This window comes from Sesamum indicum, linkage group LG11 (assembly GCF_026168435.1).
Source record: "Sesamum indicum cultivar Baizhima isolate 11 linkage group LG11, ASM2616843v1, whole genome shotgun sequence".
Taxonomy (NCBI): domain Eukaryota; kingdom Viridiplantae; phylum Streptophyta; class Magnoliopsida; order Lamiales; family Pedaliaceae; genus Sesamum; species Sesamum indicum.
The window spans coordinates 8,462,486-8,523,433 of NC_142667.1; the positions used below are offsets into that span (position 1 = coordinate 8,462,486).

At 31.2% G+C, this 60,948-nt stretch overlaps 4 protein-coding genes across 5 annotated transcripts; 2 read left to right on the forward strand and 2 right to left on the reverse strand.

Annotated features, from left to right (window-relative positions):
* Positions 1-29,760: 29,760 nt before the first annotated feature.
* On the forward strand, positions 29,761-31,085 carry LOC105173419 (AT-hook motif nuclear-localized protein 23). Its single transcript, XM_011095146.3, has one exon. It carries the CDS (start codon positions 29,982-29,984, stop codon positions 30,825-30,827), a length of 846 nt encoding a protein of 281 aa, XP_011093448.2. The 5' UTR covers positions 29,761-29,981; the 3' UTR covers positions 30,828-31,085.
* Positions 31,086-36,039: 4,954 nt separating this feature from the next.
* LOC105173796 (Heavy metal transport/detoxification superfamily protein) lies at positions 36,040-40,773 on the forward strand. Its single transcript, XM_011095674.3, has 4 exons — positions 36,040-36,156; positions 39,148-39,299; positions 39,411-39,501; positions 40,356-40,773. The coding sequence occupies exons 1-4, from the start codon at positions 36,048-36,050 to the stop codon at positions 40,673-40,675; spliced, it is 672 nt and encodes a 223-aa protein (XP_011093976.1). The 5' UTR covers positions 36,040-36,047; the 3' UTR covers positions 40,676-40,773.
* Positions 40,774-50,848: 10,075 nt separating this feature from the next.
* Positions 50,849-52,175, reverse strand: LOC105173420 (uncharacterized). Its single transcript, XM_011095148.3, has 2 exons — positions 52,041-52,175; positions 50,849-51,416 (listed from the first exon to the last, which is right to left on the reverse strand). Exons 1-2 carry the CDS (start codon positions 52,116-52,118, stop codon positions 51,021-51,023), a joined length of 474 nt encoding a protein of 157 aa, XP_011093450.1. The 5' UTR covers positions 52,119-52,175; the 3' UTR covers positions 50,849-51,020.
* A 1,546-nt stretch (positions 52,176-53,721) lies between these two features.
* On the reverse strand, positions 53,722-58,130 carry LOC105173421 (transthyretin-like protein). 2 transcript variants are annotated; one of them, XM_011095150.2, is made up of 6 exons: positions 57,766-58,130; positions 57,571-57,662; positions 56,849-56,906; positions 55,807-55,908; positions 55,049-55,208; positions 53,722-54,380 (listed from the first exon to the last, which is right to left on the reverse strand). In XM_011095150.2, the coding sequence occupies exons 1-6, from the start codon at positions 57,892-57,894 to the stop codon at positions 53,926-53,928; spliced, it is 996 nt and encodes a 331-aa protein (XP_011093452.1). In that variant the 5' UTR covers positions 57,895-58,130; the 3' UTR covers positions 53,722-53,925. The 2 variants fall into 2 exon arrangements, with proteins under 2 accessions (XP_011093452.1, XP_011093451.1); XM_011095149.2 differs by having other exon boundaries at positions 53,722-54,383.
* Between the last annotated feature and the right edge of the window lie 2,818 nt (positions 58,131-60,948).

The following is a 60,948-nucleotide window of genomic DNA, read 5'->3' on the forward strand; positions in this document are numbered from 1 at the left end:
TCAAAAATAGGGTAAATTACAGCTTTCTTGAAATTTAAAATAATTATTAATAAATTTTTGTTAAACAAAAAATTAAAAATATTTTTTTAAAATTAATGGTCGTCTAACAAATACCTACTCATGCTTGATGGGCTCCACTATTAATTTTTTCAGTAGAGCTCATTATAATTTACTCAAAAAAAATAAAAATATTCTAAATTCCAAAAAGGGTTTTTAAATATGTGAATATACATCCATATATATATATATATATAAATATATATACATATAAATTTTAAAATATTAAATAGCAAATAAAATACTATGTTTATATAAATGTCCAAGGCACAAGGATAATAAAATTTTGCATACTATAGTTAGCCTCTCCAACGACCAAAAAAGTATGAAATTAATTAAATAGTGAAAAGAAATGATCGGTTCTTGTACTTAGATTTGAGAAGAAAATAATTAATCCTCAACTTTTTCTACTTTTCGATAAACATCTCTCTGAATTCAACTATTTTTAATATTTGACCGATATTAATAATAAAGAATTAATTGCTTTTGTTGTATAATAAAAAATTAAATTATTTTCAATAATATGAAAAGATAAGACAATTTATCTTGCTTTTTTTATAAGTACACTCGAAGAAATTTAATATTTGATTATAGTTGATTATCATGATTAAAAATAAATAATCGTAGTAAATAGTTTTGACCACAGTCACGCAACGATTGTTGGGCATGATTTTTGCGAGTATGGCTCACAGCTATGCCCAAAATAGTTTTCCTCGTGACTAATCTAAATTTTTGCATCGATATATATTAAACCATAGTTAATAATATATTTATCATGATTTTTTTCCATAGCTACAATTTTATATATTTTAATATTTGGTACTTTGAGAATAAATAAATAACACTTGGGGATTATCTATTTCACTAATCTATAGTACTTTTGCTCCTGACTGCAAAATAAAATATATATATATATATATATATATATATATATATATATGAAATATTAACTATTATTGTGTCGTTTGTGAGGATCTTCGACTGTCTAAGTTAAAAATACTAAAAAATTAAAATTAAAATAAAGTATATTCATCCAAAGCAAAAGTTGGGTTAAGTGCTCATCAATCAAAATGATTGTTCGACCAATCATGCTAAAATCTAGGATTTCTCCACACTGATTTCTTACTAACCGATGGATTAAAAATTAATGATTAATTAATAAAAGAGATCATCATTATTTAAACAATAATATTAATTAATTAGTTCTTCTTTTTATAATTATATTAATTGTTTCTGTTTTTAGTTATGACTATAATTATGTTGTTTTTTTATTTTATTTTTTGAATGGTAAATTACACTGGCACCTTCTAAATGAGGTTTCAAGGGTGAATAACAATTTACCACATGTGATATTGAAAATGAGCACATTATTCCCTTATGAAAAAAATATAGCAATTTACCCCCTTGTACTTTTTAAAATAAAGCAATTTACCACCTTATACAGGGAGGTAAATTGCTTCATTTTAAAAATCATAAAGGGGTAAATTGTTATATTTTAAAAAGTATAGGGGGTAAATCGCTATTTATTTATTCATAAGGGGGTGATTTACTCATTTATGATATCACAAGGGGATTGCTTGCATATTTTTCGAGGTTTAAATTTACAAACATCCCTTGCTCTTTGCAAAATTACAGGTATACGCTCATACAAATTTTAGTAGTAATTATAAATATATTTTTTATTCAATAACAAAAACTTACACAAAATATTACACGAACATCCCCTGAGCAGATGTCCCTATGATTTTGCTGAGCTAATAAGTATTTGTATACTTAAATCTATCTTCTAGGGCTGTTAATGTAATTTACTCTTTTTTTAATTGTAAAAATTTCTCGACCCTTATTGTATTTAAGGTAAATTACATTGGCATCCTTTGAAATTAAATTAAAATACACAAACACACTCCGCTTTTAGCAAAATTTCAAATACACCTCTTGAGATTTAGTTTATAATCACAAACACACCCCTTCTTTAGAGGCAAAACTTACACAAATACCCCGTAAAAAATATTACATTAGCATCGTTCAGAAAATATAGTTGTTTACAAAAGATATAAAATATTTGTGCATTTTAACCAAATTTCAAGGGTGTCAATGTAATTTATCCTTTTATTTAATATCATATATAGTTGCTCTAACTTTTTTTGCACTATAGTCATTTTTAAATATATATCTAAATAAAATTTTGTGTGGATGGGGTTGAAGTTAGAGCCCCCCACCCCCACCCCAACCCCAACCCCAACCCTACCCTACCCTAAATATTGTTTAATACTAGCTAGCAATTAAAGTTCAATTATTTAATATAATGTGAATTAATTGCCTCAATGATCTCATATATATAATAATTGCTATCAAATAGACAAAACCTTGGACTTGCTTAAAATCAGCATCAAAGTTGGTGGGACAAAATATCAAATGGACCATATTGCCGTCGCAAGAATAATTAGGGTTTTAATTTGTTAAACACACCTACTATTGCTAGTTTACGTTAATCTCGGTTGTTGGTTGCACGTAGCATATAGAATAAGATCGGACATTTTTCATTGTGTCGGTGCGTCTACAGGTGTACTTAGCGTTCTTCTTCTGTGGGCTAGCAATCATCCTGGCGATGCTAAATCATACAGAATTATAATAATGTTTTAGGTAATTACAGACATGATGGGGACCACCTCTCGGACTTAATCATGGGGTATTAGAACAAGTTAATTGCTTTATTTGAATCCGTGGATGCCTCCTCATTGGTCGATGGGGACATAACCGTTGAGATTATCAAGAAAAGGATGTTAATTAATTATGTATTATGGGACAAAAACGACAAGCTAAGCACAATTAGTCATTAGGGGTGAGCCATGATTTGGGAAAATGGACCAGATAAAGAATTTTATTTTGGGACAAAGTTTGATGAAATTACATATATATCCCCTATAATTTGAGAAATTATGTCCAGTATTAATGTGTTTGGCAAATGAAAATTCATATATGTACCCCTAAGTTATATACTACTGACTAATTAAAAATTAAATAACTTTTTTTTATCAAATTATTCTTATAAGAACAAAAATTTACCTCCTTACATCATGTGTCAGCGTGTGATGTGTTAAAGACAATTTGGTCAGAAATTACGATAAGTCAGTAATAAGACAATCGAGATAAATATGAATTTTCATTCAACTTTTTTACTAATATCAACAAATTCAATTAATTTTAATCAATGAGTGAGTATTTATCAAATAAAAACAAATACCAACATACTAAATTTAATTTTTAAAATTATAGAAAATTTATATATAATTACACAAACGGCGAGAGTGGGGCTGTATGATTATCCCTTTTATTCTTTTAGTTGTTCTTTTTTTTCCTTTGAAATGTTCTCAATCATGAGGCCATGAGGTAAGCAGATAGGGTTTATTACAGCTTCAATTATCAACTAATATGGCACTCATGTCGTTGCACTATTTGAATATGTTGTTGTCCTTATCTGATGCAGCATGGGGTTTGAGAAACAATAATACACTACATTGGATTAACTTTGTATTAATTAACGTTAATCTATTTAATTTGTGTGCTCGAAAAATATTCATATAAATGTTCTTAATATTATTATATATTATTCACAATCCTATTTGATCCAGTAAGAAATTACTTTCTAATTAAGGACACAAGTCGTATATAATTAGAGTTGCAATCTAACTTAAGTATTGCAGGATTATTTGTTAAGTTACTAGTACTTTATTATTAAGCCAACGTATTCTTTTGATATCTCACTTAATTTTAGTTTAACGTTTATATTTAAATTTGAAAATTAATTAATTATTTTAACTCCGTTATTTATCATGATTTTTTATAATTACGTACCGTTTGTTAATTTCTTTTATCATGCACTTTTTTTATTTTTTTAAAAATTATTTATTATCTTTATTTGTCAATATTTCTTTATAGACTAAAATATGATATTAACTTATTATATCTTAATATATACATATATATTTAGGTATGCTTAAAAATTTAACAATACAATTTATATAAATATTTTATTTTGATTCATTTTTCAAAATTATAAATGTACATAAGATGTATCATACTTATTAATCAATATTAAAATGATTCTCCTTTTTAACACCGTTAGAGTTTTAGATAAAGTAATCGTTTAACTTGATATCAAATCTAGGTCAAATAAAAAGTTTTGGGTTCAAATATCATTGTTGTACATTGATAATCACTACAAGAATATGGTCCAATAGCAATGAAAAAAAAAATAGTATCGAGCTAATAAGAATTTTATCTTGCTGAAAATTACTTGCTAGCGGATTTGAAAATGAATTATTTAAAATATACATTAAACGACGTAAATTAATAAAGAAAATTTCACTTACTAATTAGTTAAACGCTAATTTTAAAATTATGTTGAGAAGAAAGGAAACGTCAACAACAGGATTCGAACCTGCGCAGGCACCCTGCGTTTTGACTGGCCATCGTGATTGGACTACCAAAGTTCTGTGGGCCGCAAAAAGTGGCGAGGAAAGCATTGTATCTCGACTTCTTATCGTGCACTATTGGGCTCTCTTTTATACCACATATGGCGCGAGCGCAATCTTCGACAATTTGATGGAGGAATACGCAGGGCACCTTCCGTAGGAAAACTTATTATTGAAGATGTCCAACAACGGATACTTAGTGTTGATTTACCTCCTTCTATTAGTACTTGCACTTTTACGTTTATGACGGATCCCTTGACCTGTCGAAGTGTCTGCCTAACCTTTTATGTTGTATTGTACCGATATACTATCACTTATTTAATAAAATTTATATTTACCGACAAAAAAAATTTAAAATTATGTTTTCTCATACCTATTGAACCATTTTCTTTTAGTGAATTTACCTGCAGGATTTGCACTTGAGGGAGTCCTCACATGTTGTCAATGATTACTCTTTATTATTATTATTATTATTAGTCATAGTAGTAAATTCATAATTCAGAAAAGAAATGATTTTCCGATACTTTATTACATATCTTTTCTGCAGATCTATTTGACTTGAATTTGATTAGAATATATATGAACAAGTTGTTAGACTTAGAGAAAGTTAAAAATTGGTTGTTACAATTAATGGTCAAACCATTGAATATATAGAAAGAAATCCGAAATTTCCTCTAAAGTATAAAGGGGAAAAAGAATAATTACGCGAACTCTAGGACAATATTTTGAATATTTGGGGAATGTTTCAATTTCAATTCCCAAAGTACGAGTATGATAATTTTAGTCATATAAAAATTTATTTCGATAACTTTATTTTTTAATTTTAAAATTTACATATACTAAGGATAAAAATAACCAAAATATACTAAAAAGATTGAAAAAATGCACTTAATTAAACAGGTCGTATGCATATAAAATTAATTAAAATAACCAAAATAAAATACGGTAATATAAATGCGCACTTTTTAATTAAAAATTGAATAAAATTGTATACGTTTTTCAACCTTATTGTATTTTAGAAAATTATCTTCGCTTTTGTTCTTCTTTATAAAATTTTCTTTAGTTAAAACCAAATTTTAACTTATATTTTATTTGAAATTAATTTATACTGTGCATCATGTCTTCAATAAGTGGGCATTATTTTTCTGTCTTTTTATATTATTATTATAACAATAATTATATTATATGCGTGCAAATAAAATATTTTTAGTTGAGTTCGAAAGATTTTTTTTCAAAAAAAATGTGAAATACCATAACAGTTCACTACCATGTTCAAAAGTAAAAAAAAAAAAAAAACATAGCAAAATGTCACGTAACCACCACAAAAATTGATTAATTATTACATGTTTTTTCAAGTGAAACCAAAATACTAACGGTAGGTAAAGAACTTGGTAAATATATCACTATTGCTCATACTTGGGAGTCCACTGCACATTATTAATTATTATAGTGGAACTTTATAAATTAATACTTTTTTTTTTAAAACAATATTTTTTCTTGGTCTTGATTTGAGTCCAAGATCTAATTTAATAATTTTAATAAATTAATAAGATAATAATTTTTTAAAAGTGATCCGGGTTGAAATCCACACGATCTCCTTAGATGGAATAATCTACTAGGTTGTTCGAGCCCACTACTTCTTCCAGACAGATGTTAAGGGCCCTGAGAAAAGAGAAGCAAATCGTTAGGCTTGCGAAAAATTAAAACTCCACATAAAAATAATTTAAATACCAAACTCACATACCTAGACTCTGGATCCCACGTCTTCTTCACCAAATAATCCCTTTCATAGGAGCATTACCAAGTTGTCCTTCTCCCCTCTCTCTTTCTTGCTTAAGTTTCTCATTATTCTATGACCCGCTTTGCGATTTCTCTGCCAGGGAATTCTCGATCCCCATTCCCTTTTGTCTTCAATATGATTTCCTTGAAGTATTTATATCGGATCAATTTTTCAATTTCATCCTTTAATTGATAGCAATCCTCGTTGTCATACCCTTTATCCGTGTGGAACTTACAATACTTCTTGGAATCTCTCTTCGGACGTTCCTCTAGTCCTACTCGGCCATTGCAGCAGGTCATCTTTCTCAGCCATCATCATGGCTCTAGCTCTAGTAGTATCTGATGGTGTATACCCGTGATATTTTCTCCGTAACAACCTCCCCTCTTCTCTCTTAGCTCGATTTCGCCTTTCACGATCTCGACCTCCAATCCATTCTCTATCCTTAATTGCATTCATCTCCTCCTCATCGATATGTTTTCAAGTTAATCGCATTAACTGTTCTCCATATTCAGGAGAATCCCTTGCTAATGCTAACGCAAACAGTCCCTTCTTGAATGCATAAATCAATATGCTTGTCATCATATCGATCCTTAAATCGTGGACCTCAAGGTCTGATTATTAAACCTCCCAATGAAACTCTTGAGGAACTCATCATTTCTCTGTCGAATGGTGAAGAGGTAGGTCACTAATCTCTTCGCTTTCCTTTTGCTAGCAAAGTGAAATACGAACTTTTGAATTAACTGTCCGTACGATTCAATGGTTCTACTCAACAAACTGGTGAACCACTCCTGTGTCTTTCCTGTCAAAGTTGTCACAAACAGTTTTGCATTAGTCGAATCAGTTTATCCATACAAGTTTCATTACCAATTCGAATGCAGACACGTGTTCTTGTGGATCCTTGGATCCATCATATTTAGGCAAATTGGGCAGCCAAAACCTTGGACCCACTACTTCAGTTAGAATTTTGTGCCAAATGTGAGTTTTTATTCTATGCCACCAGCTCGCTCGCCTCTTTAGATTGTCCATCTGTTGCCTCAATCTTTCTTTCGGCCTCCCGTATTTTTCACTTATGCTCTCGATATTGTTGGCTCCCTTCTTGTCCTTCTCTTACTAGATGTTGTGTCTGACACATCTCTCTCATGGCTAGCTTCCGGTAGAGGCTCTATATTTTATTCTACATGACTCGTTAGCTCCCTGTGGTCATTTGTTGTCGCATTTTCTTTATCCTTGAACAACCTTCTCTTCACAGGTTCTCTAGCAGCGGTGTCACTATTCTCCTTTCACACTCCATCATAGCATTCCTGCTAGCTATATCGATCATTTGTTGCAATTCTTCAAGTGTTAAATGCAACATTCTCTCTTCCTGTCGCAGAGGGATTTGCTCCACTTGTTCCTGCCTTAATGATTCTGCTATGGTGGATTGCCCTTTCTGAAAATCTTTTGACCACCTCGCGACCAAGTAAAAATATTCTTTTCTCAGCATTCCCACAAATGGCCCCAACATCCACGCGAACTCCCTAGACAGAATGATCTGCTAGGCTATACAAGCTCGCTACTTCTCCCAGACAAATGTTAAAGACCCTAAGAAAAGAGAAGCAGATCATTAGGCTTGCTGGGAGCCATCCTCTGATGCTTAAATCAGTATTTGGTATCGAGGTCGTCAATAAGCGAGTAGCTAGAGCATAAGAGAGCTCAATCAATCTAAAATAGAGTTTTGAGTGTCATTAATGTCTTACCATAAATACTCTCATCATGGTGTATTTATAGTGTATCAAGGGGTCCGGTCGTTCAATAGTTGTCTGCCGTGAATGTCAGGTTATTGGGATGGATCGCGGCTCCCGATCTAAGTAGCGACTCGAACCCATAAAAAAGACGCGAATACTCTGGGTAAAGTTGCAATTTTGAACCCCTTTAAGGATAAATAGTCTTTTTCAGAAAAAAATAGAGTTATACACATAAAAAGACTTTAAATAAATTTATCTTCCGTTCAATATTATAAATTAATAATTCTATAAAACTATAGATCCCACTACAAAAAAATACTGGACTTCGGCGGTTATTGGAACTATTGTTATGTTAATTGGAATGGTTAGAAATTGAAAAAATTATTTTGGACCGAATTTTGGAACAATTTACGATCCGTCACTGCAGGCGGTGTTACTAATATTTAGGAACGGTTGGTGAAGAACCGTTTCAATTTTGTACGGTCGCTATAACACATTGATGGTGATCGTTCCTCAAATTTTACGTGATTATAAAAATTTATTTTTTTTAATTGGAACGCATTGGATAACATTTGAAACGATTGTATAATTTATTTTGGATTATTTTGGAACGATTTTTATAATACTAATCCCTGAATTTTGGAACTGTATTTATTTGTAATGGTGATATGTTTAAAAATGGTAAATGGAATTATTTGGTGGTCAAATAGTATTAAGAATGGTTAATTTTTTGTTTGGAATAGTCACTTACAACGGTTTTAGGAATGGTTAATCTTATTTTAGGAATACATGTTTAGAACTGTTTTAGCATTGGTATTAGGAACGGTTATTAGAAATAGACATTGGAATTGTTTGGTGATCAATTTTTGAAATAGTATTAGGAACGATCAATTCTTTATTTGGAATATTCTCTTATAATGGTTTTAGGAATAATCAATCTTATTTAGAAACACGTGTTTAGAACTGTTTTAGCATTGGTATTAGAACGGTTTTTTGCTTAGATTTGTAAATATTTTATTTACAACTACCAAAATTTTATAAATTATTTAATTTATATATTTAATAAATTTTAAAAAATAACTTAATTAATATATTTAATGAATTATAATAAATAATTAAAGTAATTAATAAAAGTTTAATTAATTATATTTATAAATTTAATTAATTATATAAATATGAAATAATGGAATGTAATAAACATTATGAATAAACATGAATAATTAGGAAAAGAAAATATTATTTTAATATAAAATCTTATTCAATTACAAAAATATAAAAATAAAAATAAAACCTAATATAGACCCTCTTCATCAGCGTCGTTCATTTCGTCGTCGTTTAGCCCCGAAGGGTCTATCGGAAGCTGTGCTGCAGCGATCGTCTGTGATGGTCAGGAAGTCGAGGAGCTGGCCGGCATCTTTCTCATGATGGTCATCATATCGACCATCTCCAGTCGGTCGATGCGATCTTCCATGGTCTGGTTTGATTGTGGCGGTGACGATGGTGATGTGTAGGTCCGGCTAGAGATGTGGGTCTCAAAACCAAGGCTGAATACACGATCCTTGTTCTTGCCCCCAACTACAATTAGCCATAGATGTTGCTCATTCATCACCATCAAAGCCTCCAATTCGACCATGGTATAGTGGTCCACAGTCGTGGGGTGAGACTGATCATCCTCCATCAGCTTTTGAAACGTCTCTTGCAAAATAAATAAATTTTAAAAAAAATAAAATTACTAAGGTACTTACCCGCCACCTCCACCGCCCTCGGTCCGCTCCAGCCGCCATCCGCCTTCTTCTATAGCATCTAGCGAACAGTTTCATCTGCTTAGGCAGCCGACCAAGCTCTGTCTCCTGTAGAAGAATAAAACAATAGCATAATATGTATAAAATAATGATAAATCTTTAAAAATACTGTAATATACTTACCATCTTCCTCTTGTGCATGCTGACATAGGAGGATTCCCCATGGTACACAGTAGAGGACTCCCCGGGTTCGCCTCTCGATTTGCTTTATTCTTCACGGACTCCTCTTGGAAGTTCGTGCTGGTCCAATATGCTTGGAGCTGGAGCCATACTTCGCTGACTAGCCAAAGTGTCTTGACCAGGCTTAATCGAGCGAAGCCGAACTTCTTCCAGATGTATTTGTCGGCCCACATATAGAAGACCTAAAATATGGACTCATCGTCACAGTCCCACCAGTAGCTCATCAACAGTAAGAAAATTAAAGAAAATATTAGTAAAATTCATTAAATAATTTAGATTATAAGATAATGCCAAATTAATTTAAAGTACATTACCTTCATGCTCACAAACTAGAAATGTTGGTGTTCTGGCGGCACCTACCTCAAACATGCCCATAGGTAGGGATAGTGTTCTCGCACTACCGCATTAATACGCTCGTGGAAGTGGCAGTCAGAGCTGAAAGGATATGTTAATTAGTGATTTTTTAAATAAAATAATACTAAAAAATATTTATGGACAAATTTACCTCGCGTCATCAAGATTGATATACTGGCGCGCTGATGGTTGGGGGACTACTAGTGGTGGAGCAGCCTACAGATGGGCAGGATCAGCCGTTGGTGCGGCAGACGGCTGTCTGGCTTCCTCAACTGCCAGTGCCGCACCAAATGGTCCAGCATCATCTGAAGTTTGTGGGGCGGCTACTGGTCTGGTCGTGTCAGACGGATGACACATGGATCCCTTCTCTGCTGATTGTTGGCATGCCATGTCATGTGCTCGGTAGTCGTTTTTTAAGCATACAACCTCTATAGGCGAGGGGTAGTCGGCAGGTACATAAGAATGGTATATGGGCTTTTCTTGCGGTTAGAATTTCGCTCCCTGGTCGGCTTGTACCTAACTTTTTCACAAAACTTGCAATAGTTCAGATCAATGTCGTCCTTTCAGTACAAATGCAACCATTATTACACGCATAAGTCTTCTTAATAGGTAAACCCAAGTCAACTTCTTCTACTATAGCAATCGAGAGGAAGGGTGTGGTCGCAGGCTAATATCTTATCACTTGCAAAGGGGCACAGTGATAGCCTCAAAGTACTCATGCACCCTCTTCTCGTCATGTGAAGTCCAATTATATTACTCCGCCATAAAATCTTTCATATACAAGTCAAAATTTACCTCGTCCAATGATTTAAAAACTTCATTTTTGCACTTCCGACTAGGACGCTTAATTTTCTCACCATCCATATATGCATGTTCAGACTTGACCTATTCTATAAATGCAGTAACACTTTCCTCAAACTCTGTCCGGAGTAAGACCCGCCTCCTCAGCAAGTGCTTCTTATACATCCATTTTCTCAACTATTTTAACATGATGAGTCCTACACACATATCTATATATATATATATATATATATTATTATAACATTAAATTTACTTGACAAAAGTACAATAAATATAATCAACTGACAAATAAAGAGTCGAAGTTGTTATCTGACCAAAATACCTTCAAATATCAAAGAAAGTTAGAGAGAGATTGACGAACGAGAGTATAAAAATATTAGTGGGATAGTGAGAGATCAAGAAAATTCAAGATAGATTGAGGAAATAGAAAGAATATAAGAAGAATGGAAGAAGATAGTAAGATTAAATGGAAAGAGAGGGAAATATATATAGAAAATTTTGGAACGGTCCTTGGAACACATAAATAGCCGTTAACTTGGATTTTGTAAGGGCCTTAGGATCACAAATTAGAACGACTTTTTATCCGTTGAATTATATCCGTCTTACTCTCTTTAGAACAAACTTAATAATACAATGTCAATAATATACATAAAAACCATTCCAAATTGGAACACATTTAGTCACGGTTTTAGAAACACAACAATTTTAAGTAGAATCATACTTAGGAATATGTTTGTAATAGTAGGCCAACTGCGCACTCACACCGTTCGAATTACACCTCATTACATAATACATTTACTAATTGTCATGTTTTTCTTACACCAATTATCTCACATATAGGAACGGTCAACTCAAAATCGTCCCTGATTTTATTAATGTGTTTCAAACAGATTTTCAATCTTTTATGGTTACAAGTTTTGAGTGGTCTTTGAAATAGAAATTTGTAACGGTTATTTTGGAACACGATTTGTAATGGATTTGTCGTGCCAAAAAGGCAACACATAAAAAATATAGATCATGATGTCATCGATCACTTTCCATTTCTCATGGCGCCAAAACCCGTTCCAATATAAGATGGGCTTGAAACGATCGTAGGATCCGTGCCAAATCCCGCTTTTTTCAGTGAGATACTATTACGACAACTTAGTAAAATATGATTCTATTGTTGTTTGATTCTACTTAAAATTTAAATCTAGCTAGTTGTATTTCATTTCTAACTTTTTGTATTGCATCCAAAAAATTCGATGTTGCGTTTTCATACTACAACAAAAAGTTGCGAAGAGGTGTTGTCGTTATGAATGCTTCCTTCCGCGTAACTGAGTCCAAAAACATTGTATCATTTTCAGTTTCATATAAAATAAGTTTCTTAAATAAAAAAAAATCTCTTTAAATTAATAAATTATTTATTTATTAATTCATTAATACCTTTTTTAATTAATAAAATGACATTATTGATTTATAGAGCTTTTGCTATTAACACATGAACTCGGATAATTTAGTATTAATTGTTTTGTTCCTTCATTTTCAACATATGAAGCCCATAATCTAAGGCAAACAAAAGGAAATTAAAGTGTGGAATAATTAAGATTATAAAGTCCTAATTTCACTAATAAAATATAATCATCGTTGCTCACATGACTCCCACTCATATATAAACAATTGCATATATAATATATATATATATATATATGTATATATATATATAATATGCACACAATTTATCTGTAGCAAAAGGAGAAAAGTAGAGCTCAATTATGTAGCAGTAAGAAGAAGACAGAATATATACATATATATATATATATATACACACACGGGAGGTTGGGGGTTGGAGGGGTAGTGGACGTAGGGGGTGAATTTGATGTTACTGATGTATGATGTAGACAAGGTTGATATGATGGGATGAAAAGACTATTCGATTGGCGGTGCGTTCGTATTTATTTATTTATTTAGTTTTTAGTTAAAGATTGATTTGTTAAAATGATTGAAAAATAAAATGAAAGAAAGAGAGGAAGGGAAGGCAAAATTAATCATAATATTTGGATTCGTTTTTTTTATTGTTTTTTTGTATTTTGTGGAGATAGAGAGAGAAAACAAAGATAAATAAATGTGTGTTAGAGTTAGTATGTATGTTTGGATTTATTTTTGCAGATAATTTAAAATAAGTATTATATGTTTAATTTTGTGTTTTAGGAGACAAAAATGACTATTTATTGTCAAATCATATCTTTTTTATATATATTTATGTGTATATATATATGTATTTATGCTAAAATACCTAAAAACACCTAAATAAGGTGTTTTTGAATGATGGCTAACATTGGGTATGTTTTGACTTATCTTAAAAATAATTTGAAAATGAAAATGTATGGTGTAATTAAAAGTCGAATAAATTTCAAAACACTTTTATTTATTTAGTATGAGAAAAATAGATTGAGAAAAAAATACTATTTTTTATAATTTTGCTAAATAATCTTTCTCTTCAAAAGTATTATAAAATAGATAAATTAATATTATAGTATTAAAAAAATTATTATTGACTTCGATGCAGTAATTTTTTAACGATTTTATATTATTTTTTTTCCGATCATATACAGTACTATCAGCGAAAACCAAAACTGAATTGAAGAAAAATTATATATATAAATAATAGAATAAATAAAAATAAAATATTTATTTATTTATTTATTTTTGCCTTATACTTTGATTTGACAAGTTCGAGCCCATAACTTCTAAGCACATGAGACTTCAATTTCACGAATTGAGCTTAACCTCATTGGCCACTAGGATCATATTAAACAAATGCTAAATTTTATTTTAAAATATTTGAATAGAAAGTAAAGTTTGTTAATTAGATGCTAGTTTATAATTAATATGCATGACTCCATACGATTAAATAATCAATACGGTCAAATTAAAAAAAAATCATTAAAATATTATAAATAAGTTAATAATTCTTTTCTTGATTCTGTAATTATTTTATAAATTTTTAAGTAATTTTATAAAATATTTCAAGAATTTTAAAAGTCACCAAAAGCCTCTCTTATTTTCACACATATTTTTTTAGGAATAATTACATTGTCTTCCCCTGATATTTGGGTTAGTTATATATAAGCCCTCAATAATTTAAAAAATTATATTTAATACTTCTTGCGTTGTTTCTGTCTAACAAATACCCGTCATTTATTCAAACTTCAAAGAATTTATTGTTATTAGTAAAAGAAAGTTCAATTGAATATATTCTATTACCCCAATTGACTTATTACTATAAATCTTTTCTAATCAAACTACTTTTATACATCTTCACACCCGTAATGCACGTGAGGATGTGTATATCTTCACCCTAATAGGGGCATTTTGATAAGCAAAAATTGTTTAACCTGCAATAAGTGAGTAATGAGTTAATTGGGGGTAAATACGAATTTTCATTCAATTATTGTGCTAATATTAGAAAATTCAATAAATTTGACTAATGGAGAGATACATCTATTAGATAAAAAGAAATCTCATAAGTACTAAACGTAATTTTTCAAATCATAAAAAAATTACACGTAATTACACAAAATCTTAGAGTAAGATAGTGTAATTATCCCTTTTCTTTAGAGTATGTTTGGCTGGGTCAAAAAGCGAGAGTATAAGAGAAGTGAAAGTAAAAAGAAACGTATAAGATACAGTTTGGTGTTTAGTTAGGGGGAAGAGATGGAGGAAAAGTGAAACTTAATGTATATGAAACTCTTGATAAGTTCAATTTTCTTTCTGTCCAAAATTAGGCAGAAAGTGTCGTTCTACTGCATAGTGGGTATTTAGATTTATTTTATCTAATACTATCGATCAGGGTATGATTGTTGTAATTGTCTTTATTAGATATTGTATTTGACATGAATAATTATAATCGAGTTATTCCAATTGATGAGTTGTAATTGTCTTTATTAGGTAATGCAGTTGACATGAATAATTATAATTGAGTAATTTTAATTAATAATAGTTCATTATTTTAAATACAAAAAAAATTGACCTTAGTGAATTCTTTATACTCGGCCAATGAACCCTAACTTAGTTGTTTTATTATAACAATTATTATTGATTATTTATGTATATTTGTATTATGATTAGAGTATATATATTGATTATTAAAGATCAAATTTATGAAATAATCGTAATCAATTTAATAAAAAAAAATATCACAAACTCGTGAATACTAACATCATGTAGTTAAATTAATTACAAAATAAACATCTAACAGACTCTCTCTATATATTTTATTCTGTTCAATTAAATATTTTAAAAAACTTACTTTAAAATCAAATTCAGTATTCTATAAACTAAAAGATATTCTATGAAGTAAAGAACATAGAAAACTATATATATTTAAATAAACTTAGTCAAAACCCTCTTATTATTAAATAGAACTCTCTACATATACAACAAATTTATAAAGGAGTCTGCTAAAATTTATCATAATTATAGAACTTCCTTAAAATTAACGTCAGTCTAATAAAAACGTGTTATATGGGGTGTCACGTGGAAGTATTTGTCTAATGGTCGATAATTTCATGTTATTTATAATTTTTTCAGCAACGACGAGACATTTATAATTATAACAAATTTTAAAATATTCTTTATAATTTTCAAATGTATTTATATATATATATATATTGTATAATTTGTATAAGATTCAAAGTATCAAAAAGAGCAGAAGCAGTCTCATAATATTGGTGACGAACACTTTTATATATATCTATACTATATAAAAAGAAAAGGCATTTTTCTCACAAACGACAGTTATGACACCGCAATATCAATTTTATTGCCATCCCAATAACATTCCTAAGTTGATTTTCTTTTCCTCCTTGTTGCTTTCTTTCTCTCTTTTTTTTTTAGAAATATGATGTATTGATTTATATAAATATATATTATTTATAATATATTTTAAAATATAAAATATTATTTATTATATGCATATAAAAACGGCGTTCTACGATAACTAATATATATATATATATATATATATAGGGCAAAATTGTTGTTATGTGAAGGAAAGTGCAGTTGTGGTGTGGGGCTTATCAGTTGGGGTCTGGACTTTTATGACTTTGATACAAAAAGCAGTACTTCCATTGGCCAACTTAGGTTTTGGTGCCCGCAAATTGTGGGGGGTGGTGTCAGTGTGTGTTGGGGGTGTTTATTGTCAGACTCCAATTTTATGAAAATAAAATTAATTATATAATAAATATGATATACTTACATATAATTGGTATATAATTTAAAAAAAATAACTAATCATAAAATAAATTTAATACACTCTCTATCATTAATTTGATTCAGCCAAGAATTTTCCGTGAAGTGGTCAATGGCCATTTAGAAACGTGGTTGATATAGCTTAAATTTAAATATTATTAGAAAAAATAAATTAATCTATTAAAATATGCTTAAAATAAATAATAATTTAAATCATTATTATTATTGGTTAACAAATATAGATTATATTTGAAAAATAAACTTTACTATATTTTTTAATTATAATTTTAGTTTAATTTTTCAATTTATGTTATAAATTTATAAAAAAATTATATATTCTTTTAATATAGTAATACTTAAATAAAATAGTTAAGCACACAAATTATATTCTTATAAGAGATGGAAATGCAAAAAAAAAATTAAAAATAAAGTTAAAACAAGTAATCTTGCCCATAGTAATTTTAAACACATTATAAGGACATTTTAGTCCAAAACACTAAAAAATACGGCCCTAAACATCATAAAAACACCCCCACTCGAATCACTCGCGCGTGTCATACACCTTCCATTAATTACTAATGGAAATAGTATTTTTTGCTAAGTTTTACAAAATACAGAGGGAATTTCAGCCTACCTTCAAAACATAAGAAGTTTTTTCAACTATTTAAATAAAATATATGAGGATAAAATATATAGCCTTTGAATTATATTAATTAATCATGATTAAATATTATATATATTTTTTTTTCTTTGCAGTAAAATGATATATTAATCTTATACATAGTTTTTATCAGTAAAAATAAATTTTAAAAATGACAACCGATACATGCATTTTTTTGTCAAATTACTCAAATATTTTTTTGATATTTCTGAAAAATTATTTCCAAGCAAATAGACATCAGATACTAAAAAAAATATGACTTTTCATCATAATTAATTATAATGGTTAAAAAAAAAAATCATAGTGAATATTAATGAACCACGACTGTCTAGTGACTATTAATATTTTTTTTTGTAAGTAAAGGGAAAACATTAACTATATCTAAAGAGTATAATGAATATTTTAATCATAGATAATTAAATTATGATGAATTTGAAAATCGTGATTAAAATTTATGAACTCACAAATAAATGGAGTAGTTGTCAATGAGGACCTAGCTCATGTTGGCGAGACTGATGCCTCATAACCTTAATTAAAGGTCATGGATTCAAACTCCATCCGTACATACGATATTGTTCCACTGCATAGTAGATATTACTTTTAATGAAATAATAAATATTCTGATATTATTAATTATAATATAATTATTATAATTATATTATTAAATATAAATATTCAATATGAATAATTATAACTAAATTAACATGTGATCGCTTTTACTTAAAAAAAAAAAAAACTGAGAATGTCTAGTCATGTAAATAGTAAATCTAAGTTGCAATTAGTTGGTGAAAAATTGATGTAGAAGCATTATGAGGGGGTGTGGGGTCGGGGGCACGTGGCGTGGTCCCACAAAGGCCGCCCTTTGCGGTCAAAATAAGGTTTGACGGATGGGGTGAAATGAAAGGGACTGCTGCCTCGTGGCCCAACAGCTATGTCTGAAGCCTTTTTCTTGCCAGTATTTGACTTCTAACATCTCACGTGCCTCCTCCCATCCCATCTCATGTTTGTGCGTGCACTGTCACACTGGTTTGGGAGTGTGGGGGGTTCGAAAATTTTCAATGCATTTCTGTATTATGTTGTTACGATTAATTATCATGTATGGTTAAATATCAAAAAAGAAAATAACGAGTATTAATTAATTATAATTATATAATAATTATTAGCTATTGTTTTTATAAATAAAATTAGAATATTAAAAAAAATATGGCATATGTTTTAGTTGTAGGTAATTAATTATGATAAATAATAATAGATAGTGGTTAAAATTTAAGTTTTCATATTGATTTTGTTCGGCAGTGGTAGATAGTATTGATTTGTCATGATTTTTATGTTTTAGTGATTTATAATATAAAAAATAATTCATTTTTTTTTGTAGTGAACATATTATGTATTTTTTTTAAAAAAATAAATTATGATAATCGAATCTATTTAAATATGATTCAATTTGTGGTGGTAAGTTTATATTTTAATTATGAGTGATTTTTGTTCATTTTATATATTGGTTGGGAAGTCGTGACCGACCTTTTTTTTTTTTTCTGGTAATAGTTATGACTCAAATTAGACATTTTAATATTGTACGAACGATTTAGTATAGATGGTTGATATTAGTATTTTATTATAAGTGTATGTGTATTCTGTTATAATATACGAGAAACTTAAATAACGAAAGATTACTATCCAATTCTGTTCTCGTCTCATATTGAAAATGAAACTAATTCTGCTTGAGGCGAAAGGGAAATAATTAAAATCCTCCCAATAAGTGCGACTCTAAAATTTTAAACGCTACTCATTAATAAAAATTTGCCTTATGAACTATCCAACTCGTTTATTACTGGACCAACAACGTATCGGTGACCGTACCCTATAATTACTAGATGCTGTGGCGTGTCGCTTCCATGTGCATATAATAAATAATCTTTCATTCTTTTAAATATATTGCAAATAAGAATAAAATATATAAATTAATAAACTACATTAAAAGAAAAAAGAAGAGAAAACTAATTTTGTCAATTAATATAATTTTTTTAAAAAAATTGAATAAATTATTGATCTAATTAATTGAAGGGTATTTTTGACTTATTAAAAAATTGATGCGGCAATATTATTAACAATCGTTTGTGAGTATAAAGAATTTTTTTTTTTTAATATTTCTTTAAATAACCTTGCACCTTATTCACTATCTGTGTCAATTATGAGGGAGGGTGAAGGGTGAAAAATCCTAGTCTTAGGTGGAGAAATAAGATCAAGTAAACTGGATCACTAATTTTTCTTTCAATAATTACAGCTATCTATTATGAAATTTTACATAATTATGAATATTTTATTATTATTTAAAAATTATAAATTTTACCTCAAATAAAAAATAATTATATAGTCACTGCATGGTGAGATAAAAATTAGTACTTTATCCTTATTGGTTGTTTTTGTTTTAAAAAATATTTGAAAAATGGGAAAAAAATCAAGAGTCAGTACGTAAATAATCCACATGGCATATTAGTCCACAAAAATATTTTAAAAATTTAAAAAAAGTTACACATAAAACGATACAATAAATAATCTAAAAGAGTATTTTGGTCCATTCAACACAGAAATTGGATGGAAACGTAATTGAGTCTAACGAAATAGACTCTTCGTCAAAAGGATGTTAGTAGATGGGGGTTGGGGTATTTATATCTTTATTAATACTAAGAAATTATTTATAATTATATCAAATTTTAAGAAAATAATTATAATTTATCTTATTTATTTATTTATTGTATGGGTAAAGTAGTGACTGCATTAGTTGTTGACTACCTTCAAAGAGAGTTGTTGAATCTCTGTCTCATGTTTGCTGTGGAGGTTGGCTCTTGTGCAGCAGAGTTTTAGAAATCCATGCTTTGGGCAAAGCTGACAGATAAGAAAGAGGGATTCTCTTGGAACTTTACATAAATCTCTACTCATTTTATCCCATGGAAGATAAATAAATTGTATTGATGGAATGAAACATCATTTTTATTAATTTATATAATTATATTATTTGATTAGTCCATTTATTAAATGTTATTTAATGTTCGATGTAATATTTAATTAAAAAATTTTACGAGTATGACTATTTAGATTAGTGTTGAATTAAATATCTTAATTGATATAAAAATATCATAGTTGGTTAATTAAGTTATTACATTTGTTAAATTTAATTATTACTATAATTAATTTACTCAATTTTTTATTGGGTCTGTTGACCAAATACTTAACTATGTGTATTGATGTTTAATTATATTATATAATAGCGAGAAATTAATAGAAAATTAATAGAAATATTAGAAAATTATATTTAAAGAATATTAGGATATTATATTTCAGAAATATTATGATTATCAAAAAGGGAATATGTGATTTTTATAATAATTTAAGTTAGAAATATTGTTAAGAATGATAGTGATAAAGATATGAGAGGTTTGATAGAATAAATCCTTATGAGTTAGTCAATAAATTAAATATATACCTGAGAAGCTCAAAAAGTTTAGTTATTTACAGAAAGAATGGAACGGAAGTTTAAATTTTGATATAAGGGAAAATATTAAAATAGAAAAATGTATGAATATTATTTAATATTTTATTTAAAATTTATGATACTTACTATATATTAATTATACGTATTATAGGATGTAACGATAAAGTTGAAGACTAAGCAACCATTTGTATTAAATATATAACCGTTTGACATTTGACGTAAGTATGCCTAATTGGATTTATATGTAGATAGATATTATATATTGCCTTTATATATAGTTGATCTTGGACTATTTATTTGGACTACCTTGGTATCTGTGAAATTGTTATTATGTGTTTATTTGTGGTTGTGTTGTACGAACGTAAGATGAATGACTATGTGGTCGTATAACTGATTGTGGAATGACATCGAATGAAAAAGTTACAGACGAGAAAATAATTATTAAATAAAATTGAATAATTAAGTAAAAATTGATGTTGATGTTGTGATTTAAAATAAAAGATGGCTTACCTAACTGGGATGAGGGATACTACAATTGCTTATAATGATATGATTAATGACCAGCTGTGTGTTGTCATTGATTAATGAAGATGATGTGGCATATCATACGAGTTGTGTGTTGTGTGATATGAGTGATGACAGGATATCATATGAGTTGTGTGCTGTGTGGTATCAGTGATGATGTGGTATCATACGATTGTGTGTTGTGTGATATTGAGAAAAAAAAGAAGAAGTATTGTGATTGAGATGATGATGATGATGATGATTGCCGACAAAAGCCATTGAGTGATGCACTCCAATTTGGTCTAGCAGGGTCTCAAGAAAAATAAACGATAATGTCAAATATTATATCGTTAACTGATTTATGATTGCGAGCATGTATTGTTTCTTATATCTGGTATTGCTATTATACTTGACTTGTTGCTTACATATATGTATATATAGATTGGTTAAATATACTTATTGAGTAGGCGGCTCATTTCTTACCGTATATTTTTCAAGAAATAAGTCACAGAACAACCATTTAAATCGGATCATAAACCGATGATTAGTATTACTAGGTGCAAGAAAACAAAAGAACGGCTTCCTTGAGGTGTCATACGCAATGCAACTCGACATAGTTCGATGCAATTTGACGAGACTCGACAAAGTGCAACACAACACGGTGCGACTCAACAAAGTGCGGCACGACGCAATGGGACATCAACTTTTTCCTTTAAAAAGGCTAAACTCCTCAAGACCCAAGATACTATCGCAATTGTCGACATCCATAGCGTGACAACAAAACCCTAGATTGGGGGGCCATAGACGACTCCAACTTATCAATTTGGGCATAGATAGGATAATAATTATTTTTTTAATGACTCAGAGCCCACATAAAATTTCAAGTGAATCAAAATGATTCTCGGGCAAATTTCTAATTGCCTCAGTAACTTCATCTTAAAAATCGACAATTCTCTCCAGAATGGAAGGCAGACATGAATGAGACACAACTCGGCAAACAACACCTGATTAAGGTAGATCGCCGCAATCAGGTGGAACTGGTCGATGCAATGAGGCAGGTCGAGGCAACGCGTTAGGCCTGAAGAATCTAGTCGAGGCGTCGAAACTCGACCCAACCCAGGTTGAGGCGCTGAACCTCGACCAACCGCCACGTCACCCTTCACCAGCGATTCCGCCACCCCATTTGACGGCAACTCTCCACTCTCAATATTTTTCTTCAACATATTGTGATATAACCCTGATTGATACCAAATGATTCCCAAGTACGTTCACTTAAAAGAGATGAATTGACGCGACACAACAAAAAGAAAGAAATTGATAATATGCGGGAAGGGAGGAGAAACAAATTTTTTTTAATATACCTCTCCTAGCCACGAAGATACTTTAAAATGAGAGTGAACAAGACAACCGTTGAATAAAAAGTACATGGGTATCAAGCCAAGTAGTTCTTAGGGCAAGCTAAGCCCGCAGAAGAGTCCAAGATTCACTATAATTCATAAATATTCTGAGAGATATTTAAGAATTAGGGGGCTGTTGATGAAAGATAACATAAACCGCATTCATAGATGGAAAGACCATCTCAACAAGGAAAGAAGGATATTTCCAGAAAGGAAGGTCCAAGGTCAAACTTACCAAATTAACATGGCACAACAAATTCTCGAAATAGCCCTAGTTAATGAAATTCACACTACAAAAAGAGGTGGGATTTGTAATGGCTTTTTTGTAACGTCCTATGGCCGTTCCAATTAGAATGACCATTGTGACGGTTTTGTAACGGATTGGACACATTGACGTCATTGAGGGGTGATAAAAAATGTGTTTATTTTATAATGGCCACAACTGTTACTAAAGTTGTTACAAATATGTGGTGTCGTAAAATCATAAAATTTTTTTTGGCCGTTACTAATTTGCTACGATTTTTGTAATGGCTCGAAGTTTTTTGTAACGATGTTTAGGTAAAATAAGAATCCGTTATAACGAGAGCGGGAAAAAGCGTGGAAAAATATGCAAAAATACGGTATTACAAAAATCGTGACAATTAGAACGGATTTTTTATTAGAGGTCGTTACAAAAGCCGCTATAAAATAACAGAACATGAAGAGTTTCAAAAACCGTTATAAAAGTCGGTACAAAATAATTTAATCTAGCGCCCCAGCCTGCAGCTGATTCCCCGCACCCGACGACGACGATGAACACGCGGCAACTGGGGATAGTAATTTAGATTACAATTTTTTTTGTATTTTGTAAAAATATAATTTTATAATAATATTTTTTAACTTTAACCGTTGAGAAAAGTCGTATTTCTTCTAATGTTTTCTTTTAGTAGTTCAAATATTTATGTATTTAAAGAGATTTTTTACATATACATGTATGTATATATTAAATAAAGATATGAGTTGTTATATATAAATAATTCAATTGTCATACTTTTTTATTCTCTGATTAAATTTTCAAAAAAGATAAAAGTATTTTTACATTATCCGAGATTTTTACGTGTAAAATACAAAAAAACGAACAAACAATAAAATGGTCATACAATTGTGCATCTTTATTACATTAAAAAAATAATATTAGTGACAAAATATTATTGAACATGTAAGAATCATTATCCCACATTAAAAAAAAAGTAAGAATCATTATTATAATAAAATTAGCTTTTTTTATTAACTATAAATAATTAGTGATACTTTAAATATATACTGCAATTTGACATCTTATCACTACGTAATAACATTATTTTTTAAATAAAGAATTTATTTTATATTTTTTAAAGTAAAGTAATTTACCTCATTAATTAAAGAAGGATGTAAATTATTTTATTTTAAAAAAATACATAAAATAAATTACTATTTTTTTATAAGAGAATAATTTACTCATTTACAATATCATACAAATAAATTACTATTCACCCATGTATTTACTATGATCAGATCAAGTAATAATTTAAAATTGATGAAAGTTGAAATCCATGTTGGTTGGTAATTCGTTAATTGGCCAAATTAAATACCAGAAAAAGATGGATATCATAAGGACCCCATACGCCGCGGCTGCATAATCTATCTATATATATAGACATATAAACATAGATTATAAAATTAAATAGAATAAAATAAAACAATATATTATAATATAATAAAGCCAGCCAGCTTGTCCCCGATCACGATTTGTTGTTTAAACATATAAAAGATTGGCTTAAATATATTCTTGGTTATGTAATTTTGATATTTTTACCCTTTATTTTTTTAGGATTTTGAAATAGTCATGTAATTATTTGATATTTTATGATTTTGATATTTTTGGTGGCGGATTTTATAAAAATTATCGGAATAGATCATGTGCTCCTCACGATTTTGATATTTTAATATTTTATCTTTCTAGGGATTACAAAGAGTCATGTAACTTTTTGACATTTTACAATTTTGATCATTTCGATGTCTGATTTTGTAAAAGTTGTCGAAATAAACATGTGGCATAACGTTCTTTTTAATTTTTCATCCATATTGAAAAAAGTATATATAAACCAACCAAAACAAAAACTCCAATTTAAATGAACAACGTGAGCTACACATGATTTATTCCGGAGGCATTTCCAATATACACGGCACTGGAAGGACCAGAATCGTAAAATGTAAAAAAGGACTATTTTGCAATCCTAAAAAGATAAAAGATAAAATGTTAAAGTTCCAATATTACAAAATCAAAAATATGTTTAAGACTAAAAAAAAATGATAAACTAGAGGTACAACCACTTAGAGGTGTTAGTGTAAAGTACCTAAGGGCAAATTTTTGCTCCTATATAGGGGATATATTTGTTATTATACCGCAATTACAAGGAGTATAATCGTAAATATTTATGTATTTAAACGTAACATCAGAAATATCAATGTAATTTAACATGAGAAGTTCAAGCTGATAAAAATATTAATTTGGAATTTCTCTATTTTTGTTTCAAAATTCGTCCGAAAATCCGTTCCAAATAAAAATATTAAATTTTCATCCAATTTTCCGCTGGCATTAAAGGACCGTCTGAAAATCGTTACAGATATTCCGATAAAAGTGCTTGTCCATCGGAAGTTCGACCAGAAAACTGTCGAAGTCTTCTTTTTATACAATTTTTCATTTTTTCCAAAATTATTAAAAATTTTATTAGCGATGAAGTTTCGTTGAAAATCAAATGCTGTCCCAATATTTTTCTTTTTTCTTTTTAGCGACTGTATAATTAAAAAGAGTTTACTAGAATTCTAAATGTAAGTTAAAAAGTTCTTGACTTTTATTTAAGAAAAAAACTTCATAAGCTCATTTCTTCGTATATTATTAAATATTGTAAAACATCTTATAAAATATCAAAAAAATTGAATTTACCCTCAAAGTCCCTTTTAATATTACGTAGATAAAAGGTAATGTCAACTTTCACTATAAATAATATAAATAAATCATATATAATTAAGACATATAACCTTCTTAATTATTAACTTAATCACATCATTAGGCTCCAAGGCATGTTGTGTATATATAACTAAATAATCCCACCTTTTATTTTATCCAACTATAGTGATTAAATAATCAGAGAATTGTACCTTTAGCACATATGTAATTATTAAATTAACTCAAATGTTTGGGATTAATTAATTAATTATGGAAACTAATTAAGAAATCTTGAACTAGATTACTAGAATCGGACACGGGAGTTTTAACAATTACGCTATTCAAGTTTTGTCATTAATTAATTAAATCCATTGCAACGGAATGATAATAATCATCAGTCGTCGCTACTACTAATGATGCTTTACCAAAAAGTGGAATAATTGTCCTCTTCCCAAAAAAAAAGGAATATTTTTATTCAAAAGCAATATTAATATTCCCTACTAGTATCAATTTAATATAATATTATGCGTGTACATATTTGTCATATAATTAAATATAAATTTAAAAATAATTATAGATCAAGTGATTTTATACTTACAATGTGATTGATTAAGAAAAAGAAGAAATTTTCCTCTCCACGTCCAAAAAAGAATAATCGAAATGGAAACATAACATATTTTTTTTTATAAATATAAGACTTAAATGTATTTTTGATCCAGTATGATGTGTTCAGTGTTTGGGTTTAAGTGATGTGGCGTTTATCTTGGGAGTTTTTTCTATAGTGTGGTGGTGTGTTTTGTTACACTTTTTTTTGTCCTGATTTTTGGCGGTTGTTTTAGGAGTTTTGTACTCAGCGTTTTTGTTTTGTGGTAATAAATGTTGTCATCGCTTTCTTCCTTAAGAAAAATGCATTTTTGATCCCGTAATTAAGTTATTTGTTGTTTTTGTCCTTTAACCTTTTAGGGTAATATTTTGGTCCTGTATTTTTTTAATTTTTGTATTTTTAATTTTTTTTTTCGGAGTTCACCCTTCTCATCAGAAAAATACATGTGCATCTATCTTACTTGGCCTTTCAAATTTGCGGGCTATTGTTCTTATTTATTCATTTTTTGTCAATATTTTTGTTCTTTAAGTTTCTTAGTATTTTGCCCCTACATCTTTTTAATTTTCGATATTTTAGTTCTTTTTCTTTTTGTTTGAGTTCACACGTCTACCTGGCAGAGGTGAACTTCAACGAAAAAGGGACTAAAAAAGTTAAAAGATAAAGATGCCAAAATAACCTAAGTTACGAAACAAAAATTGCATATATTTCATCTTAAAATAGTAAATGTGGCACATTCTATGTATGTGCATAATTTTTTAAATTATTTAAAGAAATATTTTTTAAAACTATTTACTTCTTTATAGAGTTAAAAATTACCTAAAATATATGTATAATATAAAAATGAATGAGAAAAAAAAAACGAACAAAAGGTAGTTATGAAAAATCATGATGAATGAGGAAGATAAAACAATTATTCAATTTTAAAAAATAAAAAATTGACATATCAATAAATTGAAGACACCAATAAGATATTTTTTTTCAATTATGTATAGTATATATTAATACATACTAATTTTTTTTCTTCTCATAGTTTTCTGATCAGCATAACCCTTTGATACTCAAATTAGTCACAATTTTAGAAAAATCGCAGAGTAAGATTTATAGGGATCTATAGTGCTTATACTCCTATGATTTACGGAATTTTTGAAAAGGTCCCACCAATTCAATTTTTCTCAGGTATAGTCTCAAAAGCCATTTCTTTGTCAAAAAAGTAACTGCCACATATTTTGATGAACATCGACTCTTGGGACTAAATGTTCGAAAAAACTAAAATTTTACGGTCATTTAAATAATCACGTAAAGTGTTGGACGAAAAATATGAATTTTTTTATCCTGTCGGATGAAAATTACAATTTCATCGACTAAATTAGACCTTTATTAACTAGAGAAAGAAAGGGCATTTAAATTGTTCCTTCTTATTTTTTTTTTAAAATTAAATGCATCTAATTATATATGGCCACCATCACATATGCAAAATCTGTCTTTGAAACTCTAGCTAGGATGGAGCACAAGACCTTCACATTTAAGAACATATGTTGTAATTGAGGAATATTGAATTGATGTGTAAGAAAATTTTGACTTTGCATGTAATTAATAAGGTTATAAGAGATTTGTCAATTGGTAATAAAAAAGAAGGATAATTAAAGGAACGAATTGTACGGTTTAGCATATTATTATCATTGTAATTAAGATAATCAACAACCATTTACATTTACAACTTTTTAGATGATTATTTTAAGCTTTTTAATTAATCAAGCAATTATCCATAGTACGTGCGTTCTTTATTTATTTATTTTTTATTTTTCCTATCATTCTCTGTGTCTGGATCAATAAGTCTTGCTCCAGGTTCATGTTTGAAACTCTTTAAAATAAAATTTAAATTTAAAATAATATTTTTATAATATTTTAAATGATGTGATCTATGATTGGCCCTCGTTGATTATTTTAAAATTGGGATTTTTTTTTAAAAAAAATAGGAATTTTATACTTTTATTTGTATTCAAGTTTAATGTCAAAACAAAAATACGAGTGTTATTTTTTTTTATCAAATTTATGCCTTTTTTAACGGTAAATTATTTTGATATCCGTAATATTAAGTCTAATTAATGTACAATCACCTCTTACTATTTGTAAAGTTATAAGTACATTTATTGAAGTTGTAATTGTAATTATAAGAACATCCTTGTTTAGTTGTAAGAATTTACACGAACACTCCATGAGCTGCATCACACTAACACCTCCTTAGGCGCGCGTTGTACACATAATTTTACAAAAGATAGAAAATATTTGTTATTTAAACCTAACTACTAGAAATATTATAATATTTAATCATTATAAAACTCATGGTTAAAAATAACTAACAGTAGTAAATAGTCATTGATCAGAACCATGCAATATTTATTGGTTATGGGTTTTGCGCGTACGGCTAAAATATTTATCATGGCTAAGACACAACACCAAATATTTTTATCATGGTGAATAAACTAACATTAGAAGAAATTTAACGTTTAACCATGGTCAATTCTCATCATTAAAAATAAATAGTAGTAGTAAATAGTCATTAACAACCGCTATGCAACGGTTGATTTTTGCAATTTACCCTTCTTTTTTATGCTTTCCTTTTTCTCGTTTGTGCTTTAGGTTTTGTGACAGGGATGTGTTTGTTGGTCTTAGGTTGAGTTGAAATTTAGACAATTGAATAATAGAATGTGGTTGGGGAAGAAGGACAGAAATTATAGAAATCCTAATCACACGTTACATATAATAATCTATATAGTATGGGTCATTTTCATTATTACATCTTTTACTTGCACACATGAACAATAACTACATATATATATATATATATATAATTGTTTTACATACATATTCATTCTTACTCTAATTAATTCCCCTTTTTCCTACTTTATCTCGTTTTTATTTAAATTTATTTAATTTCTCTATTTTGATTTATTGTTTTATTTCTTTTGTATATGTCCAAAATAATATTTATATTAAAAAGAATATATATATTTATATGAAATCTAAGTTCAAAATAAAAGCTCCAAACTATATATTAGAAAAAATATAATTTCAATTCTATAACTTAAAATTATGATAATTTTAGTTCTTTTTCGGTCAATTTCACCGAAAAATTGTATATGACTTGCACATTATCAAATTAATAAAATTACAAATTTAGTCTTCTAACTTATGAGGGGTTGGCATTTTTAATCCTGTTACTTAGATGATTGATTTGTAGAATTAAATTAAAATTGCAATTTACTTCGTTTATTGGCAAATCAAATGCAATTTCCCCTCAAATTGGCTGGACAATGAAAAAATTTTCAAAATTTTAAAATTATAAAATTAAATTTGTAAATATTAATTCATACAGGACAAAAAAATACCAATCTCTAAATTACACGACTAAAATTATCCACATGTATGTATATATATTGTTTTATGTTAAAAGTTCATGTTATATATATTTACGAGCATATTATATACGATATAAAAATAAAATATTTAATTTAAAATAAAAATTCAAACTATATTCATTACCGATGAACGACAATATACGTACACAAATGTGTATATATATGTGTGTTGTTTTATTTTAATGAAAAGCCAGATACATAATATATAAATATAAACTTCACTCTCATCTTTGAGTATGCTCATATACATATATATTATGATATATATATATATACAGCTTTATTATATACGGTTTACTTTAATTTTTTTTGTGCTTCTCTCTCTTGTTTCTCTCTCTACACTTCTTCCTCTTCCTTTCCTTTCTTCCCACTCCATTTCTCTTGTTTTCTATTCGCTTCAGAGGCTTGAATTCTTGTTGCTTTGATTTCTTTATCTGCTCATAAAAAATTTGAGTCCATTTTAATACTGTTTAATTCTTCCCTGAAAATTAGTATTTTTTTCACTCTTCTCTCTTTGTTCAAGTGTATGTATGGCTGGTTTGGACTTAGGTTCTGCTTCCCACTTCGTTTCTCAGCTCCACCGCCCTGACCTCCACCTCCAACGGCCGCCGGAATCAGAAGATGAATCCAATCGCAACAGGTTTTCCGGCGAGAACGCCGACAACTCTCATCAGGGCTTGGACCTGGTCGCCTCCAACACAAGCTCCGGTGGGGATGTGGTAGCCCGTAGACCGCGGGGCCGTCCCCCGGGCTCCAAGAACAAACCCAAACCGCCGGTGATTATAACTCGAGAAAGCGCCAATACCCTCCGTGCACACATACTGGAGGTGGGCAGTGGCTGCGACGTCTTCGAGGCGGTGGCGACCTACGCCAGGAAGCGGCAGCGGGGGATTTGCGTACTCAGCGGAACCGGGACCGTCAATAACGTCAGCCTACGGCAGCCAGCGGCTGCGGGGAGCGTGGTCACGCTCCATGGTCGGTTCGAGATTTTGTCCTTGTCGGGTTCGTTTCTCCCTCCGCCGGCACCGCCGGGCGCGACCAGCTTGACGATATACTTGGCCGGCGGGCAGGGGCAGGTGGTGGGCGGGAATGTCATGGGCGCTTTAATCGCTTCCGGCCCGGTAATCATTATAGCAGCGTCGTTTACAAACGTGGCCTACGAGAGGCTGCCGTTGGACGAGGAGGACGGGGTTCAGATGCAGCAGGCGACATCTCAGCCGTCAGGCGGCGGCGGAAACGGTGGAGTGGGCGGAAACCAGTTTCCTGATCCGTCGCTGGGGCTTCCTTTCCTCAACTTGCCACTGAATATGCCTAACGGACAACTGCCGATGGAGGGTGCATGGGCCGGAAACTCCGGCGGCCGGCCGCAGTATTAGGGCTAATGATATAATTAAGGTCAGACAATCATCATCATCACCACCACCTTCTTCATCATCATCATCAATACAACCTTAATTCTCTCATCTTTGTACATTATGATTATTGTTCTTGGTCTTGCAATTAGGTCTTGTTTGTCTGATTTCTGATTTGCAGGAACCCAAAAAAAAAAAAAAAGAAATTGATCCCTCTTATGTTTCTCTTTTGTGAAACTTTTCCAATGAGTTGAGAAATAATTTTGAGGTTTAGACTTTCAACATGGAATTTCTTTATTGCAACTTGTCAGTGTTTCTAACTAATAATTAATATATTCCTAAATCTAATCCATTTATAATTAACTCTATATATACCATATAAATAACTATGAATTAATTAAAAAGGAGCGTATGCATCACACATTAATTAATATATTAATTAGACAAAAATTAAATCTTGGTTACGTGATCTAAATAAAAAACAAACCAGTTCAAACCTTCTATGGTATTACATCTCATATGACATTTTACATATCCAGAAATCAAGACGAGAGAATCGAACCATTTCTTCCGACTCTTTTTCAAATTTGATAAGTATTGATTGATTGTATTTCTCATTAATTATAATTCTATGATTTAGAGTATTTTTTTTTTATGTGATCCCTTTGAATTCCAACACACTGCATGTATACAGATGGTGTTATTATTTTTCTTTCCAATGGATATAAATGATGTTAATAATTAATGGTTTATATATATATATATACAATAAAGTATCCAATACAACATTAATTTGTAATAAAAAAATTATTTGAATTGAAAATAATAAACTATGTAATAGAGGGAGGAACAAAGAAATATTAGGAAATCAAGGCCAATTAATTTCACTTGTAGCTAATTAATTAATTAGGCCAGCACAGAATACGTGCGGTATGAATAATGTGGTATATTAATTAATATATATTAGTAGCAAATAAATAGATTCCTTAGTTAATTTCCTCCTCTCCTACAGCCTCGTCTCATGTTGTTTCATTGCCATAGTTCTCTTAGCATGAGTTGTCCTAATAACCTCAAATAATGTTGTTCATGATGAAGAGATTAGGGACTTTGTGTTTATTTCATAATGTCGGAAATATCGTCCATAATTTGCATAAAAAAATCGATTGATCAACGGTACATGAGACATATATATGTGTTTATTTCCATGCATATATATCAAATTATGTACATATATACACTTATATATGTAGATTTAAATGTATTTTTGGTTCTATAATTACGATTTTTTAGCATTTGGGTCCTCTACCTTACTAGGATAGTAACTTAGTCCGATATATTTTTAATTTTCATTATTTAATAACAAAATTGGCCTGAATTTTTTGGTGGTCCGTTGGAAATTGATGAACACAAAAATTAAAAACATATATGACTAAATTACTACTCTAATAAATTATATGACCAAAACACCAAATAGTTATAATTACAAAACTAAAACTGCAATTAAACCTACATATATATATATATATATATATATAAATTTGTGTTCATTTCCATATATATCAGTAAAGAAGTTTGAATATGTATATACTTTAGCAGCAGCGATATTTTTACGTGGCTTTAGATTTTATTGCTATTAATTATAAATATTATCATCGTCATCGTCGTCTCATCTTATTTCTTTGACCTTTTATTTTTACTTTTTGGTAACAAGTAAAATAAATAGTACATATTTTCTTTGGGTTTTCACAAACCATCTCTATATAATGTACGTATGTTCTCAGTCGTCAAGCTATATACTACTTACGAAATTTTTAAAATGGTCCCAAAATTTTGAAATCTCGATATATTTAATTTTATATTTTACCAAATTTTCAAAATGGTCTAAAAATTGAAAAATCCCGTAAAGTAAATGGCTAAAAGTGTTGAACGCCGGTAGGATTAAAACTGTAATTTTAGCTTTTGTTTTTTTCCATGTTTATTCTCTTGTGATTATTGGATGTGTTTGTCAATTAAGAGGGTGTTTGATGTGAGTTTATAAGCTTTCTTTAATTTATTACATGTTAATTTATAAGATGTTGTATTCTAAAACTTATAAAAGTTGGAGAGAAAAGAGTAATGAAGAATGACAGTGAACTTCTAGAGCAGCTTGACTTTAAATGTAATTTAGAAATAAGATATTACATATAATTACATTCATTTTTTTATAAAATGTTTTTTAGTTTAATTAATTATTATAAAATAAACTATGTATGAAATATATAAATGATAAATTTATAATTTAATTTGAAAACAATTTAACTGGCCTATAGCTAAGATTTTTAAGATGAGTTGGGAGTATTTGAAATGAATTTATATGTTCCTGAAATATGATTTTTAGATCTTATAAGCTCTGGTTCTACCAAAGTCTTCAATAAAAAATATATGTTCTCAATTTTGTATAAATTTTCGTGTGAAATGAGAATATGTTTGGAATAGTTAATAAAATGTGCTTTATATCGGACTGCGACGACAAATCAATATATTTCTAATGAGATATTTAGAAATAATCAACTGTATTTTCACTTTAATTACTTTTTCAAAAATTGAATATGAAAATATAAATATATATGTGTACAATATAGATACTATGTTATATTTTTACTTCTAAAAATAAAAATAAACAAATATTCAATTCTTTTACTTCTAAGCACATATATATATATATATATATTAATTTGATATTATGTTATATTTTATGTTGTCACAAAATACCTATATCAGCAGCCATATGTCACAGATTGGTTTTGTGTTTTTATGTTCACATGCTAGGAAAAAAATGTAATTTATGGTGGGTATCAGTTTTGATCCTGTTCAAATTAAAATTTATAATTTAATTATATAATTTTAAAAATTGTGGCAATTTTAGTCTTTTTTGATCAATTTGGCAAAAAAATTCTACGTTATTAATCATGTCAATACCTAAACTGGGGCTTCCGACAAATTTGGTGACATGGCAATCCAAAGTGTTTTTTCAGTTCTTAGGAAATGACTTGGCAAAAAGAAAATTACTGTTTGATGATATGGCAAGTTTTTTCAAGTTGTAATTTTCTTTTTTGCCAAGTCATTTCCTAAAAAAAAATGTTGGACCGCCATGTCGTCATATTTTTTTCGGAAGCCCCAATTTAAGTATGACATGATTGATGATGTGGAATTTTTCAGCCAAATCAATCGGAAAGGACTAAAATTTCATAATTTTTTAAATTACAGGACCAAATTACGAATTTTAATTTGAATAGGACCAAAATTGCTTCTGGAAACTTCCTTGAGGTTTGGTATAATTATACGTAAATTTTTTGTAGTTTTAAAAAAATTACATTTGGAGTCCCTGATATTTATTTTTGTCTAATAAATAGACCCATTTAACAGTCAAAAATCATGAAATTTGCTGATATTAGAAAAAAACCTGAATGAAATATCATATTTATAACTTCCAATTGATTTACTACTGATTTATTGCAGGTCAAACAAATATTTTTCTTAACCAAACTACCCTTATACATCTTCACGCGCTAATACATGTGAGGAGGTATATTTTTCACCTTCATAAGCCACCCGAAAGAATATATATGCTTGATTAATTAATCTCGTCCCAATGCTTTCTCATCATTCTTTATCGGTTGCAGATGGACTAATTACTCCTCATATACTAAATCGATCATTTTTAACATAACAGCATCAACAATTATAATCATAATATATATGTGTTTTAATTAAATTAATTCGACAGAATTTATTAATTAGTGGAGAAATATTATATGTAGTTCCGGATTAATTTATTAATTTATCATTTATTTGTTATGTTAACAAACTCAAATTATTCGACGTACCTCAAATAAATCAGAAACGTTATCACATTTAATCTTATGTTATATGGTTTTAATATCAAATTTTATGACTGTGAAATGGGAAATTTATCCAACTACATTTTAAAGCAACATAATGGTAGCAAGTACGTTTTTTTCATGTGAAAAAGTCAAGAGAAATTATTAAGAAAAGAAGGGAAGAAAATATTGGGGAAAAGTATTATTTTAGTCCGCTAAGTATGCCTAATTTTAATTTTAGTCCGATAACTATGTCCACTTTTATTTAGATCCAATAACTTAAAAAATTGTTTATTTTTAGTCATCTGGGATATTTTCGGACAATTTTATCCCTATGCAACTTTTGAAAGGTAGTTTTAGTCCATATACACTCATAGGGGTAAAATTGTCCAAAAATCTGCCAGAGAACTAAAAGTAAGCAATTTCGTAAGTTACTGGACCTTAACAAAAATAGATATAATTATCAGATTAAAATTAAAATTAAGCATGTTTAGCGGATTAAAATAATACTTTTCTCTATGCGAGGGAAAGAATATTTAAAAGTTGTAAATTAAGGAGATAATTTACATGGGCCAAAAAGGCCAGTTAAAGTCCATGAAAACTTTGCACACCAATCAAGATACAATTAAGCACAAAATTCATCGACCCCAACAATCTTTCTTTTTTTCTCCGATAAATAAATCACAATAGCTTATTTGAATATGCTGACAATACCTCAATTTTATTAATGTATTAATATAACTAATAACGATAAATAAATTATAATAACTTAACATAAAATGAGACAAATACTTATACTAGGAAAAAAATATTATTGATTACAATATTAATGACTATGACTTAAAAATCGTGGTAAGTAATTATTATTAACGACAGTTAAATAAAATCGATCCAAAACACTAGCTTTTCTACCATGAGAAAATTATTAGCCACAATTAAGAGTCATGGTAAATGCAGTTTTCATGGCTTTAAGCTATGACAAATGTTTTAGCAGTTCTCGCAAAAACCATGACCAACAACTTGCGTGGCCATGGCTACAATATTAATGATTATTTGTTACGATTATTTATTATTAACCATGATAAATAGCCATGATTGAGTATTATATTTCTTGTAATATTACATTAAGATGACACAAATACCAATAGATCTAATGGAACTTGAAACCATGACCTCGAACTTATTCATGAAACATTAATTTTAACGACCAGGCGAAAACATCATTGGTTATTAATCAAACAACCTAGGCACGCAAGAACATATAGGTAGCTAAGATTCCAGTGTCTGGTGAACCACTTGCATCAAATCCCACCAACCATGTCCAAATTAAATATACATACATTAGAAGTAGTAATGGTTTCTAGTGTTCTTGCAAGAAAACAATATGGCAAAAGAAGAAAAGAAAGTTGAGGTTATTACAGCAGTTTACAAGGCCTATCTGCATTGCCCCAAATGTGCACATGACATTCAGAAGCCTCTCCTCAGAATCCCAGGTCTGTGTGTCACTGTTTGTGTGTGTGTGTGTGTGAAATTTTGCTTCCAAATGCTTCATTCATGGTGTTTACTACTTTGTGTATATAAAGTCTACATGAATTTGTATCTACAGCTTTGTGAATATTTGATAAATTATTATTATTATTTTTTGTGTTGAGGACCCTTGTGTTTATCTTAAATTAACTTGACTTATGCATATAAACATGAGGTTAATTATATTTAGATCCCTTTTGAGAATGTTAAATTATATTTCTCTAAAAGAAGTTTTGGAATTATATTTACACCTCCTTCGAAAATTTTGGATTTACATCTGACCTTTTTCTGTTATAGTTTGAACTGAAAATGTTGATGTAAGCAAAGAATATATAAATTTTCAATTTTGCCTCATATTTAATATTTTATATATTTTTGTATTTAGAAAGGGATAAATTGAATATATATATATATATATATATATATGGAGTGAGGTTAGCATCATTACATTTTTTCCTTCATAAATACAAATTAAATTATTACATGAAAACATTAAATGAGAGGTAAAATTAAAAATTTATGCAACTTTTTTGCTAATGTCAGCACTTTTCATTCAAATAACGAAAGAGGGCCAGGAATAAACAGTGAATTTTCAAAGAGGGTGCAAGTGTAATTTCGAAACTTTTGCGAGAAAAAGTATAATTTTATATTTTTAGAGGGAGTTTAAATATAATTAATCCTATATATATGTATATAATCTCCATGATCAAAAAAAAGTATAGGAACTTTGATTCATTGAACATTTCCAATAATAAGTACAATCCTAAATGTTCAAATGAATTTATATAATACAGGCAAAATTCTTGATAGTATCTGGGACTGAAAAGTTAAGGTAATTGAATGGTGTGAAGTCTATGTATATATGGTATAGATCACCCCGGACCAACCAGTCCCACATGTCCTTTAGGACAAACTCATATATTAGTGAGTCAAAGAAATCAGCAAAATTACAATAACAGGAGAAATTGTATTTTTCTTTCAATAATTTAGGCTCAATATAATTTTAATTCAATTATTTACCGGTTTCCAAAAATAGTTTTATAACTTGTAAAAAAATTTATTTTTAGTTTTCTTGCCAAGTTTTGTTAAGAAATTGACGAAAAAAATCATGTACGTACAAGTCATGACAAAAAAAAATAGTGGATTAGTGATAAAAAAATCAATTGATAATTTTAATATTATCTCTGATTATATATATTTAGCGTTAAGAATGTTTATTTTGTCACAATAATGAATTTCATGATTTTAATAATATTTTTATTTTGTAAAAATCACTATTAGCTAGAATTAGTGACAAAAAATCACATAAAGTTATCACTAACTACAAATAGTGACATATATACAGTGCCGACCTAGTAATAACAAATAATAGTTGTAACTATATTGTATCCTTACTATAGATGTTGCCACTAATTGTATTTAATGACGTCAACTTTATGCACAATTTTTTTATGACTAACAATTTATATAGTAATAAGATAAAAGTCTTTATCACTCAATATATATTTTTAATGATATAATTTTAGAATTATCACTTAATATTTTTTTACTAATATTATAGTTTCTTGCAACAAATAAAACGAAAAGTGCACAGAACTTAAATTATAGGACCACAAATATTATTTTCCCCTGCAACCGGATAAGTAGTAAGTCATGTGTAATTATTGAGCAAAAAAAAAAAAAAAAGGGTCATGTGTAATTAGTTATTTTATCCTAGACCTAAATTACTAATTATTTAGTAATAATTTGTGGCATACTTTATGCATGTACTATTTTTATAAATATCATTTAAAATAAAATATTTATTATTTAATAAAGTTATATACAAAATAAGAAATTAATAATATTAAAATTTAAAAAATAATGATAATAAAAAATAAATGAAAATTAAAAAAATAATTATAAGAAGAAAATAGGAGAGTAGAAAGTTAGATGAAAAAAGTAAATAAATATAAAAAAAAAAAACAGACCAAAAAAGGAAGAGACGCCAAAGAGATATTCTCTGTTAACATCACTAGCCGTTGTAGCACGCCTTTTCTGTGTCCATACAATAAATAATTTTTATGCTTTAAAAAATATTATAAATAAGAACAAAATATAAAAAATTTCTACATTACATTAAAAAAAATAAAAAAAAAACTAACTTATTAGTTAAATATAATTTGAAAAGTTGAATAAGTTAGTTATCTTATTAGTTGAAGGGTGATCCAGGTCGCTAAAACGAGTCGGGTCGTGACCTACTGATAGTTGTAGTTCGGGTCGCAAGCGATCCCAAAGCTCCCTGTAATGTGGATCATAAAACAAAAAAATACGTTAGGCTTGCTGGGAAGCCTCCAACTAAAGTCCTCCGATGCTTAAGTTAGAATAAGTGGGGTCGAAAATGATTTGTAAGGCTATAATGTAGTCGAAAGAATATTAAATGCACATACCATAAATGCTCATGATTGACAATATTTATAGTTTTTCATACCATATTGAGTTGCTCCACGTGGCAACAATATGGAAGAACGCCTGTCAAAAGATCCAATAGCTGATAAATAATTCGGTGTCTCAGTCTTGGGTAGGATTGAGCGGGTCGGTTCAACGACCCAATCAGCTAATTAGCACGCGGATCTTGTCCCCTTTTTGTTATTTGTTTGAAATTGAGGGGAAATTCTGTCATTCTTTGGGGGGGGGGGGGAGGGGATTATTACTCCTATCAAAGGGCATTTTTTATTTTACAAAAAAAATGGTGCGATGATGTCATTAACCGCCGTTTGTGAGTATGAAAGCTCATTTTCGTTTTATATTAGTATAGATATACAATATTGATAATTCTAGTATAATCTAAAAATAGGGATGTGCCGTCCTATATAACCCTCGTTAACCACAGATGATTTATTTTATTTTATTTTTTCTTGAAAAAATACTAAATAGTAATATTATATTTACATGCATGTACGTATATATTGGTGTAGGGGTTCACAGCGTGGATGTGAAGTTCGAAAAGGGTGAGATCACAGTGAAAGGTGGCATTGATGCCAAGAAGATTCATGCAAGATTACAGAAATGGAGTAAGAAAAAAGTGGAGTTAATTTCAGAGACTAAGTCCAAGGAAGAAGTAAAAGCCGTAAGTCAATTTTACTATATTTTTTTAATTAAATTTCCAATATTGTTTGATAATTAATTACATATATATGATCGAAATTTAATAATTAAATTTTTTGATTTAATAAAACAGAAGGAAGCTATAAAAAAGATCACAATGAAGGCTTATTTACATTGCGATCAATGCGAACGGGAGGTGCGAAGGAGGCTGCTCATGCACAAAGGTAATAATTAATAATGATAATTTCAATTTTGATCCTCTAAATAAGTTATCAAATCAGTTTTGGAATTTTATGTCTCGACCTCATTAGTTTTTTATTCACAATTTTTTTTAAATAATTAATAAAGTTAGTCATTTCCGTTATTTGGCCGTCTAAACTATCGAAAAGACTGTACATTCCATAGACAAAAGGGGATCATCGGATATCGGGACTGACTCAATAACTAACTTACGGGACCAAAATTGAAATTATCTCATGATAGTAATGACTTTTTATTATGTCTTTATTGTCATTTTATTCTCTCCGAACAGCCTCTCCATTAGTTTAGACGGTCAACTAACGAAAAAGACCAAAATTGATGAGATCGGAATATAGGATTCCGAAACTGATTTAGTAACTAACTTAAGAGATAAAAAATGAAATTATCCCTATGTCATTGCAACAAAGATACTCTTAACGAGACAATAATATTATATATATATATATATATGTATATATAATAAGTGGTAATAATTTTATATATATAAGGTTGTCATTAAATATAAGTAATTAGTGAGAATAGGGATATAGTGAGAATTATATTTGTCAGCATCACTCTACATATATTATTAAATATATATATTTTTTGCCACTAAATTCTTGTTTGTGACATATTTATGTAAAAGTCCTACCACTTAATACATATATAATTATATAGCATCAATTCGTAACTTAATGTTTTGTCCCAAATATTTTATATATTTTGTTCTGTATATGAATGTACTATTACAACACAATCTTCCTGATCATCACTGTAAGAAATCTGGTGAAAATTTCATATGTATATATATGGAGTAACTAATGTAATAATCTTGCAGGTATACATAACGTTACCACGGACACGAAAGCTCAAAGTATAACAGTTGAGGGAGTGATGGAGCAAGAAAAGCTGATAACGTACATGCGAGAAAGGGTGCACAAATATGCTGAAATTGTCCAAGAAAAGAAAGTAGAGAAGAAGGAAACTGTTAAGGTTGAGGTGAAATCTGCTGATGGGGACAAAGTGGTTGAGGAGTTTAAGGAGGTAAAGAAAGTTGAGGTAAAAACTAAGGAAGCTGAAGTTCCCTATTTCATTCATTATGTGTATGCACCTCAGTTGTTTAGTGATGAAAATCCCAATGCTTGTTCCATTTTGTAGATATCCATATGTACATTTAATTAACTTACTCTTGCACTTATTAATGATTATGTATCATATTTTTGTGTAATAATTCAAATTAAAACTTGTATTTGCAAGCTTGAGTCTAAACGGAGGGTTTGACAGACCCCTACATATTTATTAAGTAATTAAAATTCTCAAAAAGATTCATATACAAGTCCAAAGAAACTGTCAATAATGAGTACTTATTCTTTTACGTAAAAAATAATTAAAATCGAAACTTAAAATTTAAAAATTAAGAAAAGTCCAGTATATTACAATCAAACTATGTAGCGTGCCTTTGATTTCTAGGCGCTAATGTTGTCTTTTTTGTATTATATATTGGCAGTTCTAATGTTATAATTGTAATTTATATCGATATCTTTTCAGGGGTAAAAATTTATACAAATAACCTTTGGAGATAAATTACAGTGACACCCCTTTAGGAGGTGTGCTTGTAATTTTACAAAAGACAATATAGGATGTTTGTGTAGTTAGACCTAATATTTGAGAGTGTAAGGTGTTGGTAATTCACCCTTGTCTATGTAACTATGATGTGGTTTTCGTGTTAAAATTATTAAAATTTGAGCCGACGAATTTAAGATGTGGGCGATGAATTTGAAAAAAGAATGTCAAATGACCCTTTATTAAATGGATTTGAAATCCATCGTAATATTTCTAAAAAAACAACTGAAAATGATAATTCAAAATTTTCAAATCATTTGAAATATAAAATTATCCAAAAAAGCGTAGTAGATTAATTTATTGTATTATGAATTTGAAATTATTAAGTTCAGATACATCAATCCAAATACAGCACAAAAAATGTTAGAGCGTATATATGTTGGCGGTTCATATTTAAGCATTGCGCACTCATTAGTTCTCTCCATCTAACATATATATTACGTTAGAATCATACTCAACAAAAAAAAAATTATTACACATATACGTGATGCATGTAGCACCCTCTTCATAATTACATTTCTATCTCAGAAAAACAATCACGTTTATCCTAATTGTATACTTTATCAGAATTTTGGTATTTAATTCTCCACCACAGTATTTATGACTATATGAAAAGAAAAGCCAAATGAAGTTCTTTTATGATACAAATTCAGTCAAAATTTAATATTTTTTTAAATATGTAGTTACGAATCTCGACTCAAGATAAAACTATTGATTGACCTAATAAGGTTGACAACTAGCTCACCATCAAGTTAGTATTGGGATTTTTGGTGGAAACCCATAGAATTGAACATCCATTTCAATTGCCGAACATTTTAGTTTCAATTTGTGTTCGAATGTCATTATTAGCAATGAAATAGTATTAATCTCAATGTTGAATTTTCAGTTTCAAATTGTAAATTGAATGGCATGAAACAACAACATTTCAAATTCAGGTTTGATCGATTTTGGATGAGGGATTTATTACCATTATGTTTCATTATTATTTTCTTAATTGTTGTTTTTAAGTGTTGAACTTTTGCATGCCTATATAAAGGCTTGGTATTTCTCCATTTTGAACACACAACAATCACAAACTCTCACTTTGAGATTTCTCTCCCTCCCTCTCTCGGCTTCTACAATATATTTTCTAAGATTTGAGCTATAAAGTTTTGATCACGAGCTTTTGAGTGTTTGATTGAGGTGTTCTTCGGTATAGTGCTGAAATTGAAATAATTGCAACCGTCTTATCCTGATAGAAATTACGTTGTAACCGGTGCACTATTGATACGGGACGTATATTTTCTTCAAAGCAAGCAGTAATTCTGCAATTCAGTTAAATTAACGACTTCAATTGGATTGAGAATTGTTACGATATAATTCTCGTTGTAAGTTTTCGATTTAAATTTCATGTCATAAATAGTGTTTCTAATTCCTTTATGTTATTTGTTTCAATATGGCTTTAATTACTTTTAATTTCTAAATCCGATTGTAATATTTCAAAACGTTGTTTCAATTACTTGAAACTAAAATTTTCCAACAATCATGAAGAAAATATACAGGTTTTGAAAAATCGAATTTTGTTGTTGGAATAGTTTTGGAAAAATGCTATTTTCAAACTCGTTATTTGAACGCTGCTTTTAGTTTCCTAAAATACTAAAGATGGCCGAGCCGATTTCTGTTGCAATTCCGATCACACCTAAGGTCGACTTGACTGATTTACCGGACAAGTTTTCGGGCCCGTTTTTCAAACGCTGGCAACAGTGAATGAAAATTTGATTGACAAAGGACTCTTGTCAGTGATTCAGGTGACCAGACCTGGACCTACAGATACCAATCCCAAAACTGCTTAGATAGCACAGTGGACAAAAAGGGATCAAATAGGCAGAGGAGCGATTTTGTCAGCCTTATCAAATACGCTCTTCGATTTTTATTGTTCCGATTCTTACACTACTAAGTCTCTATGGGATGAGTTGGACCGAAAATATAATACTGAAAAGCAAGAGCTCGAAAAGTATTCAGTTTTCAAGTTCATGAGGTATCAAATGGTTGAGATCTGTAGCTTAATAGACTCGTGAGATTATCAATATTAAGCATGCTCTGGCTGATGTTGAGATGAAGCTTCCCGAGAAGTTTCTGATTATGTCCATAGTGGACAAATTTCCTAAATCTTGAGAAAATTTTGGTATAACACTCAAGCATCAAAAAGGGAGATTGTCTCTGGATGATTTTATGATTGCTATCAGCATTGAGGAAGAACATAGAAATCAAACCCACAAGATGCCTATTGAATATCAACCTTGGGCCAATCTTATAGTGGGCAAACAGAAAGTGAATAAGTCTAACTCAAACTCAAAAGCCATCAATAAAGGCAAGGCCTCCAAAAATAAGAAACAAAAAGCAAACAAACCATGCTGGAACTGTGGGCAGGTTGGACACTGGGCCAAGCTTTGTCCTAATAAAGGCCAAGACTGGGCAGGCAGCTGTCAACATGATCGTGGGAGGTTCTAGCGGTGCTAGCACCTCAGGAGCAACTGACAGGTATGTATCTAGACAACACGAATTCCTAACTATTTACGAACTGTATGGTTGGTTGATTGACACTGGAGCGAATGTGCACGTTTGTACTGATAAATCTCTCTTTGTGTCTTATCAGGTCATTAGTGGAAGGACAGTAAGCATGGGGAACTCCAGTACAACTGAAGTACTTGCGATAGGAAGCGTGAACTTGAAGTTTCCTTTAGGGCGCATTCTGTTGATAAAAAGAGTTCATCATATACCCACTGTTAGAAGAAACATCATTAGTGGTTCTGTAATAGCTAGGGAGGGATATGAATTAGTCTTTAAATTTAATAAAGTTGTAATTCAATAATTTGATATTTTTGTTGGTAAATATTATTTAGATGATGGCTTGTTCAAAGTTTGAGTTGAAAATAATAAAATTGATGTTTCTGATTTTATTATATTGAATGTGGAATTTTAACTCTGTGGCATAGTAGGTTAGGTCATTTAAATCTCAATTCAATCAAACGAATGATGAATTTGAATTTAATTCCTAGTCAAAATATTTTGAACGAAATCACAAATGCCAAGTTTGTGTACAAGCTAAACAAGTTAGAAAATCCTATCAATCAGTTGAAAGGGATTCAGAAATACTTGATTTAGTTCATACAGATATTTGTGAGTTCAATAGAGTTTTGACTAGGGACCACAAACGATATTTTATCACCTTTATAGATGATTGCGGGAGATATTGTTATGTGTTTCTCATGAAAAATAAGGATGAAGCCTTAGACAAATTTATTTTGTTTAAAAATGAAGCAGAAACCCTAACTGGTAAGAAACTTAAAAGACTAAGATCTGATAGAGGAAGAGAGTATGAGTCGAGTAAGTTCAATGAATGTTGTCAAACTTTTCGCATTGTTCATGAAGAGAGTCCTCTATATTCCCCTTCGTCTAATGGAATGGCTGAACAAAAGAATCGAACATTCAAAGATATGATTAACAATTTCCTACTAACCTCCAGGTTACCAAAGTATTTGTAGGGAGAGGCTTTGAATACAGCTTGCCATATTCTGAATAGTGTCCCTTTGAAACACAATAGAAGTATTATTTTTGAGTAGTGGAAAGGTAGAAAACCAAGCCTTAAATACTTTCGAGTGTGGGGTGCCTAGCAAAAGTGCTACTCCCAAAACACAAACCAAAGAAATTGGGTCCTAAAACTGTCGGTGTTGTGTTCTTGGGCTATGTGGAGACAAGTTATGCCCTAAGATTTCTGGTTATTAAATCAGAAATTTCAGGCATTGAGGTCAATACAATAGTCGAATTTTGCAATACTGTATTTCTAGAAGATGTATTTCTTTTAAAAACAGAAATACCTTCAAATATTTCGCTTGATGATTCACTTGCCTCCACATCTACTCTTGAACATGTGGAAAAGATGTCAAATTGGGGGGGGGGGAGGTTAGTCTTAGTAGTTCTAATCAGACTCATGAGTTGTTAGATGAACATAAACGGAGTAAGAGAGCTAGGATTGTTAAGGATTTTGGAAGTGACTTTGTCACTAACAACATCGAGGATGATCCGATCACCTTCAAAGATGCTATGGCTTCTTCAGAAGCCAAGCAGTGGAAAAAAGCTGTTAAAAGTGAGATGGACTCCATTGCTTCCAACGGAACGTGGGTACTAGTCGATCTCCCTCCCAGGTGTACAACTATTAGGTGTAAGTAGATCTTTAAAAAGAAACTGAAACCTGATGGGATCATAGATAAGTTTAAAGCCAAATTGGGGGCTAAAAGATTTAAACAAAATGAGGGAATACACTATTTCGATACCTATTCTCCGGTAGCTCGATTGACTACAATCTGGGTGCTTATAGCACTTGCTTCGATTTATTATCTCCTGATTCATAGATGGATGTGAAAACAACCTTCTTGTATGGTGAACTCGAGGAAGAGATTTACATGGATCAACCTGAGGGGTTTGTAGATCATGGTAACGAGCATAAAGTCTGTAAACTTGTTAAGTCTCTATATGGACTTAAACAAGCACCCAAACAGTGGCATGAAAAGTTTGATAAAACTATTCTTGCGTTTGGACTTTGTTGTAGATGAGAATGATAAGTGTATATACTGTAAGGTTAAAGGAGATAAAATAATAATTCTATGCTTGTATGTGGATGATATTATGTTATAAGGATCATGTCTAGATATTATTACCGAAACCACGTCATTTTTGAAAAAAAAAGTTTGAAATGAAGGATATGGGTGAGGCTAATGTGATTCTTGGTATCAAGTTACTCGGTCAATTGATGGAATAACCATTTCTCAATCTCATTATGTTGAGAAGATAATTGAAAATTTTGATTATCAAAACAGTAGAATTGCTAAGACTCCTTATGATCCTTTTGTAGCTTTATTTAAAAATGAAAGTGGTGTTCCGATTGCACAGCTAAGGTATTCCCAAATTATTGGGAGCTTACAGTATCAGAAAAATGGCATGAGATCAGATATATCCTTTTATGTTTCTAAGCTGGCTAGATACACTAGTTATCCTGACAAATTCCATTGGGGTGCTTTGGATAGAGTACTAAGGTACTTAAAGGGCACGGTGTCACTAGCCATACATTATAACAGATTCCCTGCTGTTCTTGAGGGATATAGTGATGCTAGCTCGATAGTCAAAAATCCGAGAATAATGGGTGTTCAGGATATGTTTTTACTTTAGGTGGGGGCGCAGTCTCTTGGAAGTCTGCAAAACAGACTTTGATAACCCAGTCTACATTTGAAGCTGAGTTATGTACGTTAGATACGACTAGTACCGAGGCAGAATGGCTATTTGGATTGTTATCACAACTTTCCATTGTAAGTCTTTTTCATCGATTGTTGTACATTGTGATAGCCAAACCACAATAGCAAAGGTGAAGAGTTGTAAATATAATCAAAGACCAAACAACACATCCAAGTTAGATTGAAGTCTATAAGGGCATTCGTATCAGACAGAGTAATGGGCATTGATTTTGTAGGAACGAAGGACAATGTGGTTGATCCTTTCATGAAAGGATTGAATCTATCACAAGTACATAAGTCCCATTTAGGGATGGGACTGAAAATCCATCAGTGATGTATCTACGATGGCAACCCAACCTTCTAAGTGGAGATCCCACAAAGAAGGTTCAATGCGGTATCAACAAGTCGTAAGGGTATGTCAGAGCACCAAAATAGACTGATACTTTGTATCTGGAGTCTGTCCCCTGAAATTCTGAGAGGTGCTGCTACTGCAAGTATAGTAAGTGTTTATCTCTTAATGGAGTCAAGTTTTATAAGACGAGATGCTAGCAGAGCATCCCTAAAGACGCCTAACTAAGTGAATGTCGTTGTTTGGTAAGGAATTGGGTTACTTCTGAAAGCATTTATGAATAGGATCAGGACATATAACCTAAGTGTCAACTCTAAAGATCAACACAAAGCTGGTGACTTGTTACTAACAGACGTTGTCACACTCACAGGCTCAAATTCAAGGCTTCGCTCCATTTGACTTGATGATAACTGACATCAGATAACTTAGTGATTCAAACCGGAAGGTACAATTGTTGAAAGCAAACTACAGAAACTTGAGTTCATGAGTTTGTGGGGGATTGTTGAGATATTTTGTGGAAACCCATCGAATTGAACATTCATTTCAATTACCGAACATTTCAGTTTCATTTGCATTTGAATGTCATTATTAGAAATGAAATAGCATTCATCTCAACGTTGAATTTTCAGTTTCAAATTGCAAATTGAATGGCATGAAATAACAACATTTTAAATTCATGTTTGATCGGTTTCGGATGGGGGATTTATTACCATTACTTTTCATTATTATTTTCTTAATTGTCGTTTAAAGTGTTGAACTTTGCCATGCCTATATAAAGGCTTGGTATTTCTCCATTTTGAACACACAACAATCACAAACTCTCACTTTGAGATTTCTCCCCCTCTTTCTCTTGGCTTCTACAATATTTCTTTTAAGATTTTAGCTATAAGTTTTGACCGCAAACTTTTGAGTGTTTGATTGAGGTGTTCTTCGGTATAGTGCTAAAATCGAAAGAACTGCAATCGTCTTATCTTGGGAGAAATTACATTATACTCGATGCACTATTGATATTGGACGTATATTTTCTTCAAGACAAGCAGTAATTTTGCGATTCAGTTAAATTAACGACTTCAATTGGATTGAGAATTGTTACGATATAATTCTCGTTGTATGTTTTCGATTTAAATTTCGTGTCATAAATAGCGTTTCTAATTGCTTTATGTTATTTGTTGTAACGTGGCTTTAATTGCTTTTGATTTCTAAATTCGATTGTAATATTTCAAAATGTTGTTTCAATTACTTGAAACTGAAATTTTTCAACAGTTTCTGAAAAAATAAGTACGTGGCAAAAACTGAGTTGCTAACTTAGTAAGTATAGTTAATTAGCTTATATGCATGCACACAATAGGATAATTTCATGCATTAACAGTAACCTACAATTATTCCTCATACAAACTGAGTTGCTTCAATTTTTTATAACTAATTAAATATATTCATGTATAATATCAATTCATTGTATACAATTAACTATTATATTCATAGACACATATATCAAATCATTGGAATTACTTAAATATACATGTTTACATTAATTCGTTGCACTTAAATAACTAGTATAACCAATTAAATATATTCATGCATGATGAATGAAACATATACTATATAAATCTCAATATGATAATAAAATAATTTATAACACCCAACCATGTCTTCTCATCTAAAAGGCATCGCAAAATCATCCATGAATGATCAAATGCATAAAGCATTACAGACTTCATATTTTAGTAAATACCAAAATATTTATAATTGTAATATTTATGAATTATTAATTTAGAGTTTTAATGGGACCTAATATTTATAAAGGAATTCTTCAAAAAATTATTATTTTATTATCTTATCGAATTTGATGATTTTTACAAAGACCCAAGTCGGGACCGAAAGATTTTATTATTTTAGAGAGTTTATTAATTTATAGAGGTTTTACTGTACTTATTACCGACTATGGTGATCCCTGGCCCTTCTAATCCGAAGCGTCTGATCGATGTGTATTTGGAATTGTTAATCAAAGAGCTACTGCAGTTGTGGCATGTTGGTGTTTGGACATATGACAATGTCGCGGACAACGTATTCATCATGTGGGCAGCGTCGATGTGGACGGTGAACGACCTACCCGCTTATGTGGTGGTTTCTGGATGGAGTAACGCCGGTGTTATGGATTTTCCGATTTATATGAATGACACACGGGCATTCCATTTGCACATGGAGGACGAAGGAAGGGGCTAGAGCTCCTACACATGGAGGTCTATCATGTCCACCCACCCTTTGTTGATAGAGGGATTTAAGTGGTTTATCAAGGATGGTTGGTCGATATGCATTCACATGATCCTTGCATACCTCGATTGTCTTCTTCCGAGTTGGTGTATCCCCATCATTCGCCAAAGCCGAAGCTGAGGGTGAGTTCGCTTCTGCACCGCGACTGCTCTTGGAGGGAGGAGTTTATTTGAGCAGCTTTCGAGGTGGTGGATGCGAAATGGATCCTCCAAGTGAGGGTTAAGATGGGCTCAAGTGATTGTTTAGGCTAGCATTATAATTGAAAGGGACTCTTCTCCGTTAAGAGTGCTTATTTGTAGCCCATGTTGTTGTCGGTGCACTGGCTGGTGGTTTCTCTCCACGAAGTGGCAGGAATTGGTAGAGCTTTTTATGGGATACTAGGGCGGCCCCGAAGGTCCAACTTTTTACTTGGTGGGGCTGGATAGAGGCTCTCCCATCCATCCCTCTCTGTCATAGAGGCTTGATGGCCGACGGTTCATGCACCTTGTCCTGTCTTTAGGAGGATGGCGTCATGCATATATTGGCGGAGTGCTCCTTTGCCAAGCTCATTTTGGTTTGTCCCAAATTCCTTATCGCGTGATTGTTCATAACGAACTTAACCAGATGCTTGGATGCAGCAGGCGTATGTTGAGTTGGGCAGAGGTGAATTTGCTTTCTTCTTATCAATTTGCCGGTTTTTGTGGTCGAACCGCAATGCAGCGCGCTTTTAAGGCCACAGGGAACACGCTCCATTAATTATCTCTCACGAGAAATTTACCTTTCCCAAAAAAAAAAAATTATCTCTCAGGCGTCTCGACTTTCCAATCGCTCGGCAGTTCAATTGCTTAATTGTTTTTGTTTGTTTTAGGTGGGTCTTTCTTTGTTTTCCTCATAGTGGCTTATGCGATGTATGAACTTTTACTTTGATTTCTCTTGGTAATATATCATTACAAGAAAATAGCTTGATAGCAACAAAAAAAATTAGCGTCGAGGTCATTAGCATGTAAAATTCTCGTTGCTAAATCATATTATTTAATACAAGGATTTACTTGCTTTAGCAACAAAAATTTACTTGCTAACGAGTTTAGCAACGAATTATACAATATTTATTAAATAGTATAGATTAGCAATGAAAATTTTACTTGCTAATTAGCTCGACACTAACTTCAACATCAATTTTTTTTTTGTAGATATTGAATTTTTTCTTGTAGTGTATTGTTAGGTTCTTCTTGGCGGAAAAAAGTATAACACATAAACTACTCGTAGAATGTATCTATTTATATTGATAAATTTGGATTTGAAGGAAAGATTTGAACAAACAATTCAAATAATTATATTTGAAAAGAATTTGAAATCTATCCATATTCATCAAAATATAATTTAAAATTAAAATAGAAGAATTTGAAATTCTTTAAATTTAGAATTACTCAAATAAATTCAAAGAATTCACCATATTAAATGAATTTTTTAGCTCAAAACATGTTGTATCTTATACACATTTAACATATTTTGTATAAAAAATATATCACTTGTTTTATTTAAGAAAAATATGTTAAATAAATAGAAGATACAATATGATTAAAAATTAAAAAAATTCAATCCGTTGTCAAATGTCCTATCTGACAAAAACATTCCTTTTCTTTAGTTACAAAAGATCTGAATTTTTCCCACACTAGTGACCACCAAGGGCCAAGCAGGCCGTCAAAACAATAAATTACTTATAAGGGTACTTAATAGCTTACTCGTTCATGCAACTATTAACAAAATTGAACTTACTAAAAGTGATCCGTTCATACCAATTGGGCGTCATTACAAAATTGACTAACATAACCGTTGGAAGAAACTAAACTAACATGGACGAGTGAAATACGGAGAATTAGGGAGAATACACACAAGAAAATCATGGAGAATACAAACAAGTAAAATAAAGTGAAAACCAAAAATCGTAGCAGCTGAGCAGACGAAAATTCTCTGCCTGCAGTTATTTAGAAACAACAAATTACTATGTATCTATCTACTGCAAGATTTGATTCGGTCCATCAGCTTTGCCGCCACCGTCAGGCGTTCCAGCATTGGATGCAGTAGAGTCCATGCTTGCTCTGTCACGGGGAAAGGAGATGGAGCGGGAGAGGTCAGCACCACTGCCGGACATCCCATCACTTGAATTATGTTCGGGTATTGGAGATACGGAAATTACACGGCCGTGAGAATCCTGCACGTAGTTGTCCTCCCCGGGGGGGGCCAGGCGGTCCCGGCCGCTGCGAGAGGATGGCTGCCGGTGCTTCCGCTCATGCTCCGCCATCTTTTCTGCGGCTCTAGCGACGTGGAGATCCATTGCGGCCTCAGCTTCTCTTGCCATCCTAACCTCATGAGCCACCTCAAGTCTCGCCTTTGCCAATTCTTTCTCAGCCTGCAACTCGGTGCATTAAAACAAAGGGAAAATTGTTTGTTTAATATCACCTATATGCACCATGTTCAAGTGCAGTGTGGTAAAAATAAGAGTAAATTATATTAACTCCTTAAGATTAAGTTTAATTATAAATATTCTCTATTTTTCGTAAAATAAAAATACATCCCTTGATATTACAGTTATAATTATAGGGACAAAAATACACATTGGTCCCATACGATAAAAAGTTCGCCACATTTAGTCTCATGTTTTACGAAATTTTCAAAATGATCCCAAAATTAAAAAAACTCGATCGATCCATTTAATCATTTGCTTTGCAGGATCTCAAAATGGTCCCAAGATTGAAAGAACTCGATAAATTTAATCATCTGCTTTGCGGGATGTATGAGATTAAATATGTCGAGTCTCCTCAAATTTGAGGATCATTTTGAGAATCTCATAAGACAGAGACATTCTATGAGCTAAAAATATAATTCCGTCTAATTGTAAGTACATTCTTTATTCAAGACTGAAACGTTCACGTTACACGAACACCCGTTAGGAGGCGGGAGTGTTTGAGTACTTAAGTTTTAATATCAGAGAGGGTGGATGCAATTTTCCCAAAAAATACAGCAATTTCCTGACCTTTTCCTCGTCTTTTGCTTCAGCCTTGGCTTTCCGCATTTCGTTCATGTCATTCAGCTTCTCCTTGATGGCCTGCATTTTTGCTTTAATTTACCTTCACCTTTTTTCTTTCACCAACAACAGAACTGACCTAAATTATGGGTTTTACTTTTAGTTAAAAACTAAAATTTAATGAAATGTATATATAGGAAATTTCTTGGTAAGTGAGAGGTAACAATTTTTGAAGTATATAGACATATAAATGTATATGCCAAGTGTTGAGCATGGAGGGTTTCTTTCCTTTGAACCAAAGTAGGTTTTGGAGTACTAGTGGCTCACAAGGGATCAATGGAACTTCTTGTTTTAGTAAAAAAAAATATTATATTGGTCAATATTCAGACTTTTAAGTTTATGATACAGTAAATTTTTATTTTACTTTTTTTAATTGGTGTAGATAACTATATATAGAGATGAAAGATGTTTGATCGGTTTGAAACTCAGGGTTCTTGATATGACCAAAAATTTTTATGAAAGTACTATTTAGGAAGTGTTTGTAGAAATTTCTATTTTTAGAAATGTGATTATGTGTGGAGAAAGTTGGAATTTGTAAGGAGAGCAAAAGTTGCGAGTTGGTAACCATAGTAAGAAGTAAGACGAAAAATAAATAAATAAATTTGAAGCTATAATGCATGGACGTTCCAAAAAATTACTTGGTGCAGTGTCGGACACAAATGTGTTCCGCGTGTTTAGAAGTTTTTCATAATTTCAAAAGTTTTGGAGTCTTTCAAAGTAAGAATTTTGAGCTGAATAAAAAACAATGAATACTTCTCTCAAACTAAAAGTTTTGGGATGAAATTACAAAAAATAAAAAATAAAAATCAATAGATGGTCATGATGATTTAACTAATTGGATGATTGAAAATTCTTCATTCGTACTTTTTAAAATAAACTGATTGTGTATATTTTTTAAAATATGTAATTTGATTAAAAGTTTAGATGTAAGACATATTTCTTTTATGTTTTATTTGAATATTTTTCATATTTCGTATTTTAATTTTATGAGAAATGAGAATAAATATATATAATAAAAGAATATATAATTTGTATAGTCGAGTCAGTGTCGTACCTATCTTAATTTTTTTTTAAGTTTGAAAACTTAGTTAAATGTTTGACAAGTATTTTTGGAAACGATTGAAGACACTCCCTTAGTAAAGATTAGGAAAAAGAAAGAAAAGATAATGATGCAGGTCGCACTGTGGGGGTCGGGTCATCGGACCTTGGTACCCTGAGATTGGGTCCCTATCCCTTTTTCGAGCTTCCTACTAGTGGATCCTGATAACAGAACTCACGTTAGGCTTGTTGGGTGGCCCCTAGCTAAGGTCCTCCGATGCCTAAATTAGAAAAAGTGGGGTCGAATTCGATCTAAAGAGAGCTGGTGAGATTAAAAACGTAACAAATGCACTTGCCATAACAAACCTAACAAATTTGTCCTTTTTTTCTATCAAGGATAATTACCCTCATCAGATAAGAAAATTGTTCTTATTTTTTTGAGTTACAGAAATAGAAACCGCAGATACCCGCAAGGAAGAATTACATCTGCATTATATATGCCGATTGGGGTTCTATAACTGGCCTATATTGTGAGTCTTAAGGAAATGTGAATCTTTGTGCTATTTCTTATTACCTGGTCGGGAGAATTCAGTTGGAGAGCGAGAACTATTGAATCTTCTTATTACAGAAACATAAATGACCTTAACAAACGACAGAAGTACAACCAATGTTCCACATCCCATAGAAACATCATATTCAGTACGAGAAGTTACAAATCACATCCCATTTTCCAGCTTACTACATTATTGCTGGCCAAAGACGGCAGCAATCCTTCAAACCTTGCAACGGATGGAAACTAGCTCCCACGATAAGTGGACAGTGAAAACGGAGAAAGCAGCAGAGGAACATGAAAATGTTCAAACTTCTGGGACTCCCTGACTTCAAACACGATAGAGACAAATGGGAAAAAACCCTCGGGATTGTATTTTCCAGTGTTGAAACTGATTCGATATACACCTGGATTGAGAGCGTCGACCATGTTCATCAACTGGCCACTTCGTCCGTCTTTGTCTGTGGTTGAGGAGCCAAGTAGATTCCAGGGACCTGAATCTGCCTGCCCAAATAACGGCCGGGATTGACCATTGTCCCATGTCTCCAGACGAACTTCAATACCAGCAGCCGGAAAGCCGCGAGCCACGTCCAGGATATGAGTTGTGATTGGCGGCCGTGTCCTGGTGAAAGTCGCAGATGGCTTGGATGTGGGGGTTTCATTTGCAGCAATCAAATGTCCTCCAATGATGCTCACACGATCTTCTACAGTTCAACAAAAAACATCAGACAAAGTGAAGCTTTAGGAGAAGCTGCACTGAGGGAGATTTGCATGCACAGAAGTCTTAGGAGAGCAATATATCATGTATAAATAAGTATAACAGACACAGTGTCTGATTCAGGGGCCGTTTATGCCAGGAAAACATCTAGATATGAGGCCTAACATCAGACAGGAATAGCACCAGACTCCCAATCTTTTGTCGTTTTTCCTGTTCGCACCATCCCCCTTTCTTTTTTGGCTATTTTGCTCTGTCTATTATGTAGTATTTTCAAGTCACCAGCTGAGAAAAAATGTGGAAACACTATGCTATTGAAATTAAGCAACTTGTATTTTTCATTCTTGAATCAGTCCAAGAAAGAAAATTTCGACAAAGAATGTTTTTGATAATAGCGTCTAACCAGAACATGAAACTTAAGGAGGCTCGGTTCAAAATACTTTTAACTGTTAATAAAAGATCTTTGAGAACTTTACAAAGGGCATCTCGGGTAGCACTTCAAGTTTAGAGAAAGCAACTTCTAGGCAACATCCATTTCTTCATAATTGGATATTTTAGTGTCTAGAAACGGGAAAACACGAGCAGAAACCAGGAAAAACGTGTACCAACAGAAACTGAAAACTAGAAACGGAAAAAGCCAATCTGACACAGAACCTCCTGCTTTTGTCACAACATCTGTTGTATGATGAGTCTTGATGGTGGAACCAGAAGTTGCATTAGCTGAAAATAGTTTAGAGAGACGTAATTCGGTTATCTTCATTTGTTCCTCAGCTGCAAGCACAAACTCAACGATTGGCCTGTTATGATATCTTCTCTGCGGAAAGATAAAAACAGATGAAGCGGTAACGTAAAATCAAACTATCAATCCCCTTTTGCGTTTAACATAATAGTTGTCACATGAAAACTTCTCTTTAGGCTTATGTACTGATGTAGGAAATTCAACATTTAAAGAAAAGTATGAGAATTGGATTGCTTCCCGAGCATGAACTGTTGACACTGAACGCACACTCAAAAGTTAACCCCCCATTGATTTGGCATGCAGAAAGAATAATACAACACTAACATGGAACACCATCTACGGCACTAAAAAGTGTGTTTAGTTTTTATCATTGCTCAGTTTCTCAATAAATCTACCATGCCGCAGCAACATAGCAAACTTTAACTGGTGAAAAGAGAGTTGACAATTGGAGAACCGGGTAAATTCTGGGATCAAGAAGTCATCTACTGGCATAGTAAAACCTCAATTTTTCGTGGTGTGAGCAAACTGAGAACGGAAAAGGTGTTTGATGCTTGAGTAGTAAAACATCCGATCAGACCAAAAGGAATGGTCTTCGAAGCTTTCACAGAAAACAAACAACACTGCGGCAACTTAAAAAGTTTTCTGTGCAAGGATTTAAGTAAGCAACCATTACCTTCATCTCTGCAAGTATCTCTGGGGAACTTCTTCCAGATGCAAATATCAGAAAGACAAACCCAAACTTTTGCCTGTAACGAGCATTCCACTCAAATAGCTCCTAGAAAATAACACAGGCAAACGTCTAAATTAAAAACAAAAGATTAACCCTCAAAGAACAAAGTAAACCCCGCCACTAGCTCTGAATGGCTCAAGGCATGAAAAAATAAAATCAATCACAAAGAAAGAAAAACTATGACCATTTTCTTTATCTGAAGATATGAATTTAACCCTGAAATAAATATAGCTGCCACGACTAGTTGGCCTGCACCGCAGCATTTGTACAAAAGACGGTATCTAATGCTATGGAGGAAGTCAGGGAGCTCCACCAATTTAATAGTCTATCACAAGCCCCTCATGCAGTGCTTGTCCAGTGTGGCCCTAAATGTCCTATAATATACGCCATCCCTGCCCCCATCGAAATAAATACGCAGAAATGTAAACCTTCCCCAAATATCCGAGACACAATCAGGACAAATCACATTATATACAAGATGGTTGCAATTTTAAGATACTAATTTTCAAATTGCTTGATTATTTGACATATTGTTCTGTGCAGATCATGCCTATACTTATTCAAAGTTTGAACTCTTAGTTAATTTCGAATTTTATTTTAGGATCGATGTGTTATTTTTATAATTGTACATGCCATTTGAATGTGATTTACATTTCTATATATCTCATTATTTCCCTTAATATTAACCATCCCCATTGCACTAGATTTTGTTAGGAATAGATAAAATGTTTTAAAAACAAGGAGACTACCTAGGGAATCTACCTCAAGTCAATAACATCAAATGCCAAGGAAATTGCTCAGCAACATACTAAGAGAAACTTTCAGCAGTTCAATATGTTTTCCGGATCTGTTGTGGGACTATCACATTGTAATGTATTAGTGTAGCCTTGTAATTAGGTAAACAGTTCTTCATAATCAGCTCCCCAAGAACGCTCAGTAATCATCACATACAGAAAACAATAACTGATTTTCAACTTGTAGATACCTCTAACGTAGAGTCTGTCGCAGTAGCTAAGGCAGTTGACTGCTCCCCCTTGCTCCACCTGTGAAAAACAATTTATCATTTCCAACATCATGATTGTAGTCAAACCTCAATTTTTTCCTCATGGAACAAAGATATAAGATCTCAAGACAACTGGGCAATGCATATGGAATTCAAACAGGGGATATAAATCATGAGGGGCATAAAAACAGTAAAAAGGGCCAGTTTATGAAGAGAAATCTATTGATTGGATTCAGATGATGCCTTATTTGCTCAGTTGCAAATCATTCAACTTTAAAGAAATATGCAGCAGATGTCACTTTCTAACTCAACCATGGCGAACAAAAACCATTCTCCCAGTGGTTCGATACAACTACATCTGGAAAACCAATACAAAAAACAGTTTGGAAATGGCGCAAGCCTAGCTCAACGGAGTTTGGATCGAACTTTCTACACACAAAATTTCTAATCATGCAGATTCTCCAGTTCCATCTCATTAGATAAGGTAGATAAATCATAATGAACTTGTGAGCAGCAACTCAAAGATTAACTCTTCCGTACCTTAATTAAGAGATTCATCACATAATCTACTTTCAACTCTGATCTCACGCACGCATCATGTATGAACTCATTCATCACAAGACTAAAGTAGTGATGAAGTACTGTACACACACATACATTAGATGCTTAGTATCTAAATGGTAAAAACAAGTGGAAAACTGAACTGGGCACTGGTTGGACTTTTGTGGGTCTGTGATGGGCTTTCACCAATCTGAGGATGCGCAGCAAACGCTTCCAACCAACCATTCACATCCACCTATAGAAGAGAAGAAAAGGACAACAAACAGACGAAGAAATCTTTCAATAAATCTTCATAGATACATATACATATCAAGAGAATTCGAGAGAAAGAAAGAGACTTTGTTAAACCAGATATCCTTAGCCGCATCAAGGGCTTCTTGATAATTGGAAAAGGGTCCGGCGGACACCATTTCTTGGGCAAATTTGACGCTCCCACAGCATGCCAGCCACTCTTTCTCACCCAACATCACAGGCGATTCCTTTTTTCCAATTTCTCTCTCCTTGATCCTCTCTCTTTGGATCCTCTATAATCTGGGAAGACAAAACGGCAAGTTCGCTGGCAATTGAGCGATGATTCCTCTGTGCTCGGCTGGTTTGACAGTCGAAAAGTGAAACTGATTGCAGCGGGAGTGAATTACTTGTAACTTAGGACATTTTAGGACTAAAATAACGTTTGTGTGTGTGTGTGTGTGTGTCCGGATTCAGTCTCTCAAGGGTAAAATACAGAGACTTTCCTGCAACCCATTGTAATAATTGGATTCTAAGGGGTCCACTTGAAATATTTTATTTTTCTAGGTTTGAAAAAGAGATCTGATAACTCTGCAATTGTCACAATTTTATAGCGATTTAATCTTTCTTTTTAAGACAAAACATTCCTAATCAAGTGATTTTATTGCATATTCAGCCAAACAGAGAAGATATAAGACAAATATGGCAAAAATCAAGTTAAAATCGGAATTAAATGCATCAAAAAGGGAAAAGGAGATTACAAGGCAATTTATGCAAAATTGACTAAGTATGCCCATGCTCAGTGGAGTGGTCAACTCGGGTGAATAAGGAAAATGAGTGATTTCCGCAAGAGAACAAAAGGAATGATGTGCTTGGATTTGGAAATAATTTCTTAAAACATGTTATTTGTGATTTATTTACCTTTTTAGAATTAATTATGTATTGATCCCTCTACGTTTAAATTCGTAGGAGACCTTTATTATAAATAGGTGAAATTATTTTAAAAATACAAAAAAAAAAATTAGAAATTTGGCGCTGTTTGGGGGGAATTAAATTTTTAAGTCTAAGAACGGTGCCACAATTTGAATTAAAAAAAAAAGAATTTTTTTATATGACCACGATGACAAAATGAATAGAAAAAAAATAATAAAATAACGGCACCGTGATTTCAAATCGCGGTGCCATTTTTATATAAAAAATAAATAAATAAATTGAAGCACCACAATCTAATCTCTAAGCATTTCCTTCTTGAAATTGATAGTTAGAAGTCACCACCACCACTACATAAATAAATATTTTTGTTAAGGTTCATGACAATGTATTTTTATAAGAAAAAATACTTTAATTTAATATAAAATGAATAATTATATTAATATTGCATACAAAAAAATAAAAAAATTAAATTGTTAGAGAATTATTTAATAATATCGGTAAATTATATTAATATTTTTTGAGATTATATCAAATTACATAAACACCGTCTGTGTTTTATATTAAATTAAAATTATATTTCCTATAAAAATATATTTTAATGATAATAATAATTTTTTGCTCGGTATCGTTACTTCAATTAAGTCAAGCGACACCGCGTTTTCCAAGCGCGGTGCCTCTTAAAAATTTAATTTATCCCAAACAGCACCAAATCTCTAATTTCTTTTTTTTTTTTTTTTGTATTTTTAAAATAATTTCACCTTATAAATAGGGGGGGGTTCTCCTCGTTTGGAGGGAGTTCGCTAATTCGTTGGAAGTCAATAGAATACTTTATTTTAGCTTATTTCATCCTCTCTCTTTATTTTTAATTTATAACCGGAGTTAATGGAATTTCACTTGTTAGTGTGTTCTTCCATTAACATGTCCGGCTAAATTTCTTATTTTCTGGTTAAGGTATGGTGATTACTTGATTCGAAATATGTTGTGAGATCTGATCTGCTCTCTCTACACTTGTTAAATGAATATTCATGCTATTCTCTGTGCTCTTATTATAAACGTCTGATATTTGAATAATGTGGTCAGTTGTTCACTATCAAGAAGGTTTGCTTAGTTAATTGGACTTTATAAATTCATATAATTATTTATTTAGTTCATGCTTAGTAGCATGATTAATTATGTCATAATAATTAGTTATGTTATGGGGAATGTATAGTCTAGTTTAAACGAATTATCCTCATAGGAGTTTGTTGATTAGAATCAGGCCTTTCTAATTCTTAATACTGTTAATAGATTAAATCTTATGGACGTTCCCAGGGTTGTCTACTAATTAGGGATCTAGTCAACGGTCGTACCTTGGCTGACGAAAAAGTAAGAAAATGTAAGGTATTAGGTCGTACCAACACTATAACTGGTTTATTCGTTTATACATGTGTTATTCTTGCATCGATGATCAACTCACAAGAATCAAGCATGATCCTAGCCTTAACCGGAAAATCTCTCTCGCGTATCTTTGACAGGTAATTTTAATTATTTTCTAGTTTATTTAGTTTTCAATTACTTCTTTTTATCATCAATCTCCCCCCATTATTTTTTTTTTCTTAAAGAAATCAACTTAAAAGCAGTCTCTGTGGATCGACCTTACTCCTACTTTCACAAGTGTAGTAGAAATTATTTTTGTGATCTCGACACCCACCAAGATCAGTAAATCTTTTTATTCCAGCAATATACAACACAACTAGTCAGTACCTTGTGTCATACCTCATGAGAATTGTAATTTTAAAAAACAGATTAAAAGTTTATATAATGTTTGAATCAGAGATAAGAAACTCAAAAATAGCAATTAAGGGAAAATTGTTCTTCTATATTCAAAATCAAGAAGTGTACAACGATGCGCATTACAAAGCAGCAATGCTGCTTAAATAGAAAACAAATGAGTTTAACTAATTAAATGTTAACAACTAATTTAACTAACTAAACTAAAATGCGAAAATAAGAAAAAGAGCTTAAGGAACTAAAAAATGTAAATTGGTAATACGAGATTTCTAAAATACTTAGGCAGTCCTTGCTCCTTTTTTTGTTCCCCTATTTTCTTCTGTATCTCCTTCTTCCAGCTTGGTTCTGTGACGTGCAGTAGTAATGGTGGTGAGCTCACTCATGTTAACATCCCCCGTAAATTGAATTTGGTGGTAAAGAAAACAAGTTCAACTTGGACTTCATGACCTGAAAGGTTGGAGCTGCTAAGGGCTTGGTGAGTATGTCTGCCACTTGACACTTAGCACTGACATGAGCGGGAAGAATCAAACCTTCTCTAAACTTTTCCCTTACTATGTGAAAGTCAATTTTGAGGTGTTTGGGCCTCTCAT

Coding starts and splice junctions, on each gene's coding strand:
- LOC105173421 (XM_011095149.2), bottom strand. CDS start 57,894: ATGTTGGGTGAGAAAGAGTGGCTGGCATGCTGTGGGAGCGTCAAATTT. Junction 57,663..57,765: donor AGGATATCTGGTTTAACAAA/GTCTCTTTCTTT, acceptor TCTCTTCTATAG/GTGGATGTGAATGGTTGGTT. Junction 56,907..57,570: donor AAAAGTCCAACCAGTGCCCA/GTTCAGTTTTCC, acceptor TGTTTTTCACAG/GTGGAGCAAGGGGGAGCAGT.
- LOC105173419 (XM_011095146.3), top strand. CDS start 29,982: ATGGCTGGTTTGGACTTAGGTTCTGCTTCCCACTTCGTTTCTCAGCTC.
- LOC105173420 (XM_011095148.3), bottom strand. CDS start 52,118: ATGCAGGCCATCAAGGAGAAGCTGAATGACATGAACGAAATGCGGAAA. Junction 51,417..52,040: donor AAGCAAAAGACGAGGAAAAG/GTCAGGAAATTG, acceptor ACCGAGTTGCAG/GCTGAGAAAGAATTGGCAAA.
- LOC105173796 (XM_011095674.3), top strand. CDS start 36,048: ATGGCAAAAGAAGAAAAGAAAGTTGAGGTTATTACAGCAGTTTACAAG. Junction 36,157..39,147: donor GCCTCTCCTCAGAATCCCAG/GTCTGTGTGTCA, acceptor ATATTGGTGTAG/GGGTTCACAGCGTGGATGTG. Junction 39,502..40,355: donor GAGGCTGCTCATGCACAAAG/GTAATAATTAAT, acceptor ATAATCTTGCAG/GTATACATAACGTTACCACG.